Here is a 72,089-nt window from a genome sequence, read left to right as displayed (position 1 = left end):
TTGCCGTAAGTAGGTCTTTTTTCTCTTAATGAGAACTGATTGATGCTTATGTTCTACCTAATGCAGTAGTAAAAGATTTAATAGAAGTGGAACATGATTGCTACAGTATATTTTCAGGTACTAAAGTTCGAGCAAAATGGAATAAGGGCCAGCTGGCGGTATCTACAAATCGTACTAATAGCTCCATCGACAGATGTTTAATGTACTTAGAGTTATTCTCCACATCCTACTGTTGCTAATACATTTCCTCCCATACCTCCTCTCAACACAAAAATTTTGAGAGGAACGGAAACATTAATAACCCCAAAGTGTTTAATTTTAAAGGATATTTAAATCTTAATATTGGTCATAGGTGACCTATTTGACCACTGGATGGCTTATTGCAGGCTCCAATAATTTTGTTGCCATCATTAGCAAAAGTTGTTAATCAAGAGAAGCCTTAAAAATATATGTTTTCTTCTTTATTTTTCCTTGGGTTGCACACTACCTTAAAGTTATTTTTCAACGGATCAAAAATATAAGAGTGCTATACAGGGATGTGTAGCTTTGGGTGTAGGTAAGGCTTCCAGCTGCCTCACCGTGTGTGAGAAGGGTGCTGGTCGGCCAGGGGGAGCCCCTGCTTTCTGTCCAGTTTTCAGTTCTAGTTGGTCCAGCAAGTCAGACTACCAAGGTGAATTAGACAATTCTAGAGAGTCACAAGTCAACCCCAGGGCATGTCTTTTACTACAGTGGCAAAAATAATGAAAAGGTGATTCCCACCTGGTACAGTACCTTCAGCTGGGAGATTTGTTTATATAATTATCCAGCTTCCATGTCACTAGGTACACACAACAGGGGCCTGGGGAGACGAGGAGCGGGGCAGAAAAGGCTCTTGACAGAGAGGGGTAAACAGGCAGGATAGCTGGGAGCATGGTGGTTGTGGCCTTCTAGAGGCTCCCTAGAGTGATTCCAAGAGGGTGTGGCAAGGGACGGGATGAATACAGGTGGGCCAGCCCAGAGAGGAGCCTTCTGCCTTTCCAGCTACATGGAAAGATCACTCTTGTCATATCCCTTGCCCTGGTTTTCCCATTTCTTCTCCTTTATCAAGGGCTGCCCCCTGGAGACAGAGGGCTGTGCTGACTTCCAGTTGGCCTTCCTAATGAAGAAAAGTGCAGAACAGGGGAAATTACTCGAGAGGAAAGACAAAAATATTAAAACAAGGTAGTATTCGAGGTGATGACGATAATGATTTGCACAAACTGCAAATTACAATTATGAAAACAATGATGTGAAAACAACTAATCAGGATGTAAAAATGTAAGCATGTTTTCTAACACTTCATGCAAAGGCAGTACTCATAGGTTGTATATTTTCTTTTTTTACTTACCTTTTTCTGGTTGTAATATCCTTGGAAAATACAGAAAAATACAAAGAAACAAAAAAGTACCATAAATCTTTTGCCATAGTAAAGGTTATATCTGGTATACTTCCTTTCAGATATAGACATTTAAAAAATAAAGTTTGGATCATACTTTATAAAATTGTATATCCTTCTTTTCCCAAAATATCAATTTTATGACTATTTCCCACAGAATCAAGTAGGCTTTATAGACTTGGTTTTAAGTGGGCCTATGGTCCTTGCTGTCTGGATGAAACTTGCCCCACGTTGTCATAAAGATGTCGCCATCCATCATGCAGCAATGTGCGGTTAGACGTAACAAGCTCCGTGTCCACGTAGAGGCATGATTGCACCTGAAATCCATAATCCTGAGTGGGAAGAAAGTAGAAAATAGAATGGGATGGATAACATAAAACCATTTATAATGAATCACAAAACGTGCATGCAAAACCACAATTTACATTGTACAAGAACATAGTAGCAAAGTATAGACACTCCCTTTGTGATACAGCTTTGACCATATTGACTAAGAGTGAACGTCCTATATACTCCGTCACTTACAGCTCCATGCTTAGGTGTAGGCCTGCAAGAACTATGGACGTGTGCTCACCAAAGGATGAACCAGAAGGTTCTTAGCAACCCTATGAGCAAGAACAAAACTGGGACCTGCCCAAATGACCATCAACAAGAGAGTGAAAATGAACAGTGGTAGAGTCACAGCAGTAAGAATGAACAGTCTTCAACTGTACACAAAAACACTGACGATTCTTAAAAACACAATGTTGAACTAAAGAAGCCAGACACATACAAGTGCAAATGGTATGGTTCTCTTTATTTAACGTACAAAATCAGCAAAATTAATCTCCTCTGCTGAAAGCCAGGATAGCGGTGCCCCTGAGCTGACAGTGACTAGAAAAGGGCACAAGAGGCTTGTGGATGCTAGCAGTGTCTGCTTCTTGATCCTGGGACTGGTTGCACCAAGTTGTACACTTATGATAAGTGGAATTGTCTATATTTCTGATATCGCAGTACAAAGGGTTTTCTTAAAGCTATATGTTAAATATATTAGAATGGTTGCCTGTCAAAGGGGAAATGAAAGAGAGTGAATGAATGAATTTCAAATGTATGATTTTTCAAAAATTTACCACTAAAGGACACCAAAGGATTTCTTAATTTTATTATGAGTTTTGGAAGAGTAAAATGCTTCCTTTTGCTTCAGGGCTCTTTACAAAACCCGTGGCAGAGAATGAAATTAGGTAAGCACCTAGATATGTCTTGTTATTATGAATTTGGGTAATTAATTTTAATAACCTCTCCAAACATGAAATTGATGTGTGGTAGTTATGGTTCAGAGGTTACTTACTTTGCCTTAAAATGTAATGTGTTGAAAATTGCACCTTTTTAGTCATTTTTATTTTTAGAACATAGCATTTATTTCGCTTTACTTTTTCTACATTTTAACCTCGACACCAACCTTTCCAAATGTTGTTAAATGTAATCCCAGGCACTTCCTGCTAGAATGAGGCATTTTTTCTTCCAGAGAAACCTAAACAGACTAGAAATGCTTCTGATTTTAATTCTCTACAGAGAGCTGCTAGAAGAGTCATTTTAGGTTCTCCCGGTGACATTTATTAAGATCAGAAGGTGCAGAGATAAGACCATCAGAAATGTTTATTTTACTTAACTATTTAGACCCTCCCACACCTGCTTAGCCCAGTGATCCTGTCTTGTAATTGCCTATATTAAGTGTTTAGGGGATATGAGGCAAAAACACACCAGCATAAGGAAAATGCATGTGGTTTTCTCTTACATCAGCTTTCATGGATGGTTTTAATTCCATTTAATGGATAAAATGGAAAGAATTTCACTCATTTGTTGATGAGTGTATTGCTAGGCATATAGGAAAGCTTTCAAGCTTTCATCGGGCACCCTAATTTTATATTTTAGTATTATAACTTTAATTAGAATCAGGATTTAATCCATGAATAATTTTTTTGTATCTTCCAATTCTTTCTGTTTTGGAAAGAACATGATAAGTTTTTCAAAGGAAGTCAACTTGCCTTCTTATGTGATTAAAAAACAACTTTACAAATATCTAGGAATTGAATCATTTCTTAGTATGTCATTGCTTTTCCTTTCAGTTTTAAGCCAAAACTGACCATTTAATGTTTGGAAACAAGATTTACTAACGTATAATTTCAGAATGTTCCCTTGTTTAATGAACAGCAAACTCATTCCTGTAACAAACGCCCCCTGTGTATCCTTAACTTTCCCTCATTGCTCATTTTTGCTGAAACTGAACCCCATCTCACAGTATTGGGTTCCAGCAGGCCTCATCAGGCTTCTTTGTGTGCATGTATAAATATTGCACAGTGAAATGGATACGCACGCATATAGCTCATCGTGCTCCGAGAACATTCAGTGAATAGGATCCCAGAGTCAGGTGCTCTGCCGTTTACCAAAGCCCCATGGAAAACCCTATGGCAGTAGCTATGCAAAGTTCTGGTTAAACATTGTCCTAGCGTTTGCACTACTCCGTCTGTTGTTTTTACGCTCAAGACTCAGCCCAGGTTGGAGGCAGTATTGACTTTGTAATTAAACCATTTTACCCTCAGAATTTTGTAATCACTGCATTTAAAACCATCTGTTGTGCTGAGAGGGTAAACTCTTTTTCCTTTCAAGGTAAAGAAAAAATCTACAGTGGCTTTTTTTTTTTACTTTCACAGTCCTGATTTTTGGGCCTTGATTTGCTAACAAATGAGTAGAAGAAAATTCTCTCTGAGTGATGGGAAAGGAAGCCTGTCACAGAATTTAAAATCAATGCAGATGAAAGTATTGCTCTTTTTCAAAGGTATATTGTTTCCTCTCGTACCTGCAGAGTTATTACTAATTTATTAGAGGATGAGCAGGGTGACACTAAAGATTTTAGTGTCCTACTAAAGGTTTTAGTAGGTTTCATAGTATTGGGAACTTTCTTGTTAGCTCACCGTGATATTTTTAGGACTCTAAAGTGTGCACTTGTTATGGGTAGCTTGGTGCTTATTATGGTGAATCAAGAGGGGCCATGAACACAAACAGAATGTTCAGGGAAGGGGAAAATAATTTTTAAATAAGTAGCTTAAGAAACGCATTAGCTTTGTAGTGAGGTGGAATCTGTAGCCCTGCCTTCATGTTCCCAGAAAGAAAAAGCAGAGAATGGCCTGATTTCCACATGGTGGGCATGAGTAATGTCTGAACTGCCATAGGTCACACCTTTTGGAACAAAATAAATTGACAAACAAGATAGAACCGCAGGCATGGAAGCATGAAAAAAACTGACAGATCTCAGAGGGAAGGCGGGAAGGAGGGCAGGAAGAGATGAACCAAAGAACTTAGAAACATATATGCATAGCCCTTGGGCACGGGCAATAGACAGGTGAAGGCCTGGGGTGGGGTGGGAGATGGGTGGAGGGGGGTAAAGGAGGGAAATGGGGAATGTCTGTAATACCCTTAACAATAAAATAAACTTTAAAAAATAAAAACTAAAATAAACCACACCTTTTGCACTTGGGAGATGTAGCAAAAAGAGTTTGAAAATACAAAGTCATGGCCCTGTCACTTTTAAGCTCATGGGCTTGGAGAAGTTGCTTGACCTCCCTAAGTGGAGGTACCCTCACCTATGAAATAGTGAAAATAAAAGCACTTTGGTCACAGGCTTGCTGTGGGCTTTTATGAGATAATGTGGTGCAGTACCTGGTCCAGTGCCCAGCGTGTAGGAAGCGTAAAGAAACTTATCTCTATCTCAATCGCTTGATCTAATTGAAACCAAGTCCTTGAGGCATTTCACTTTTAAGTTTTAGTATAACTCATCCATAAAAATAACTGGGTATAAGGTTTAATGGTGTACTTCTAAAGCAATTTCATAGATGTCTTTGGCTGCATCTATTTTATATGGTCATTTGGGGAGAGAAACAAAACAAGAAAATTGTTGCCAACTACCATAAAGTTTATTATTAATTGAAAGCTTTTTGTAAATAATTTGGAGACTTGGGACCCAATTCAAAGATTCTTCCTAAACAGCTCATGTCAGGCCAGTCACAGCTGCCTATAACACGGGACAGGGGTGCAGTGGGGGCGAGCAGAAGGGAGGGAGGGTAGGCAGGGCCCAGAGCCACTCCTGGACAGAACTGTAATATCTCAAAATGCAAGCTTTAACTTTATGGCGCCTAGCTTTCACTCTTAATTCTGAGGCTTACTCGATGTGTAACTTTGGGGAACCCATCTAACATCTTCCGTACACAGTGTATTCGTCTGAAAAATAAAGTTAGTAATAGTACCTGTCCCATAGGGCTGACTTACTAAGGTAATGCACGTAACCCACATAGCACAGTCCTGGCACATAAAGGATACTCAGTAGATTTTTTTTTAATACCAGAGCACCATAATTATGTGATGACTGCCTATTGAACATTGCAATTCAAAATAAGAGAGTTGCCACTAACATCATGAAGGTTCAGAAATAGCTAAGAGCATCCAGTTTCTCTTATAAATTTAACTTATCCTCTGCCAAACTCAAGGGTTATTTTTCTGTTATGATGTTATTGTGACCATATGCACAGGAGCTGTTATAAAAACCATGCTTATGCCAGATAACTAATAGGCCTATGATCCTTTTTACCCTGAAGTAGAACATAAAGAGTAATTTACTGTTAGCAGCACTCTGTGCTAGGCACAGAAAAATCACTTAAGGAGTGTGCATGCAGCTGAGTCGTATGAGTGATCGATTGATCCTTGAAACCATGGATGTTAGAGAATGTTTCCATGGTGGTTCTTATTTTAAAATGATATGAAAAGACAACACTTTCATAAAATGTTGTCCTATTTATGTTTAGAGAAACAAGATATATATAATTTTAATTTGTTATGATGTGCTCTTGGTAAGTGTTTATGATAATAATTTCAAAAAAAGTCTGGTACCTTTAAAAAGTATTGTGTAAACTCAATCCAGAGCATTTTAGCATATGTGACTGTTCTAGAAAATTAATAGAAAATATATGAAAAAAAATGTAAAACCATATAGCTAGAAAAGGAACTGAAGCTAACATGAGGAAAAGAATTTCAAAGAAATGGAATTATTCTGACAACTACAGGAATTTTTAACTGTTTGGATAATTCTCTAGAATGAAAAAAAAAATCCCATTTCACACTCAATAATCAGTTCAGAAAGCAATACTCTCTAGAACCCTGAATATTTTAGGGCAATTTCTATCTTCCTTAAAACTTAACCTGGCTTACAATCCCCATGAAGTAGGAAATCCCTCTCGGTTGAGAGCTCAGCGCTTTATGAGCCAGCGTCCAGCGCCCTCCATGGCTCAGCAACACATCAGTGCCTCCTGGAGCTACGGGCAAACTCCTCCTTGAGCATGGGAGGTGGGACAGGGAGGATGGAAAGCTTTAAAATCCCCATACAGGGAAAACTGTGACAAATACAAATTACAGCTAAAAGATCAACCTGACACTGCTTGGGAGTTTTAAGTATCCCTTTGGATTGTTATGTGAATATATTAATAATGTTATCATTAGGCTCTGTCCAGCTCACGTACTTTTCTTGTTCTTATCAGTGTAGATAAAATGAGGTGCACCAGATATGAGAGAAAGCACGGGACCCATCAGCTGCCCATCAGCCGCCCAATTGTTTTTCCAAGGCCCTGCCCGTCTGTCTTGCCAGTCGACCAGTCACTAAGGCCTCAGCTTTGATCTCAGTCTGACTCTGTTTGACAAAGCCCGTTACAGATGCTCCTCATGGTGACAGCAGATTGTAGACAATGCCATGCTAAAGAAATGCTATCTTGCCGTGGAGACGCTGAAAGCTCTCTCTTTATCCTGGGGTATGCTTGTTCCAAGGAGTCCCAGAAAGAGTCAACCGTGGAATGGAAGGCATCTATTTATCAGAGTTACAGCATCTCCGACAAAGACCAAATTTAGCAGCAACAACTAAGCAACAACTGTATATGCCATAAAATCATATAGATTCAGTAGCTACAAAGACTGGTGATGCACTCAGGCAGCGAAATATGCACCACTTTTTCCCAAACCATGTCTATCTGCACCTATTGAAAGTGAGCAACAAAAATAGAATCAGATGATGGAGAGTTAACCCCCAGGCATGTGATGCAAATCTTAAAAACCTATTTTGACCTTTGCTATCTCCAGGACTTAAGAGATCCTGATTCCATTTTGGCCAATAACTATGGAAGGCAAAATGCCATTTTAACAATTAATTCAAAGCAATCTTTACTCCAAGATCTATGTGGCTTCAAGTTGCCAAAAAGTGAAAAGCCCTACCCTTTGTATTTTGAAATTGTACCATCAGAATTGAGCAAATGCCTTTGTTGATGCCGGAAGAATGGACTGGGAGTCTTATCCTCGTGTTTAGCTCTGTGCATTGGACAGTGGTCAAGTCTTCCCTGTCTTGGCAGCCCTAGAAATGTGAAATAAAATGGCATTGCATTCCAACCACATTTCTTTTGTGTTAGACTTTAAAATCATGATCTTTAATCTTTTAAAGTTAATGAATAAAACTGAAGCCCTTTCTCAGCTTCACTTCCCCATTAAAATTGAAAGAAGATATACTTGTCTTCAAGACACACAGTCTCATGTTTGGAGTGATGTCATTCTAGGGCTGGCTCGATGCTTCTCACCCCTTCTCATCAATCCACTCAGTCCTCTTGCCATTCAGTTTGAGAGCTTCTCACAGTCTAAGTTCATTTATTTACCTCCACCAGACACTTTCTCCAAAACACTTTTTCTTGTCTAAATTAAACAGCTATTGTTTTAATTGCAGAGGTACAAATGGCCTGCTAGATTTGGGTTTTCATCTTGCTTTGGGCAATTGCAACAATATATCTGCCAATAGAATACCTGTCATTTCCCCTTGATTTGGGACCAATAAAATGGGATAATGCAAAGACATCCCTTTAAAATAAGGCAATAAAATAAGGCAAGTATTCAGGGTTTTTCTGTCAATGAATCTGGTTCGTCAGGTTCAAACAGGGTCTGCTCCGTAGCAGAACTCTCAAGAAAACATACATTAGCCCTTGGTGGGTACAAAATATTCAACACTTTAATTACCAACTCCTAAACCTTAATACAAAATGTTTTATATTTTTTCTAATTGCAACAGTAACAAAAAAAATAATTATTATAGGAAATCGTTAAACAGAAACTCCTCTGTTATTTTCCCCACCCTGGAAAAACACTATCAACAATTCAAGACCGAATCCCTTCCCCAAGAATTGTTTCGTTTATATTTATACCAAAATATACATGGCATGTTTTCAAGGAAAACATGCCATGTATAACAATTTGTAATCTGCTTTCCCACACTCTACCATACTGAGATGTTTCTATGTGTTTCAAAGAGCACTAGGGGGGAAAATTCATTTTGTAGTGTTTGCTTTCAGAAATATCTGACATAAATCCAAATAGCTACCCAATGTCATGAGCTCAAATGGAAAGCTCAAAGAAGATGGAGAAATCCATGAACCTGATCGCTGTGCAAATGGGCAGAGGGCAGAGGTGGGTGCACGGATCCCCGCATGTCTGTATTCTCCTGATGTAGAGTCGGGAGGAGTCATTGCTCTCTGGCTCTCTTTCCATATCCCTTCTTTTCACTCCTTACCCCTCTTGTCTTCACTTCTACGCATTCAGATTTGTTTGTTCGTTTTACATAACATTTTTAATTTTAAAAGTTTGAATTTATTGGGAGAAATTATTGTTTCCATTACAGCAAGAGTAAATTATTTATTGTGAGCCATTTTCATCGCATTTAAATGTTCTTTTTTTAAAGAAAAATGAAGTATTTGAGTGCTTGAAACATGCCTGTATCCAGATGATATGCAAATTTACATAAACTATCTATCTTGTCTTAAGTCTTCCTTCTATCTCTCTTCTTTCTCTCCTTTCTTTCTCTCACTGTGGTAACCGGGGCATCAGGGCAGCTGGAACATGTGGCCCTTTATTTGATCAAGGGTAATGATTAACCAAGCCCAGGGGAAGGTAAGTCAGCTTTCCCAGTTCACCTGCAAAAGATAATCTTTTTGACGTGCCCTCCAATTGTCAGTCCATCTGTGCCACCATTAAGAAGGAAAATCTACAGAAATAAAGGGGCTGAATCCAACAAGAACTGAATAGTTAAAGTTGATTTGAATATGCATAGGTAGGGACTGCCACTCTGAATGGAAATGTGTCTCAATTACTCATTTCTGTGAATCCAAAAGAGCCATAGATTGGTTACTATTATTGTTTGCTTGCTTATGTTAATTTTTTCTCTTGCCTCATCATTTTTGTCTTCGCATTTCTTTTTTTCTTTAGATGTTAAGCAGAGGGCAGAACTCTCAGGATTATACCAAGAAATGCCAAAATATCAAAACGTACATATGTACTCTGCAATATATGTATGTTTGCTATTTTATAGTTTCCAGACAAATGGACTTCATTTGTTAAGAACAACAAGGGGGTAAGGAGGTGATTCATTCCAGGTCTCCCTAGGTATTTGCTAAACTAATACATTTCTTCCAGCACTTGAGGAAAATTTATACAGTATCTTGGAGTTGCTATGAATTCTGACTATTTTTTATGTAAGTCATTCAAACGGTGACAATGCATCAGATTTCCCAAGTTTCTGATGTAACAACTTATTAAAAACACCATTGGCCTCCAGGGTCATTCTGATGCTACATGTACCGTTTTGCCTGTATCTGATTCTTTACACTGTTCTTGTGGCTTAGGACTCAGATTTTAATGATTAATAGTGCTCTCTACAGACAAGCACCAAAAAATAAAATGCAGTATACCTGCCAATGACTGTTGGCTCTGGACACCCTATATTCCCACCTCTCAGGCTAATAGTCCTGGCGCTTAACGATTCTTATTGATTGATATATTGACTGATTGCTTCAGAAAAGGCTTCTAGAACTGCTGTTGGAAGGTAGTAGTTGTTGGCTGTGGGGTGAGGGCAATGGATAAAGAATTGTCATGTCAGCTATGAACTTCCGAAGGGAAAGGTGGGAAAAGGGAAGCAGGAGATGGTCACTGATAGAACATGAGATTATTGGAATGAAGAGACGATAGAACAAAGGAACCTAAGGAAATCACAGGTCATTCCGACGGAGCTGTTTTGATGTTATTATTTTTACATTATGGCTTTTACATTTTATATACATTCATGAAATTAGAAAAATAAAGCATTACATTCTTAGCTTGTAAGAACTACCACATAATAAGCAGAGCAGGACACCTTCACCACATTTCTAACCCTTACGCTGTCCTGCGGGTCACACATGGGGGTAGAGGTGTGAGTCTGAGGGGTGGCCCAGGGTCAGGAATAGAGTAAGGGCTTTTCACTAGGTAATTAAAAGGCTGAAATTTGATACCTGCCTTGAGACTAGCTTAAATGTGTCTGGTTTGCTCTTGATACCAGAACTTCCTGTTTCACTCAAGGGCCCAGGGAATAAGAAAGCTTTGTGTGTTCTCTGTATATGTGTGTATAATGCAGTAGTTTAAAACCAACCCCAATTCAATTCAGGCAATCAAGGAACTCTGCAAGATGTGCCCATTAACTTGGATTTTACAGAAATTTTTACCTTACCACAATGATTTTGTGGCTGTTTTGCTTTGAAATTGAGCTTGTCTTTTGGGCGAAGGAAAATGAGTCATGAGGTCATTTCATTGCTAATGTAGCAGTTAAGAAAGAATTCCACAACCAAAGAGAGAAATCTTTCACTCACCAAACACCAGGTCCATCCTATTTTTCTTTGCCAGAATTTTGCAGGATAACTTGAAAGAACACAGCTCATAATTGGATGGGTTATGTTGCAGATCCTGCCAAAGTATGTGAATAGATCATGTGATCAGAGAAAGTCATGGCGGGGTAGTGAGAAGAAAAACAATAGCAGTCAGTGCATCCCACTGATGCAGCCTCGCCGGATAAAGATACCTCTTCCGGCAGGTTACCATCATCTCTCTCTCCCAGACCTTCAGTGCCTCCCTCTCTGCCAGTTGTTCCTCTGTAGTCCATAAGCATCCTTAAAATTTTCCCAGTCAAAAAGAAGAAAAGCAAACAGCTCTCTTTTAACCAGGTAGCCTCATGTTCTCAAATGCAGGGAGTCTAGAAAAGGTTTTTAATAAAATGTTCTCCGCTCATTTTCTTCCTTTTCTCATTTCCCATTTACAACTCAGTCCAAACACCCACAACCTGCCTTTTGGTCAGAACACTCCACTCAGATTGCTTTCCCAAAGCCCACCAATCTCCATGCTGCAAACCCAGTAGATAGTTTCCAAACCGTTTCCTATGGGGAATCTACGCTATGTTTGCCATTATTGCCCATCATATATTCTCAAAATCTCCCCTTCCTTATGTCAAGTCACAACTTTCTCTATTTTCTGTTCCTACTCTGACCACTGGTCTCCTTCATGTATACCTTCTCCATATCTTCTCTTTAAACACAGGATTTTCTTAGGGATTTTCCTTTGGTCTTCTGTTCAGTCTATGAACTCTCCTTGGGCAATAACTTTGACACTTATAGTTTTAATTAACACCTTACCTTAATGACCATCAAGTGCATATTTCTAGCATTTATGGTTCCCCTGAGTTTTGGGCCAAAAATCAGCCAATCCAGGCATATTCTAAAATTAATTTTTATAAATTGGTTATGTTTCTTGTCATTATTTACTCAAATATCTCTGACAGAAACATTACACTTCCTCCTACATTACTTTATCAGTTATTGCCATTATCACATATCAAGTCTCTAGATCACCTCTTTTCTCACCCATAACCCTCATTCCCCGCATCCAATTAATCAAGTCTTGTCTTTTCTCATTTTTAAACTAGAATTCATCATAAGTTGAGGGCATAACCACCTTTTACCTAGAACATTGTAGTATCTTCCTCACTGTTTATACAGATTATAGTAACTCAAGGAATCCCAGGCACAGCTTTTATATCCCAGACACTTGAGGCTTCCTTCCATGAGTTACCTGTAGTCCAGCAGAAGCACGAACATACACAACTGCCTCAGAAAAACCAGTCCAAGTAGGAGTTGGCCTCCTTAACATAACAAAGTTCTTGATTGTTGGCTATTATTGTTTGCACTGACCTTGGATGGAAAATTGGGTTTTATTCCTTCACAGGGATATGTGGAAGATGAGTCTGAATCATTCCTTTTATCTAAGGGAATGCAGGGTGCATCTAGCCTTGAAAGCAGAAGGCAGATGAGTTGCTAGGCTATTGAGAGGTATGTTTGCATGGAGAAATAATTTCAAGGGAGGAAGCTGTGTGTTTATAACCTCATCAATATTAACTGAACTTGAAAGAATGAGCTGTGACATTGACATTGAGAGGGGATTCGATCCTCATTGTGTTATTTGCTACACAGCATCTTGAGCAATGGGCCCAAAGGTGTTTATTCATTCTGAGTTCAGTGGTGTTCCTTACATGCAATTTCAGCAGACATGTATTTATCATTGAAATATGTCAACCTAACAATTTCCTCAGCCATCCCAGAGCTTGTAGTCTAGTTCAAGAGACAGAAAAATAACATAATAAGTGTCAAATTGGGAAAGTATAAGACCTAAAGAAAGCATATAGGAGGGACACTAACCTAGACTTTGAAGTTTTGAGAGAGACTTCACAGGGAATGCAGCATCTGTGCTGGAGGCTGCGTAAGAACCAGCCAAGCACAGGACAGGCAGAATGAAGAGGAAGAGAGTTTACCGCATGTATTGAATTTCTGTGTACTAACTTTTTAAAAATCTCAATCTTAGCCTCAGCAAAGCCTCTATCCGCCTATGTCATTGATGTCTGTCAAAGTCTATTTCCTCAGTCTTTCAATATCACTTCGTCACACAGAAAGCCTGAGAATTGAGCCCAAAATTTAATTAAAGTTTCCTTCAGTGTTGTTTATGACAAATGCTAATGTCCTGAAATATTTTATAGTTATTAAAACTATTGGTCTTTATAAGCATTGCATCTCTATTGACCATTTATCATTCATAGGCCTACACTGCCAACTCTGACCATAAAACATAAAGGAAACCCCAGTGCCTGCAAAAATATTACTTTTGACACCTAAAAATCCTATGAACCTTCCAACTGCATACAAATTTCCAAAGAGCGTATAGATTATGTTGATTAATATTAGGTCCAAGCAGGAAAATGAAAAAGCCTTAGACCCATGCCAATGAGTTTGGACCTTGTTCTGAGGTCACGGAGAAGAATCCTGAGCAGAGATGTAGGTTGTGTTTAAGGAGGATCCTCCTGCGAGTGATGGAGAAGCTGACAGTTGGGCTCCTGGCAAGAGATGAGCAGGATGAGAAAGGAGCTCGCAAAGATTATTATAGAAGGATGGCTTTAGAGTGGCTGGGAGACGGGGCAGGACGGGAGAGTTTGGGACAACCTCCAGGTTTTCACTCCCCTGGGACTATCATGATAAAAGGAAAAGCATGGAGAGGACACAGTCTGAGAAGAGAGCTCATGGCCCCAGGTCTGCAGGTGCTGAGCTTCAGGTGCCTGCAGTACATCTGGGAGGAGATGTTCAATAATTAATCATCAATAGTCAGATCTTCAGCTTAGTAGCTTGAGAGTGCTTTAGGCTTGGGTAAAGGTTTTCTTTACAATAATAATAAAGGGAACAGAAAGTACCTTGTCCTTAACCTTGCAGTTATAAAAGCGTTTGAAATGTCCAACACAATAATTTCTGGTTATAAATTTAACCATTTATATTTTTAAATAATTTAACTGACTTTAAAGGGGAAATATAATTAATTAATAAAAATATTTTTTCTAAGGTAATATTTTCATAGAAAAAATCTCCCTTTTTTATGGCTTCTTATTATAGGTCTGTGAAAACAAAGACAATGAGACTAAAATAGGCATTGACAGTTTCCTCCCAGAATTATTGATTAATAGAGAAATAATTTATATCATTGTATGAAGCCAGTGAAATATGTATAAACAAAATTATTTTAATATATTATTTGTAATCATGTTTTTATATCTAATGATCAGACCATATTGGATCTTGTGTCACTTCCATGAAACCATATTGGAGTAGTTAATGATTGACTACCTTTTGCTTTTTTCCTTTACTTTTACATTATAAATTTTTATTTAATTATACCAGCCTAGTTATCTTGCTAGAAAACTCTAGCAATAGAGCTGCCTACTTACACACAAGAACAGCCTGCATTGCTTTCAGTAATACTACCGATTCTATGGGATTTGAATAAAAATGAAAATTAATTGCAGCTACCATTTCTTGAGCCTGTGCAATGTGTCAGAAACTATGATGCTAAATATTTTATGAGCATTACCTCAATTAACCCTCACAAAAACCTTTTGTGGTATTATTAAGTCCATTTTACAGATGAGAAAAATGAGTCTCAAAGAAGTTAACTTGTCAGACAGTTAATGTGGCTTCAAACCAGATTTGTCTGACTCTGTAGTACGCATTTTAAATTGCTACATATTTTGTTTCTACTTTGAAATCATATTTTGTGTTGATCCTGTTTTTATATTTTAACAAAAACTTGAACAACCACTTCAATGCTGTTATACAAAGGAGAGCCTGTTGTTCTTGGGGCCATGGCTTTCCCAGAACTCCAGATGAGCTCCTGTCATCCTGGTACTTCTTCGCCCCTGCTGTAGCCCATCTGAACCTTTGATGGTCTCATGTTCTCAAATGCAGGGAGCCCAGGAAAATGACACAGGAGTTTCTGCAGGGCAAGCCACCCAGCACTGAAGCATGTGCCAAAGACAAGCTGCTCTCTTTGGCTGCCGGGATCCACTAGTCAGTTCTTGGCCCTCCCCCCGGCCCCCCGGGGGCATCAGGATGTAGAACTGTCCGTGTGCCTCGGGTCACCTCCGGCTGAAGGACACTGGCTCCTAGAGGGCTTTCTCTGCTCGGTTGATGTCCAAATGTCTCTATCGCCCTGGACAACTGAATGCTCAGCTTTCTGTGAAAACACATCTGATACCATCTTCAGGCACATTTTCTAAGTGAAGTTTCTTTGGGGAGCAGAGAATTCAAATGAATATTATGAATTGTCGAGGAATCTGGACAGTGAGTTATGACTTAAAACCAGTATATGTGTGAGGAGAGAAGGCGACAAATAATAGAAATCGATTACTCCCCAAATTCAAGCAATCTCACCACTTTGTAATGTAAAATATGGAAACTGCTTTATTTTCCATGGAGGTCATGTGTAAAGTATTAATAAGCTAAAGTACACAGAGTTAAATGACAAATCTAGATAAACAAGCTGCCCACGGAGCTTGTATTTGCCTCGGTGTGTTTAAAGATGCTTGAAGGCTGTAAATCTGACCCTCATTCTGACTATTGATTGGTAAGAACACCACCCTTGTTTTTAACTAATAAAAACAATGGTTTCTCTTTGCTTTAGAGCAGGTATCATATTGAGTAGTTAATTTTTCACTTTTGTAAATGTGCTTCTCACCCAATTCTTACTTGGAGACTCTAAGACATCTATTTTGAGAACAGAGGTGAAGTCACCACATCACAGTGAGAAATCTTGGTTTTGACCTTCTGATCACCTTTCGTTCCCTTCAACTTTAGGGTTAAAATTAATCACACCAGCAATGTGTGATTGACACCTCTTAAAAATGCCTCTTAAAAGCACTAATGTATTTTACCTTTCCCTGTTATTTAAATGTATTTTTCAAGGGAGGAGGTCTGGGATTGAATTTCTGGAAAAAATAATTGAGAATTCTATAAACTTAAGTTTATAGATACAAATTAGAGATACAAAATATAGATACAAAAAAGAGATACAAATTAAGACCCTTATTAAGAAAACGAACACCTAAAACTAATACAATGTTATATGTCAATTATATCTCAAAAAAAAATAATGAAAGTAATTTTCTTAATCATGTGTTGTCATTGAACTCATTAAAGGAGATTAAAGGTTGTTTTTAATAGAGAATTCTAGAAAAGCAATGCTGATGTCATTATGAAAATATTTCAGCAAAGTCAGGCTTTATAAAAATCTCAGTTTGACATTCTTACCAACCTCTTCTAATACTTTATAGATCTTCACAATCATGACTTTCTCATGTTTTACCAACAAACCATTGCACTCATCATTATAATTTAAAGCCTCAGGAGTGTTTTTCTAGGCTCATCCTGGCCACTCTTTCAAGCTCTCCAAGCTCAGCCACATCTTTTCATCTTTAACTTTGAGTCATAGGTCCCTTACCTGCTGAATTCCTGTCCTGAACACTCATCCTGCTTGCTCCCCCCTCCCCCTCAACCCCCCTCCCCAGCATCCCCTACTTCCCACTTCCACTTTCCCTCTCAGGAGGTCATTTCTTGCGAGAAGTTACAGACCAGTTCTCCTGATCCCTCTTGTATGCATCCCCATGAGCTCAGCTCATCTTACATTATTTCTCTGAGCACCCTCCGCTTCTTTTCACTACTTCAATTAATCATTTCTTTATTGTTACCAGTTGTGTAAATGTTTAGCTTAATGTCTGCCCTACCTCATAAACTGTAAGCTCCAAGAGAGGAGGGACCTTATCTGTTCGTGTTATCACTAGTATGAGCTGACAAATTTGTTAAAATATGGGCTAAAACAGAATTATCTCTTGGAACCTTCAACACATTAACTCCTTAAGAAAACCTAACAAAACCTAAAACCACTACCAAGACACTTCATTAAGAATACTCAATAAATAAATATTAAGTCTTGAGATAAATAGGAAAAGGAATCTAGTACATTTATATATATGTCCAAAGCTTCCCATGCTATTGAATGGACAAAGAGGCTTTTACTAGAATCTTCTAATATGACAAGTAAAAGGGTCAAACTAATGAGTGGTGAATCTTATCCTCATAAACGTATACAAAAATACCATTAAAATTATAGATATTTTATTAGAGAAATATGGGGGAAATCAGAGGTCTTTTCATTAGAGTCTACAAAAAAACTAAATAAAATGTTTGTTCATTATGGAAATAGACTATTTTTATAATGGAAAACATTTTTAACCATAGTACTATGTAGCCAAGATCGATAGAAATTAAGCATAACTTATAAGATTTTAATATTAGAAAACTAATTGAAAAACTCTTTACCAATCAGAACAGAGATAAGACCTTATTAGGTAATCAAATATATCAAAATTAGTAAATAGATTATTCACTGGAGTCTACTTACAACTACCAGTCTTTTCTACCTATTGCTAATGCTTATAATCAAGGAGTAACTGAAATTTATTTTCTTTTCATTTAATCAGTGTGCTTTTGGAGCAGACAGCTTGTGTTCTCTGCCATGTACAAACGTGGGGATTTAATTTAGATTTTAATAATTGAATGAGATAGTGTAACAACCTTTTATATAAATTCATCATTTCTTATCTTTCCCAAAGCACAAAATGTCCTGTATGCCATAACCATTATTGTTTACCTTTCAGGAAGGTTTTTGTTTAAATTTCTATAACTGACCTAGGATTGCAAATCTGTCTTCAGAATACAGCATGAGCAGCTTACTATTCCAGACCCGGTGGGCCAGGAGCACACAGCCGTTACTGCGAGACTGTGACACAGCCACGTTCGCTCCTTGCTGTACAGAATCTCAGGGACTGAAATATCTCTTTCCGAAGAGTTCAGATGTATCACTCTCATTGCCTCCTGCCTTTTTGAAAAGTTGGAAATCTGGGTTTGGGTTTGAGAATTTCTTTATGTCTAAAGGTTTCCTTTCTTTCCTTTCTCCCTCTCCCCCCCCCTTCTCTCTCTCTCTCGGGGGGGGGGGGAAGGGGGGCAATGCACTCCCTGGGCTGACTTTCAAGAGCGAGCATATTCTTTGTTCTATTTTTTGCTAAGTGTATTTGTGTGAGCATAGATTCAGTGGTTCAAAAGCATAATCAGTGAGTCTCTAGTTTATCGTTTCCAGTTTTTCTGAAGAAGAGGGAATACATGCTGCCGGGTTCTTGGTGACACAGTCGAAGCAGCTGTGCTGAGTGGCTAAGTGGGAACCACATCCATGGAGCCTCCCAGGGAAAGGCCAAGTGGGCGGGGAACTGGGCACTGTTCCTCACCGGTCAGGGTGGCACAGCCACAGCTGCTCTAGGGACCTCCTGTCCGCGTCCCATTAGGGGGGCCTGCCCTTTGCTGCCTGCTGGAGCCCTCACAGCTCAGCTTCTTTCTAGCTCCCCCCCCCACACACACACACACACTCACTCTGTAGCCCCCTCCTTCTGGTTTGCTGTTCTAGGTTATGCGTGAGCGTCGCACAGTCACAGCCCCTGGAGAGACCCTCCGGCTGGGTTAGATAGCGTTGGACACAGAGCGCCGCGACTGGGCAAAGTTTGGGGCAATCACCTCTCATCTACAAGGGGGATATCAATACAGGGTCAACCATTTACACTGAAATGCTTTGCAAACAAGGTTAAGGGACACTTTAGAGCCACCGTTGGTGCATTCCTCTCTTTAGGCCTCACAGCTAGTCAGGCACCAAGCCTTCAATATGTTCTTTGAAATGAGGCCCGTGCCCCTTTCTCTCGCCACTTCTTCCTTCGCTCTGCTCCCACGTAGCTCTGCACTTGCCTGCTGGGCTTCTGGGGGAGGGAACAGCCTCCCAGACGGCCCAGCCTCAGGCTAATTCTCCCCTCTCCTGTCCCCGCTCTCCATCCCTTTCCCCGCATTGCTTTTCTACTCAAACGTCTTCAGCGAGCTTCTACTTCCATCACATCACCCCTTCGTCATCACATCAAAACTTATTAAAGGTGTGAGCAATGCCCTTTTCATCTTCGTACTTTCATTTCCATCTTTTTCATCTTTGTATTTTCCAATGTGTCTGACACAAAATAGATGCTGAATATATAATGACTATATGGTGGAAAGTCAGTTCTTAATTTTCAAGACTTACATCCAAACATTTCTTAAAGCTGTTGTTTTCTACCTCAATCCAAGCCCTTATTAATTTCACTCTCCCTTGAACTCCTACAATATTATTACAGCAAAGAATAGAACTTTTAGCTTGCTATTTGTCATGGTTTGTTACTGTTGCGAAGTCTTTCAGTTCAGTTAGTTTATAAACTACATACTTCTGAGCATACTACCGAGCAGATGGTAGCAGCTCTCCAAGTCCACATATAATTGTTTATTGCTTGCTGAGAACAATCCTACAGTTTGTTTTTACCAAATTACATCATAATGAATAATGGGTATGTGGGGCTTCCAGATCTTTTCATAATATATTTGGTTATAACCAAATCCTTAATACAAATAATATGAGGCCTGTCATAAGACTGTAGGAGAAGCCTGTAAAGTTAACAGAAGTTTCACACTGTAGGCCATGAGTCTTACAACAGACCTTTCAGCTAAAATATATGAAAAAGAAACAGAGCTAGGTAGGTGGTATATCAAATTGTATTAATTTATATTACAATTTGTATTATAATTTCTATTACATTTGTACTATAATGAATCCTTCACTTCTGAATTTGTCTTTGCTTCCAAATGATCCCTACACACTCATTCAATCTCAGTTGATAAGCAAAGTATACTCGATTAAAGACTGCTTCCAAATGTGAAAAGTCAGTCTAGGAGTCACAATTTCTCTGTGTTTATAGGCATGGATTTGATATGTAAATGTTCTGAATTATGGTATTTTGACCAACCAGCTTTACTCCTAAATCTGATATCCAAAGGAGCTTTGCCCAACATTCTTCAGAAACAGTCCCAGCCCTGAGATCAAACACACCTTTAAAAATATTTCCATATTTTATTTCTCATTTTTTTTAAATAAAGAGGGAAAGCATTTAAAATCTCCATTCAGTTACATAGAATTGGAATACTGCTATGTAACAGGAATCATCACACTAATGCACAGGAATTAAAAGTCAAGCAACTTTGGTCTAGGCTGATTGAATTGAGTCTTGACTTTGTAAACATTTCCATAGGAGGTAGAACATACACATTTGACTTTCTGTCAAATAAGAGATAGTAAACAATGAATCTGAGATCTAATATATTAAAGGTATTTCAAAGGCATTAAATAAACTTTTCTCTTTTTTAGAAACCAAAGATGAAACAGCACACAGGTTTTCAATAAATTAGGAAGTGAAATATTAAATCTTCGTAGTTTAAATGCTTGCATCTTTGAAGCTCCACTGGTTCCATTTGATAATATTTTGAAACTATGATTAATAATGAGATCACATTTTAGATAATTTGTGCGCAAAGCAAACTGCAAGTATCTCCATTCACTATGGAGTTGTCCATTGTTTTGTCCCAGTGACTTGAAAAACGATGTCCTGACACCACATAATTCATTGTCTTCACTCTGATGAGGGTCTGAGTAAATAATATTTAGCAGGGGGGATTTTTAGAGTTGACCCCCCCCATCATCTGTCTAAGTGCCTCCGGCTGCTGCCCCCAGGAACACAGTGTTGATGGGGGGTAGGGAGGACACCATTTCTCCCCCGTTGGCGCCGTGCGAGTCCAGGGTTTCTTGAGCCGGGTACTGACCGGAGGTTCCGTACATGCACTGAGAGGAGGAGGGAGGAACTGGGGTTTGCAGGCTGGGTGCTGTAAGGGAAAATACAGTCAGCAATTGAAAACTGACATTTCTTTTCTTGGCAAGTGCCACTCACTGTAAGCCTGTGTTTATTTTTGCATTTAGCACGCGTTCGGTACTAAATTTGAGTGTGGATGGCTTCTCAGAGCCATCCCTTTGACCTTTCTTCCATTTCCCCCTTGCTGTTCTTTCAGAATTGATTTCTACACAGTTCACAACAAAAAGTCAATGTCAAACTTAAATTCACATAACTCTACCTCCAAAAGATATACTCAATACTCCCCCTCTTTCCACCTGCACCTCCACAGCTGTAGTTCAAACCACCGTCTCTTACCTGGGCCCACACAGCAACCTCCCAGTTAGTCCTGGGCCCTCACCTCTGCCCGCCCTTGCACCCTGCGAGAGCCAGGGTCATCTTGCCCAACACTACATCGGATTGTCAGTCTTCTCAACCGTTACAACGACTTCCCCTTACACTGAGAACAAGATCCAGGCTCCTCGCCCTGTTCATAAGAACCTGTGTGAATTTATCTGCCTTCTTATTTATTCTACTCCAATCTCTTCTTCATTCACCATGCTCAAAACATGCTGGCCTTCTTTCTGCACATTGAATTTCCCAGTCTCGTTCCCATTTCAGTCGGTGCGCTTGCTGTTTCTTCTGCCTAGAACTCCACCAGATCTTCATGTCATTGCCTCCCCATCACTCAGCTTTCAACTCCAATGTTTCCACCTCAGGTTCCCTTTTCCAACTACCTTACCTAGAAGCACCTCCTCCATTCATCTGTCATTTTACCCTATTCAGTTGACTTCAGGGTGCCTGAAATTATTTTTTTCAGTGTATTTGTTATATATTCATTGCTTTATCTCTCTTTACTAAGACATAAACTTCTTATAGGCATCAACTCTGGCCTGATCACTACCATAGCCTCACACCTATAATGAAGTTTGGCACATAGTAGGTTTTGAAAAATCGGACTAACTGGCTCACTAACACTAAATGTCTTGCATTTATGGTTGCTGCCTTGTCATTATTTTTCTTTTCTTATTGTTTTAACTACCATCTTCTCCGTCACCAAAAACCAAGATAGTATAACTCAGCAGATATAAGGTGGGTGCTCACTCCCCTTACATGACTGGCTCATTCTATTCCCTCTCCTCACCCTGAAGCCCTGTGTGCAATTTACTTGTAAGCCAGCCCTGACAACTAAAGCCTAGAATGCATCTGACACCTAAGCTATGTTCCGTCCAAGCTTCCGCTATCTCTACAAGTAAACAGAACTAATAGTAACAATAGCAACACGGTACATTTTAGCCTCACAGTGAGGAAACTTCCTGAAGTGGAATTTTCTGCTTCATTAGAGTAACCTAGAAGCAATGGCCATCTGCAGACAGCATGAGATGAGCTACTAGACTCTGCTCAGGGAGCATCTGTGATGGTCACAGGAAGGGAAGAAGTGCTTCCTATTGAATTATTAGAAAAGCACACTGAGTGGGGAGAGAGAGAATTTATCTCATTTCCCTTATGCCCTGGCTGGGCGTTAATGCCCTTTACTTATGCTAGTCTGAAATCAACTCCACTGGAAGGTTTCAACGATCTCACAGAAACATGAACACTCTGCCTTGGTACTCACATGGATATATACTTGTTCTGTGATACCTTATTAGTAATTTTGGAAACTAAATCTTTATGTATATTTTTCTCCTTTTTTCAGCTCTGATTTCTTGAGTTCCTACTATGTGGCAGACACTTTGCTGGGTGCTGGTGATGCATCTAGTTCAAGTTTCAGGATTTTCTTAGACACAGCAACCTGGGTGGAAGAAGATGCTATGGGATGTCGTGGCAAACACACTGTTTTGCTCATTTTTACTTAAACTGTATGTTATAGAACAACAAATATAGAAACATTTTCTACAGAGGTATCTAATCACATTTTACATGTACCTGAGAAAATGATAGTAACCTCCACAAGTCACCAATTTTTTAAACGGAATGAGTTTAGGGTACTGATGGAGATTATGGGGATCCAAAGATACCTGTTGGCACTGCCCCTGAGTCCAGCCAGGAACAAAAGAGTGAGAAAAAGATACCATTGCTGCTCTCATAAAACCTACAGTCCTTTAGACTACCCTTGACAGGTTATATTCATTTTTGCATACATAATAGATGCCAGCCATTCTTTTTGGAAAGAACAACAGATCTAGCAGTAGGTTTCAACAGCAGTGATGTACGTACTGAGAAATGGTAAACTGTTACTTGCAGATACAAAAATATAGCATCAGATCCAAAGTGACAAATCGACTGTAGGAACATGAGTGCCCAGTTCACCTCAACAGTCACCTTCCAAAGTAACACTGCATACCTGAGGTTAACAACTTTTTAAAATGTTTTCAAGAACTACTCAAATAATTTACCTACTACTGGAGTTCGACACGCAACTGAAGGTGATGTGTCTGCAAAAAATGAGCTGGTCTGCTTTCTACTACTGTCATCTAAAATGTTAAGTGGGTCGTGGATGTCACTGTAGGGAGGCAGTGAGCGAACACTGCTGATGACAGAAACGTGTTGATTCACCATCGGTCCAAGTCTATGAGAATCTGGGTAGTTTACATTGTTTCCATAGTATCCTATAACAGAAAATGTGGAGAATGAACTGTTAACTTATTACAAAGAATATTTCAGGAAGGCAAAAAGGTTCAAGATGATAGGGTAGGGCCTAAAAATATCATGCTATAAATGTTACATTCACATCGACATTTACTATAGAGTTGGATTTCTACTTATATGTGGAATAGTTCACAATGCTGTTTTTTGTGGGGTTTTTTTTTTAAAAAAATACATGAGTTTTCTTACTATTAATTTTGAGATCTAACACTACATCGCTCTAGTAGCTCCCATATCTAAATTATCAAGATCTTCCTTTGAATGAAAAAAACACACACTATTAGCTTCTCACAAAGATTACACTACTTATCATATACTAATTTTATTTATAGATTCCTGTATCTGAAAGAACTTAGGAGAAGAGTCAGAGTCATCTATACACAGAGCTTAATTTGGTGACTCAAGAAGTCCACAGGTCTTTCTAACTCCTAACTTCAAGTGTTTTATCAGCCTAAGAGGGGCACAGTTTTGGTCCTAATCTTTAAGATCTGCTGCTAGTTCTTTGGGAAAAAATTCTTCACTAAAAATGTTTTCAAAGGACAAAACATTCTTCTTTGGGGCTATTAAAATTGGTCTCAAACATAATATTTTTTCATCACAGGTGGCATGTAAAAGGGTAACTTTAATAAAATCACAAGAATTAGGGATGTTTGTATGCAGCAGAAATTAGCTCCGAATGTCTAAGATTCCGTGATCTTCAGAAGGCTTACATGGGATGTCATGCTACTCAGCAGACTTGGAACTCAGTGCCTGATATGTCTTATTACCATCTCAAAAGCCAGGAAAACTCTTTTAAAAATTGTAATACCATTCGGTGAGTTAGGAGGCAGTGTTGCTCCTTGACAGCTGGCAGCCCCCGCGTTGCTCAGGAAATTGAAGCTTCCTGTATTTAAAAACTGCATACTGTGTGACTCCTGGCTGTGTGGGGATGGTCCATAGCTGGAAGGTGGCCGAGAATTATACGGGGACCCAGCACAGCTGCCACTGAAGAAGTCCCGAGAGAGCTGCTGGTCATTCCAGGCCATGCCCCGGCCGTGCTCCGCGCGATGAGGGTAGAGTCCCGGCGGGGGCTGAGGCTGCGCCCTAAACACAGCCTGGTAGTTGGAGGTGGTCCCATAAAAGCCATGGGTGGCTTGAGGAAGAGGAGGGTAAATGGGCTCTGGGTATGTGGAGCAGTGTGGCGGGCCTGACAGTACTGGGCCCACACTTGGGGGTCTCCCTGCCATTGGACCCTGGTTGATGACACTCCCTCGACTGGCCATGGCTGGAGAAATGGGTGGTGTCATCAGGTGACCAGCACTCTGGGAAAGTTCCATTTGACCTGGAAAGAAATTACCAGAGCATTCACTAGTGGCATATGGAAACAGATGGGCCACTTCTTTTAAAATTATCCAAAAGATTTATTATTATACCTTTTCGTAACTTGGTTCATTTCTACTCTCCCAAAACCACAAAACTGGGGAGCACCAAAAATTTAGGTTTAAAAAACACCACCACAATACATGTATATGTCAAGCAGTGGAGGCTTTTGGAGTTAGTGACTATGGAAGAAAGTCTGAGATGGCTTCATGCTTCCACAGGTATAAAGATGGTTAGAGCTCAAGCTAAGGGAGGAACAAAAGAGTCTGCTGTTCTCACTTCTCTGTAATTAAAACACAAGCTGAATGTTAACTGGTTTGATTTTTAGGGTAAAAGAAAAGGGCAATAAAGTCAGAATGACCATGGTTTTAAAGCAGCCAATTCAAAACATCATGCTGATGAGCAATGAGTTGTGCATGCCACCAGCTCCCTGGCCTCCAATGTCCCACGGGTGGAAGTAAGCCCTGGGACAATAAGGCTCTTCTGGGTTTAGAAGTCTGTGTGTTTAATGAAGTAATGTATGTACAAGGATTTCAAAAAAAGACATAAAGCAATAAGCAGACTTAAGGAATTATCTAGTAGCTGGTACAAGCCACTAAACGTTAAAACGGCTGAATCCACTTTTTAATGGAGGAGAAATAAAGTCTCCTCAAAAAATAAAAATAAATAGCAACCTTATTTTTAGGTTAGGTAAAATAGCACCTTTCCAATTTTATTTAAATTCTCAAAAATACTCTCAAAGCATTTTATGCACATCTAACCTAATTTTCTTCCACCAAATGAAGATAACTAATTATGTGTAATTCTGGCATAACTAGGAGAGCGTGTTAAAGTGAGATACCTATGTTAACAATGGTATTGCTAAAAATGTGAGTAACAAATGCTAAAAATCATAAAAAAATTATAAACCCTTATTATAAGTCAGTTAAGGTAAGCCTTTTGTATTTTGGAGTGCCTGGAGTTTACCAATTTTAAGAAAGCAAAGGCAGAGCCCCCTGTGATGTGTACTGAGCCTGTTGATTTTCTTGGTTGTTTCCCAGCACACCTGTGAGTGTCACGTTGTCTGTATTGCCAGCAGGGAATGGGTGCAGAGCAGACGTTAGGCCTCCAGATTGACCGGATGACAGAGGAAGATAGGCTGTTTCCACGTGGCTTTCATTCTTCACAGTGTCACTGGCAACGGTGCTCACCTTATTACGGTTTGCCAGAAAGCATGAACTCGGAGAAGCAGTGAAGGCAGCTTTACTTGCATCTGGAATGATTTTTTAAGATGGGAAAGTTAACATCATTCCCATATTCCTAGCAGAGAAGCCCAAGTAAAAGAAAACGAAAATATTTAGGGTTGTATCAGAAATCTGGAAACTCATGAGAAATGATTTCCATGGGAAACAAGGCTGTCAGCTCCTTGCTCTTGGCTGTGGTGCTGGTTTTAGTTACTGTATACTTGTGGATATAGGTGCATTCTGGGCAGCACTAAAAATAATCCACTCTGGCATGAACAGTCTTCAAAATGCAAGTCACCACATCCCAAATAGATGTGTTCCTTTCCCTCTCTAAATGACTAGAGAGCTTATTTCTACACCATTTATAAGATGGTATAATACATGCATTGTCTTGAATTACAGTTATTTTTTGGATTATAGCACCTCTCCAATTTTATCTAAATTCTCAAAACAACATTGATTTGTTTCCTTCAGAGTTTCCAGGAAAGTACTTTGAATACTCTATGGAAAAGAGTAGTCCCTAGAAAATTAAAAATAGGGCTCCATTAGTGTTAGTATACTGTGCTAGCAGTGACATGTTTGGGGTAAACTCTGAGACTGTTATAAACTCACTTAACATGTGCTTACAAATTCTTGAACTTAGGTTTAAACAAAGAAATATGCAAAACAACATATACATTTTAAATTACCTGAATTTTTCATGTACTTGTCCAATAAATTCTGTAACTCCTGCTCCTTGTCGTTATTAAACTGCGTCTCCATGGCCAGGAGAATGTACTCATCAAGAAGCATTCGGATCAAATGGAAGGAGCCTAGTTTATGGATGGGGCACGGGCAGAGGGCATTGTGAGACGAAATGAGAGGGAAGAGAAAGAGGGAGAGTCAAGTTATCTTGGTGACCATCTCGCAATACTTTACAAGGAGCAACTGAAATCAACAAATACTTGTTGGACTTTAAATGACCTGCAAAGACCAACATGCTTCACCCGGGTCTAATCTTTCTGTGCGCCGCCTGCCCAGCTCACTGTGTGTGCTGTCCTGCCAGCTCTCCGGCCACTAATTACATCAAAGGAAAATACGGATGAAAGTGAGACATGCTTTATGCTTTAAGAGGGCACACACTGGAGTGTGATAAGCTTTAACCTGGGAGAATAAGCTCTATTCTGCTCTATTTCTGTTTACTTTGTACTAAACAATTAGACAATGGCCAGCATGGTCTGGATAAAGTATCAAGTAAGAAGATGTCTCGACAGCCTGAAACAAAATACTCTTTGATTTGGGGGGGGAAAAGAGAGTAATTTTCATGTAGAAGTTATTCTGGAAAACCTTAAACTTTTTTTTAACTGTTCAACGGATTTTCCAACAAAAGTCTTTTTTTTCATAAAACACGTCGGGCTTCAATGTTGTATATTTTGAGAAACCTTAAATGTAAGCAGAGTAGTTCAAATATTAGACTCTACATTTTGTTCATTCCTCGATACAAGCTTGCTGATTTTATTTAATTCCATTGAAAATTAAATGAAAACAGCTTTTAGGTCATTGTAAACTACTTTATAACATAAAGATTTCTCAAACGCAACTACTAAGGGCAGAAGTTCTGTCCACTACATATGTTTATAACAATAAACTAAGAATCCCAGAAAACCTTTTTAGGAAAAAGAAGGTATTTCATTTTTGCAAAAGCTAACAACTCAATTTGCTTCATAAGTCACATAGCAGGAGAGATGGTTCAGAAACATGAGAGCGTGTCTTCTACGCTGCTCTTTAATTCCTGAAATGCAGCCACGTGGGTTCCCGAAACAGATGCAAACATTTGCCGTATCGTCGTGAGTCGTGCCTTTGGAAAATAATGTATCAGCTATTGTTTATTTGTTTGTTTAAGAAAAAGCATTTATCCAAGCACTGATGGAAAGTAATGATAATAGTTGATATTTATTACATGTTTACCGTTTACCTGGTGCTGGGCTATATTTATATTACTCAAGTGCCTACACAACTCAATGAAAGGAATGTTCTCCCCAAGCCCAAGCCAGAGAGAAGTGTTAGCATCGGACTCTGCATATGACCTGACTCTAAAACCCAGGTTCATAACTACCAGTCTCTACTGGCTCAATATTCAGGTTTGAGAAGTGACAATGCCGCATGTTTAAAAATGGGTGGAAATGTGACTGGGGAACAAGTGATGTAATTCACTTAAGAAGAGTTGTATAAAGCACGTAGGATACCAAAACTGGATGCATTGTTCAAGGTGAGATTGTGCATTACTCGAGCACCAAAAAAGCTCCACTTCAGCAGAAAGTCTTGAGCCCTCTTCTTTAAGGATCTTCCATTTTGTTTGCTAGTCTAAAAGTAAAAGAATAAAACGGGACTATAAAATCTGTCATCTCATGACTACATGCATCCTACGTAAGACCAAGAGGTAGATAACCTGTCTGACAGATGGACAGATGGCATGGCACTCCATTTGTTTCATCAAATAAAATGATCTGTCCAGGGATTTTCATTTTAGTCTGTCTTTGCTGTCATTTTTAAGGTTGATAGATCTTTATTCTGTAGGGTTTTGTTACCTAATAGAATTGGACAAGAAAATGAAAAAATTTACAAAATATTTTATCTCTTAATTTTATATTGACAGACCAGAAGGTGAAGTACGAAGGAAAGGCTATATATTTCTGTGAATGATTAACTCTGACTTCTCTGGTCCTGAATGATAATCTGTTTTCCTCCCAGGAAAAAAAAAATCCCTACGCTATAACTAGTTTTCTTAATATGGAATGGCTAACATCGACCAGTGATGGATATATTTGTTCTCACTGTCTTGTTTCATGATGGATGACCTGAAGGTTAACTGAAGGAGTTGAAGGAACCACATAGAAAACACAAAATGCTGAGCTCTTTGAATAAAAAAAAGTTAATATTTAAAACCATATTTTCTGCTAGCATTTATGGAAACTTGCATTTTAGAAAAGGGCCAGAATCTTTCCAGTTTCTAAATTTATCTTTTACTACTGATGCTATTCAGCTGTAACTTTATTGACTCAGAGGGAAGTCATACAGCGGTCCCCATTTTTCCAAGGGGGATACATTCCAAGACCCACAGTGGTTGCTTGAAACTTTGGATAGCACCAAACCCTATATATGCTAAGTTTTTTCCTGTACATACATTCCTATGAGAAAGTTTAATTTATAAATTAAGCACAGCAAGAGATTAACAATAATAAAATAGAATGCATAATAAGCTGTAATAAGTTGTGTAAATGTAGGCCCTCTCTTCCCCTCTCCCCTCCTCTCTTTTCTTCTCTCCCCCTCTTCCTCTCTCTCAAAATACCTTACTGTACTCTACTCATCTTTTCACTTAAAGGAAGCACTTTACACTTCTCTTCGGCATATCTGAATTGCCAGCATCACTACTCTTGCATTTGGGGGCCATTATTAAGTAAAATAAGGGCTACTTGAACACAAGCACTGCCATAGGGACAGCCGATCTGCTAACCCAGTCAGCACTGTGACCGACAGCCGGAGCGCGGCGTAGGAGGGAAGAGTCCTGTCCTGACAGGACAGGGCGGGGCAGTGCAAGACTTCACCGTGCTACTCAGGGAAGAATTTAAAACTTGTGAATTGTTTATCTGGGGAATTTTTCACTTAATATTTTCAGACAGCTGTTGACCTGAGGTGACTGAAACCACGAAAAGCAAAACTGCAGGTAAGGAAAGACTACTGTAGTGTCTGTCTTACAGCCCTTCATCAAGAAAGGATCAATAGAATTGAATCTGTGCCCAATGCTCTCAAGTCTGGCATAGTCTTAATTTTGATATTAGGCTGCTCTTCAAGGCATTTTTACACACACACTGTCACCCCGCCCCCAGCAGTAAGAAATCACAGCCAGTTTAGCATTTATTATTAACAAAAAATGTAATGACTCTGTCATTGAAAAGTACCTTAATTACTCTCTGCTCCACCACAGTATCCAACCATTCAATGAAAGCCTCCACAGTGGCATTCTTCTTAAGGAGATCTTTCAGTTCTTGGAACACCGTAATGGAGTCATCTGCCATGCATAAAAGAAAAAAAGCAGAATATTGCACTCTACTTTGAACACATGAGGAAACCTAAAACTCAGAATCATTAAAAATATTATATAATAAGCAGGAAAGACAGGTAGACTAAGTTAGATGTGTTAAAGGAATTCATTTCATACCCTGAGAACAGTAACAAAAAAGTGCTTGGTACTTTAGTCTTCAAAATTGTAGTCATAAGTGTGTCTTGGTATATATTGACATAAAAGTTTAGAGATTAGATAAGTATGTTTATCCTCAGGAAGAGTAACTTGTCAATATAGTTGATAACTCATTTTGAATCCAATGCTTTCATTAAATGCAATGGCTTAGTTGAAAGCTAAGGATGAACTAAGCTTATTGATTTCCTGATCTGTGCAATATTATCTTCAGAAAAATTTAAATTCTGCACTGAAAACTGAGCCACTTACATGAATAATCTCTTAGCATGTACAATTTAGAGTGTCAGTTTAAGATTATCATTTTATTAAAGAGTTCGAGGCTTCCTGAGTCTCAAAGGGTAATATAATTTTATGTTAAAAAATGGAAAGCAGGGCTACGGTTGAACCATATCCAGAGAGCAATCCATTGCTGGTGCTATAGCCTATACAAGGCTGCATTTTTTGTCTTTTCAGAGAGATGGGAAGGGAGAAATGGTTGTTATCATTAGAAACCAAGCCTGGTTGTCTAGTCACGTATATTGGCTTGGTAAGCTCTGGCAGGTGGTACAAACCTGACCAGGGATTCTCTGCTTCGAAAAACAGTATTGTGCAGAGATACCATTTTGACATGCATCATACACCATAGATGCCAACAATGTTAAACACATGGAAATGTGTGTGCTTTAAACACTGGAAGAAAATTCACAAAACTCAATCAGGAACACATTTTGATTATTTCCGGATTATTTTGGTAATATCTAGGCAATAAGATTATGGATAACTTATTTTTCACTTAATATTTTCTAAATTAGCGAGTAAGTACAACTGTTTTAAAATATGGAATACTTTTCTAAATAAAAATGTTTCTAGCCCAGCTGGCATGGCTCAGTGGTTGAGTGTCGATCTATGATCCAGGAGATCGTGGTTCAATTCCCGGTCAGGGTGGATGGATAGATAGATAGATGATAGATAGATAGATGATAGATAGATAGATAGATAGATAGATAGATAGATAGATAGATAGATAGATAGATAGATAGATAGATAGATATAGATAGATGATAGATAGATGATAGATAGATAGATAGATAGATAGATAGATAGATAGATAGATAGATAGATAGATAGATAGAGATAGATAGATGATAGATAGATGATAGATAGATAGATAGATAGATAGATAGATAGATAGATAGATAGATAGATAGATGATAGATAGATAGATAGATAGATAGATAGATGATAGATAGATGATAGATAGATAGATAGATAGATAGATAGATAGATAGATAGATAGATAGATAGATGATAGATAGATAGATAGATAGATAGATAGATAGATAGATGATAGATAGATAGATAGATAGATAGATAGATAGATAGATAGATAGATAGATAGATAGATTTACTGATTTCAGAAAGAGGAAGGGAGAAGGAGAGAGAGAGGTAGAAACATCAATGTAGAGTCATCATTGATCAGCTGCCTCCTGCACATCCCCAACTGGGGATCGAGTCCGCAACCTGGGCCTGTGCCCTGACCAGGAACTGAACTGTGACCTCCTGGATCCTAGGTCGATGCTCAACCGCTGAGCCACACCCAGCTTGGCAATAAAGTTTTTTTTTAATGTTTCTATAAACCAGATTTCTCAAACAGGTAGGATTTTGTAGTACAAGGAGAGAACATTTGGCCATGTTTGGAGACATCTGTGGGTTGTCACAAATGGGGGAAGCTGCTGTTGGCATCTAGTGGGTAGAGACCAGGGATGCTGCTCAACATTCCACAAGGCACAGGACAGCCCCCAACAAAGAGTTATCCAGTCCAAGATGCCAACAGTGCCCAAGCTGGGAAACCCTGCTCAACAAAGAGAGGACTTACGTTCAGTGTAGATATCAGATTCAGTGTCTGTGCTCCCCGAAATGGTGAGCAGGGCCTGTGATCCAATACTATTCAAGTCCACCTTTTCAATATCCGATACCATAGAATTCACAACATGCTGGTCAAAGAGAGCTGGTCTGGCAATCTGTATAGAACGAGTTTTGAAAAATCACTGAACTATATTATTGGTATTCTACCTAAAGGGAAGTTTTAGCTTCTAGAGAAATATTTCCTTCAGGGAAAAGTATCATAAATGTTTTCTTGTTTAAAACTAAAAAGTAGTAACTAAGACTCATGATCATCCCTGTTAAAGGTTTGAAAACTATTTTTTACTTAGAAAATGAACTTTTTAATTCATAGTTATAAAATAAGGATTTTATGACATATTTCTTATCTGGAATTATTCCAAGCTAGTCTTTTAAAATTTAGGGAGCTAGAAACCTTCTTAAAGCAAGTGAGCACTTGAGGAGAGGGAAAGTATACTTCAACAATATGCAAACATGTTGTCTAATTTAAAAATTACTGTTTCCTTCTCTATTTAAGAAAAACTACTAAGAAGGTAGTTTTTAAATGTGTTCGTTTTGTGGGTTTCACTACATTAAATATTAAATATCACATGGGCTAATTTCTTTCAAACTTAATTTTTACTACTTAAATTCACGTGGCAAATAAGAGTTTTACATTTTACATTGCATTCAGAATTATGTTTTTAACTTTTATTTGAAAGTAATTATAAATTTATAACAGTTGCAAAGTTAGTACAGAGTACAGCTGTCCTCGGTACCCACTGTTGTTGAACCCACGGATACGCAGGGCCAACTGTATTTCCATATATTCTCTATCCAGCTTCTCCTAATAGTATCATCTTCATAACCATTTTATATTACCCAAATCAGGAAATTAACCTTGGTAAGACACTATCAACTAAACTATAGAAATAATTCTAATTTCATCAGTTTTTCCACTAATGTCTTTCCCCTGTTCTAGGATCTCACAGCGCATTTAACTGTTGTCTACTTAGTCTCCAATCTCTGAAAGTTCCTTGGTCTTTGCTATAAGAAGGTTCATGTTTGAACTGGTGACTCGAATACCCTGGGCTTGCTAACATACCTGAGCAAGATGTAAGAAAGATGTTTGTCGTTTCAGAGAAGATACAAATCTTCGCACAATAGGTATTTTCTTGTCGGTCAGAGCTTCTGGCAAGTTTTCCAAGGATGAAACAACCCACTGTTCCCAATTTTTAGCAAAATTTCTTATGTCTGCTAATAAGCTACCAAAGGAAAAAAAGCCAATGTGTTAAATGCTAAGTTGTTCAAAATACATTAAATAAATGTAGTTTAATGGAGATATACAATTATTGCATGATTCTAAGAACATGACTTTTGAAGTCAGCCTATGGGTTGCCATTTGTCATCTTGCTCAATATATTCAATCTCCTCGAGCTCTAGTTTCCTCATCTGTCAAGTGGGAATAAAAATAGTATCTGTGTCACAAGATTTTTATGAGGATTATTTGAAATAATTTATGGCAAGTGCTTAGGTTAAAACCTGTCATGCACAGTATTCAATAAATAATTATTATCAATATTCATGATTCAATCATTTTCTATAAAATATTTCTGGGAAATGTAAGTGTGCACTTGATTTTGCATATCTTAGCTTCTTGAGAGCTCAGAAGCTCACACTGGAACCACAACATCATTTCAGGTATTTAATATTCATTTCTAGTAACATATTCTTATAATCCCAATATAACTGTGCAATAAATTACCAAAAATGTGCTAATTAGAGGACCCTATTTCAAAATTGCAAATGTTGGTTGTGTTTATACTACAAGAACATGTAAATTTTTAAAAATCAGTTAACAATCTCCTATTGTATCTCAATAAAACAGATTTAAATATATTTGGGGTGGTACTTAAGTTGAGGACAGAGACGTAGTACAAGAAAAAGAGTAGGCAGTTTGGAGTTAAATAAACTTTGATTAAAATATAGGCTGCCTCTAAATAACTAACTAAGCAAATAAATTTTATAAATATAAAATAATAAACAAATAAACTAACTTCTTTCTGCTCTGGGCTTCCTCATTTGTGAATTTAGGATCATAATCGTTACTTGGAATTGGGTTGATAAAGCTCCAATTGATAAGGAATTGGTTCAATAAAGTATAGTGTTTTTCAGTTGCTAGAAACTTATGCAACCATTTGAAAAGATAATGTTGATCTATATTGCTGATATGAAAAGATTTCACAGTATATTGCCACAGTGTGTATACTATGGTTTCACTTTTTAAAATGTACATATTTACAGTTATTCCTAGAAAACAGTCTGTGAGATAATAACTAAGACATTAAGAATATGATGAGATTATGAGTGATTTTTTTAACTTTAATTTAATTTTTGCCATCACTATGTATCCCCTTTATGTGCACTTACATATGCTTTTCATTCTCCACAATGAACATGAATTGTTTGCAAACTTAAGAGATAAATCTATAGATAGTTCCTTTCAGGCTTATTGTGGGAGCTAAGTGAAATAATTTATGCAAAATCTCAAGTCCCCTGTTGTGTTTAATAAACATCAACAGTTATTACTATTAGTCACATGGCTGGATGCCTGCCACTGAGTTAGCAGAGCCATTCAGCTGTGACATGAAAATGTTAAGTGTATCTAATTCAGAGCACAAATTAGATGTTTAAAGACTGAAAATTGATATTTAAAAGAAACTACTGACCAGGCCAACATCAACTATTATATAGATAAATAAAAGAATCTACAGGAAAAGGTAAACTAAAAAGAAAATGTGTTTATCAATCAGCATGCATTTATTGAGCACCAACTTTGTCCAGCTCTACATGTATTTGTCCCCCAAAATACTAAAATAAATTTCATTATTTAATTAGACTTTGTTTTCAAAGAAAAATTTGGCTTTTTTTTTTCCCAAGTTTTTATTGGTTCTCACATTAGAAAAGGCCTTGTGAAAAATCTCCAGGTGTCATCTCAATAAACTACTCAAGACCTTGTTCCTTTATTGAAAGAAGGCAGTAATTCCCTTATGCCGTTCCTGATTTTGCAATTAAGAACAAGGTTAATAATAAAGATTAAAATGTTTTCTTATAATTTTTATTATAGTTGTTATTTTCCATCAATTATCCTCATCTATTTTCACCTAGCCAGTTTCCATTAAAAAACTTGCTGAGTGTCTTGAAGGTCAACCACCCTTAAATACTTATTTTTCACTTGGGCTGCTCTCAAATTAAAGGGACTTCAGGATTGTTCCATCAATTTTGTTTATTAAAGTTTGGCTATATATAAAGACTGAGGCACACCCCTTCTAGCTAAACCAAAGAGAAAGGAACAGGAAACTAATCTTGATAAATGAATGAATTTCTAATTACTGTTTTCCTTTAATATAATCTATAATGTTAAACCCTTTACCAAGAAACTATCATATTTTATTGACTGAACCTACCTTTCAGGCATTTCTTGCATTGTTGCAGGAATGAGTACATCTGTAAGAACCTTAATCACAGCAAAAGTGAGTTAACAAAAATACTTACTATTTCTATAGAAAGACACATTATTTGTCAATTACTTTTATTTCTAGCTTTCAAAAGAATAACATGTTAACTCATTTCTGAAAGGTATACTTTGATCTCTAAAATGAATATATGTATGAGTTGTGTGTGTGTGTGTGTATAAAAGGCAGGGGAAGGGGGAGATCTAAAATCATTGCAATTACTAGGTTAAGCAGTTGACACTGATATACTAATTATAAGAACAGAAAGAGCTAATTATAAGAACGGAAAGAGTACTGAAAAGAAAGGGCTAGACTGAGCCCTAAACATGGATGAGATGAAAAGTAGTAGAAAGGAGAAATTAGACAGTGCTGACTGATTCCAGCTCAGGAAAAACTCTGATGAATAAAGGAAGTTGGAAACCGGACAGAATAGGAGCAGTGCAGGCCCACTAGGCTGGCTAGACACTTAGTGGGCCAGCCTGCAGAAGAAGAACAAGGGGTCTACAGAGATGCTTCAAAATGTGGGTAGACACCAGTCTACAAAAGCCTGTGTGGCAAAACACACATAGTCCCTGTGTATGGGACAGTGAAACAAAGGACAGCGTGGTCTATGCTCGGTACGCTAGTCACTGATGGGCTGGCCTTGTAACCGTGCGCTGTTTCAGGGACTCAGCGCTGGGACCACTCTCTACTGCTCCATTTACAGGGCTCACGCTGCTCCCCGAGTCTCTGTGAAGAAGAGACACTTAGTTCACTTAAAGGTACTTAAGCCCGGATCTTTGCGCTGGACTCAAAGAAACAGTCCATTTGAGGAGGGGAAAGACGCAAAGTTGCTTCTGGACTGAGTCTATTTCGCTTCTGCTTCATTTCTCTGCAACTAGCCCTGAACGACTTCATTTCCTTGATGCGTAACAGGGTGTTGGCTTGGGTTTTCTTGCTAACTCAGATTGTTTTTTAAAAGGAAAGCTTCTCTTTAATCTTATGACAGTTGAACAGGTAAATGTAGGCAAACTCACTTTGAAGTACCCAGACTGCAATATAGTTTTCCCCTCGGCTTGGACCCTGCTGCTCCTCTAATTAGAGAACAGACTGTGGGGAACTAGCCTCTCTCTCTCCCTTCCTGCTGAATGTTTGGCTAGAAGGCCAACCAGCTTATCATGTCTTTGTCCAGGATGTCTTCATGATCCTTCTGGAGACACTTGGGGACTCTTATTTGGTTTGAAAACAGAAATAACATTACACATTAAAGCTAGGGAGTTTCAAGATTTTCAAGTTATTAGTCCTGTGGGAGTGCTTAATCCTGCTTTTTTCCCAAAACACTGATATTGTGAGGGGGGAGAGGGGGACATTGTGCTATTTAGTCTAAAAATACCTTAGTTAATACAAATTAACTAAGTTCCCATGTATTAGTATGTAACATTTAGAATTGTTCTTAGCTGTAAACAAAAATTGATTTTGTTTTACTTAATGTAAAATACATTAAAATACATACGCTATTAAACATACACTATTAAACTGCTTGATTTCTCTTCAGAAAAAATAACTAATTGTGTTTCTCCAGACAGAAATAACAAATTTATTGAAAACATATTGCAAAAATGTAGACGGAATGCTCCTAAAAGAAATCTATAATTTGTGTTTAAGAGAGCCCAAAGAGCTTACCTTATAAAGAATTGAGTCACAGACACAGAAAATGTCAATGATAACAGGGTTTTCAAGCAGGGGGAGAAGGTGATCAGGCATCCCTTGCCAAAAGTGTAATAAGAAATGCTGGATCTAGTTGCAGAGCAAAGATTACATACATTAAGATTTTTGCTTCAACTCATAAAAGAATGGAACAAGAAAGTATAATATGGTCAGCAAAGCATTTTTGGCCACTCTTACCTCCTCAAAGTTTCCATTAATTGCATTGTCCAGGATGCACTGGCAGTGAGTTTTGTACATCATTATGAGGGTATCAACCTATTTCAAGGAAGAAAAAGCTTAACCACAGCACTGCCTCCATTTGTTCATGCATTCAACACACATTTATAAAGCTCCTCTCATATAATAGGCATTGTGCTCAATGCTGAGGAGTCAAAAATAAAGGAAAATTTCTTATTTTGAGGAGCTTACTGCCTTGTGAAGGGAGAAGGGCAAGCACTGTGTGATTATAGAACAGGGCCATGGAACAGTGATAAAGGCGATTGTGAGGGACATATGGGCCAAAGCAACATTGTGATTTTCTGTTCAATAAGAAAATTACCTTTGATTGTAGAAATTAGTGTAAAATGGTAAAATACACCAACCCTTCAACTTTAAGTTTTATTAAGTGGGTGCTTGGGCAGTGTGGTGTAGTGGTTTCCAGTTTCAGTTCTAGAGTCGGTTAAACTTGAGTGCCCAGTTCCACTCCACTTCTTACCAGGTGTGACTTTCCACATGTTTCTCAGTCTCTGAACCTCAGGCTTTCTATCTTTACGTAGAGCAGTAATAACATAGTGCTAATATGGTGTTAAGAAGATTAAATAAGAAGAGATACACATGGAACAGTGCTTACACTGAGATACACAGTAACACCTTACTAAATATTACCTGAAATTAGTAATAATATCAAATCACTCCTCTGCCCAAAAAGAGTTTGGACACTGAATGTCTATTATGAAAAGCCTCTGTTTTTGTGTTAGCATAGATATTTATATTGCATAAAGTTTTTAAATATATTTTAAAATTTGAAATGGATTAAAATTAGATAATATTCTGGCAATTTATTAATATTCAAATTCAAAACTATTTGATAAGCTAGAATTGTCCCTACCTGTTACCGGTTGTATGGTTTATATGAACAGGACCATGGCTTAGAGGTCCCCTCTCTCTCACCAGGTATATTTACACAAGCAAACATCTTTATAATGTTTTCATGTCAGCAATCCTCTCCACAAAGATATTCAACCACACCCTCCCCCAAAGAACCGTGTTCCGGGGGGTGCCACTGATTTCTACAGGTGTCCCCACAAACTGCCATATGTTAACATTTACTGGAGCTATCTCAAATCTGAAGTCACAATACCACACATTATAACTATAATGTAAAAAAAAATGATGCAGTAATCTTGATAAATATGATGGGAGAGGAGAATAGGAGAAAGTGGACACACTTCAGGAAACTTGCCTGGAATTGGCATTTGAGAATAACCTTCAGTTATTAACCCGGAGAATGTCTGTCATCAGAATGAAACCTGGAAGTTACTGTGCATGTCCACTTAGCTATCAGTAGATTTCTTATCAATGTGTTATTTTCATTTCTGGTTTCTACAGAAAGCCCGTTACTAAAGTAATACAACTGGACATTAGTTCATCATAGTCCTCTATCTTTGCACCTCAAAATATGACCTGATAAGATACTATCAAAGGTGTTTTCTTCAAGTGCTAATGAAAAATGAACTTTAGTTAAAAAAGAATGTAGAAATTATGTCCTGGTTTAAAAATAGATTCTATTAGTCAGCTAGTAGGACTAAAAAAAATGACTTTAGAAATTCAGAAATAGAGAATTTAGCCACACACTTTATTACATAAGCACTGAAAAAAAATCATGTTGAGGATTATTTACAAACTGAATCCTATGAAAAATTTTTCTTCCTTAAATTTCAAAAAAACTTGCAAATGTCACAGAACCAAGAATTTTAGAATTGAAAAGAAGCTTTGTGATCAAGCGTATGTCGATGCATTCACCTGGGTACCTCCCCTCAGTGCTAGAAACAGATTCTGTCCTAGAGAAGTGCGTGGTGACTATTTACAGAAATTAAATGGAGTTAATAAAAAAACATAAAGCATATAATTTAAAAAATTGCATGCAATAGATACATTCTAGTATTTTCTTCCTTAACACTGAGTTTTAAATAAAAATAATCTTTAGTCTTGTAAGGTTTATTTTACCAACTCCTGATTAGGTACTATCATGGAGATGGTAAATAATTAATTGGACAGTGTTTAATCGATGTTAGTAAACACTTGTCCCTCCTATAAATCAGTCCATTATGTTTGATTATGCAGATTTCTGACTGCTTCCTGCAAGTGCCAGGAGATTCCTAGCAAAGCGAGATATGGAACCAACATATCAGAAAATCAATAGAGAAGTAGCTTTAATTGGTACCTTTTCTTTAGAAATGCATCCTTGGTACACAAGGTGTTGAGCACTGGGGAATTCCGGAAGAAGTGTTCCAGTTTTTGAGCTAAGTGAATACTTACGAGTGAAGCCACCCTATAATTTAGAAAAATGAAAATAAAGTCATTTATAAAAAATACAGTTTTAATAAAAAAGAAGCCCATAAAATTTCATTCTTCTTTATCCTGAAAGCCATGAGAAAGTCAAGATTCAGGTAAATTGTTTAAATTGTGTAACTGAATAAATGTGTCAGTAGAATTATTGTTTCCAAATTGTAAATAGTTTCATAGTCGGGATAAATTTTCCATTATTTTGGATTTTAGTTTTGAACATTCTTCAATTTTCACAACTCTTAGAAATTTTAGTTCACATTTGTTAAGAGCAAAAATTTTGAAAGGTCTACTTTTAGAACTATTGAAATTATTTTAACTATGAGAGAATAAAAAATTAACAGATCTGCCTGGCCGGTGTTGCTCAGTGGCTGAGCATTGACCTAGGATCCCGGAGATCGGGGTTCGATTCCCCGTCAGGGCACAGGCCCGGGTTTCGGGCTCCATCCCCAGTGGGGGGCGTGCAGGGGGCAGCCGATCAATGACTCTCATCATTGAGGTTTCTATCTCTCCCTCTCCCTCTCCCTTCCTCTCTCTGAAATCAATAAAGATTTTTTTTTTTTTAAAAAAAGGCCAGATCCAGCTTCCTCACTTACGAATTAAGTAAATGAGCAAAGTTATTTATTTACTCAGTCTCAGAGATAATTAGCGATAGAATTTTGATTAGAGCCTGTCTTCTAATCCCCAAACTGGTACTCTGGACTTTCCCACTGCAATCTTCTCCCACCAGAAGTGCAGATATTTGTTCTTTTGAGTCTCTTGGGGAAAACACATCCCTATCAGGTTTTAGATTTTAGCTTTGTTAACCTCTAATTTCAAGTTTAGATAAGAAAAGGATTAATCTACTTAAATAATTTTTAACAAATGAATAAAGATCTAATATATAAATAACTATCATAAACTGATATAATAACACAGTTTATCCTAATTCACTGTATTTAATCAGCCTTAATAATTTTAGATATACTTCAAAGGGTTTCAGCGCTTTGGATTTGTCATTTATGAGCACCAATTATCATTGCATTAGCAAACAATATTACTGTTAATAAAAAGGGAAAATAATAAGATGTGAGAAAATAAAGATTTTAATTTTACAGGAAAGAAAAGGCTTGGCAAGATATAAAAGTATTATTTGATAAACATAACAAAAATATGCCTAAGTTCTAATTTTAGGAGAGTTTATACTTTTTTATACTTTTTCTCTTGGGTAGAAAATCATATTTATTCATCCAAAGATGTAATTTGTGAGATGGAAAAGTGAGACAGGAATATAAACCAAAAAAATGGCAATGCATAATGTTGTATTAAATTAAAATTAAGGATTGAGAATAGTCTCACTTCTATAAACAAAATTAGTTATCAAAAATTTTTTCACAAAGAAAATAAAAATAGGCCTAGAAGATTTAATAGGTGAGTTTTATAAAGCATTCAGGAAACAAATAATTTCAAATTTAAAACAATTTTTCAAACAATAGGAAAAAAGGACCATTTCCCAATTCATTTGAGACATTTATGCCAAAACTAGACAAGGACAGAAAAAGAAGGAACATTTTTGGACCAGCATTGCCTTTAAGCATAAACTGCAGTGAATTTAGGTCAGTCTCCGCTCTGAGCTCAGCAGCAGCTACCGTCCTCCACACCCAGCCCTGCGGCAGGCAGTGCACAAGATGCCCACATAAAATCCTGGACAAACCTTTACTAGCGCCACACACAAAAGTAACCAAACTGATCAAAGACCTGATTATAAGACCTAATACCATAAGGCTCTTAGAAGAAAATGGCAAAAGTTTCGCAACATTGGATCTGACAATGATTTCTTGGATATGACACCAAAGGAACAGGCAACTAAAGGTAAATAGACAAATTGGACTTCACAAAACATTTAAAACTTTTCTGCATCAAAGAACACTATCAACAGAGTGAAAAGGCCATCCATGGAATGGGAGAAGGCATTTACAAGTCATATTTGATAAGGGATTAATCTCCAGAATACACAGAAAATTCCTAAAACTCAACAACAAAAACACAACTCTATTCAAAAGTGGGCAAAGGACATGAATAGATATTTCTCCAAAAAAGGTATCAATAGTCAACAAGCACATGAAAAGATATTCAGCATTACTAATAATTAGGGAAATGCAAATCAAAACCACAACAAGATATCACTTTGCACCCGTTAAAACAGCTAGAATAAAAAGAAGGAACAGAAAAGTGTTAGTGAGGATGTGGAGAAACTGGAAATCTTGAGCACCGTTGATGGGAATGTAAAATGGTAGAGCTGGTGTGTTAAACAGTTTGGAGACTTCTCAAAAAATTAAAAGTAGAATTAGTATTTGACACAATTACTATATGCAATTATTCTTCTGGGTATATACCCACAAGAATTAACAGCAGGGTCTGGAAGATATATTTGTATACCCATGTTCATAGCAGCATTATTCATAATAGCTAAACCAGGAAAGCAACCGATGTCCACTGACAGATGAATGAATAAGTAAAATGTATATACGTACAATGGAATATTATTCAGCCTTAAGAAGGAAAAAAGTCTGGCAAACGCTACAACATGGATGAACCTTAAGGACATTATGCTAAATAAAATAAGCCAGTCACAGAAATACAAAAGCTGTATGATTCCACTTATATGAGGTATCTAGAGTTGTCACAATCACAGAGACAGAAAACAGAATGGTGTTTTTCAGGGGCTGGGAAAAGGGGAGATGGGGATTTAATGTTTAATGACTCCAGAGTTTCAGTTTTGCTCGGTTAAATGAGTTTTAGAGACAGATAATGGTGATGGTTGTACAACAATATGAATACACTTAATGCCACTAAGTATATACTTAAAAATGATTAAGATAGTAAATTTTATGTTATGTGTATTTTAGAACAATAAGAAAAACAGAAAAAAATCATGATGCAATAAGAACTTAAATGTTAAGAGCAACTTTATGCTTTTAGAAGAATATGTAGAAAAATGTATTTATGTTTTGGAATATACACAAACTTTAACACACAAGATACAAAAAAACACTAACCATAAAAATTTTTAACCTTCATCAAAAGACACTATAGAAAGCCGTCATGCCACCAACAGGGGGGAGTTTTTTACAACACATAACCTACAGGATATTAGTAACCAGAATATATTTTAACACAATCAAGAATCAAATTCTTAAAACAGAAAAATTATGTGATCAGAACAAATATATCATAGAAGAGAACTGGCAATAAAAACCCAAAAAGATATTCAAGCTCACTTTTTGTGTAGTTATCAGAAACAGTTTTCAAATGAAACCATAAACAACATTTTGCACTCACTGGATTGACAAAAACTAAAATGTCATTCGATACCAAATGTCTCTGAGAATATAAAGCACAGGAATGCTCACACTCACCTGGAGAGACATAAGTTGATATAACCATTTTTGTAAAACAATTTGACATTAACTAATAAAGTTAAACATAAGCATATCCTAGGACTCAGAATTCCACTCCAGCACATGTGCACTTGAAAAATGTTCATAGCAATATTGTTTATCAAGCAAAAAAAAAATTCTACCAACAATGGAAAAACTAAATGCATTGTGATATGATATTTTATACAATGTAATATTATACAGCAGTACAAATAAAAGTCCCAGAACTACATGTATTAACATTGATGAATCATAAAACCTAATATTGAATGAAACCAGAAAGTCACAGAAGAAAATGAATCCATTTCTATGTAGCACAAATAATAAACAATACATTGGTGATAATAAACTGGGCAATAATAAACAATACATAAAATTTACTACCTTAATCATTTTTAATGAAACACTTCAATAGTATTAAGTACATTCATATCGTTATGTAATCATCACCACGTGATTAGTTCATAAGTGATAAACTTTAAGGAAAAACAAAGGAGGGATTAAGACCAAATTCTGGAGAGCAGCACATTTTGGTAGGTAGGGTGAGGGAAGAGATTGGGGTGCAAGCACATGGAGAACTTCTCTCTTTTAAGCTATGAGGTAGGTCTTCGGTTTTCATCTTATGATTATTTTTAAAATTGTGTATGTGTTTCAAAAATACATTTCCCAATAAAAATTTTAGAGTGTTAAGGAAACACATATTAAGGAACAAAATATATGTTTTATTTGAATACTTACTTAATACTCCGTGTAGATAAATATTATTTTGGGTAATAAGCTAACAATTATGTATAAAGTTGGTATAAATCAAATAATAATATCTGTCAAGAAAATGAAACAGAAAAAAGGAGGGATAGATAAATTGGAATAAAAAATAAAATATAATCATTTTGTTTCCAGTAATATGTTTGCTATTTTAACTGTACTACAAGGTGTCAGATTGAAGGCCAGCTACAGAGGTCGAGATCTCTTTTTCTTTTCTTTTCTTTCTTTCTTCCTTTTTTTTTTTTTTTTTTTTTTTTTGTCAACTGGTGACTTCAGTACTCTTGAGTAAACTATTTTAAAAAATCTTATTTCCCAAGAAAATAAGAAGGAACCTACAGAAAAGAAACCATATGATTAGAAGGCAAGAGGGCTGATTTATGAGAAAAGATTAAAGGAGTTCAGCTGCTCAGTTTGGCTAAGTGATGACTCAAAGAGAGCATGATAACACTCTACAAATATTTGAAAAGCATATACCAAGAAGAGAGGATTTGTTATTTATCTTGGTACAAAGCTGTTGACCTGGCCATGAATGGCTGATGTTAAGGAGAAGGAAACTCAAGCTATCAGGGAAACTTCCTGGTTGAAATATATGAAATCAGGGGACTTTTTCCTTAAGAAATAATGGAAAATCAGTACTTTAGCTAGTTTAAAAAAATTGAACCACTACATTTATGAATAAAAATCTTAAAACTATCAAAATTCATACTGACTGATAATTATTCTTACCACCCTCTTTCCTTTTTGTTTTGCTTTTGTTGTTGACTTTGTTTGCTTTTATATTATGAACCATTTAAAATTTTTTGAAACACATAAAAAGTAATATACACTCAAGTATTCACCATCTTAAGACATTAGACATTTGAAATATTAAAGCAGCTCTATAGCTCTCCCTAATCTCTTTCCCTTCCATCCACACAAGAAATCATTAATATTATGGATCTGGTTATTATCATTCCTATTCAAACTTCTAAAATTTTACTTCATGTGTAAACATTCTTGAGCAATAAATACTATTACTTTAAAAAATGGTACCATAAAGTATGTATCCCAAATTCAATGAGATTTTTCACTCAACTTTAGGTTTTTGAGATGAATCTAACTTGGTTCCTACAGCTATAGTTCACTCATTTCCAAAGAAGAATAGAATTCCCTTGTATAAATATATATAAATATATTTCCCCTTATATCATAATGGATGTTTAATTTTTAATATTCTGAGATTATAAACAATACTTTTATGAATGTCCTAAGGCATGCCTCCTTGTGAAGGTTTCTCTAGGAATGAAGTTTTAAGCTGTGCGCACCTTCAGTTTTACTAGTTATTGTCCCTCCTACTCTTTATGAAAGTTCCTTTCCTCCACATTCTTAAAACTATATTTTTAGACTTTTTATTGCTGTTATTCCAATAATAGTTAAATAATTACTCATGGTTTTAATTTACATTTCTCTAATTAAAAGTTTAGATTGAGCACTTTCCATATGTTTATTGGCAGAAATGGTATCCAAAATATTTATTGGCCATACATTATGGAACCTGGCCAGTCAGAATGGGCACCATGATTGACAACACATTATGTATTAATCATTCTTTCTCATCTTGTGTGAACTGCCTTCACTATATACTTCATATACTTCGCTATATTTATATTGAGTTGTCTATTTTTCAGTTGAATGCTCTGCATATTCCAAAGCAGAACTGTTCTACAGAACTTTCTGTGATGGTGGGAATGTTCTTCTATATCTGCACTGTCCAATACAATAGTCACTAGCCACATATGGCTATTAAGCACTTGAAATGTAGCTAATGTGCCAAAGAAACTGAATATTTTATGTAATTAATAGCCACATGTGGATAGGGGCTATCCTACTCCACAGCACATTTATAGATAGTAACCCTCTGTTACTTATATATCTAAATATTCAGTTTTATTTTACATACTTGAAGCCATATATACATCGATTTGCTCTTGCGTCCTGTTTTCTTCCTAATTATTTATGTGTCATTAAAAGAGCCTGCTAATAAATGATACAATATTTAGTCCCATAAAAGTCCTATGAATTATGTCACTATTTCCTTATTATTAGACATTTAGGTTGCATACAGTTTTTCACTGTAGTCAATAAAAATTTTGTGCATCATATTTTGTCCGCATTTTTTATTATTTCTTTATGTGAGATTCACGAAAGTAAAATTAGTGGGAGAAAGTGTCTGAACACTTTAAACACCTGATGCAGATCTTGCAACTATTTTCCAGAAACTTTGTTCTGTCTTCACCAGCAGGATATGGAAGATCTTATCTCACCATAGCTTCACCAGCTTCATAACTTCTTAATATTTGATAATTTTCTAATTTAAAATGTTATTTTACTTTTTACTTATTTGGTAACCCATTTTTCATGCATTTATTGGCCTTTTCTTTCTTATGTGTATTGTCTATTCACATCTTTTACTATTTAGTGTGGTCTTCAGATTTTTCTTATAAATTGACAGATTTTTTTCATGTAGTACGGATATTATCCCATTGTCATATTTGCAGAAAATATCTTCCCTTGTTTTCCTTTGACTTCAAATTTTGTATACAGTGCTTTTGATACAAAGAAGTTTTCAATTTGTTTTCTTTTTCCTTTGAAATTTCTTAAACTGGTTTCATGCTTAGAAAGTCATTCCTCATCCAGAAATGAAGTAGATACATGTCTCCTATTTACCATTCTTTCTATATAGAATAACTTATATGTAATTCATAAAGGCATGAAGTATAGAAAATTTTCCCCAAATTGTTCATTTTTATAACATTAGACCCTGAAGAATTTTATTTACTTATTTGGCACTCCATCTTCCTCCAGAAAGCTACTTAAGACAATTCAATGAAAAATATTTTCTTCCTTCATCATCTGGAATGTCTCCTTGGTCATACACTAAACTCTCATAAGTACTAGGGTCTTTTAGCAGGTATCTAATCTCTGCTGTAGATTTGTTCTACCTAGAGTTGAGTCAGTATTATAGTCTCATAATATATTAATATCTACCAGACAAATCTCCTTTTGACTATTCTTTACATTTCTCTTAACTATTACTTCTATATATTTTTCTAGGTCAAGTTTATATCCATTTTCATTATTCCCAAAAAAGTAATTACCCACTCACATTTTTATTAGAGTATTAAATGTTTAAATTAATATAGGAAGGCCCTGGCTGGTTCGCTCAGTGGTTAGAGCGTCGGCCTGTGCACCAAAGGGTCGTGGTTTCAATTCCCAGTCAAGGGCATGTACCTCACTTGCACTTTCACTCCCTGCCCCTAGTCTGGGAGCTTGTGGGGGGCAACCAGTGGATGTGTCTCTCTCACATGGATGTCTCTCTCTCTCCCTCCTTCTCTCAATTCCATTCTTCCTGAAAAGCAATGGAAAAAAATATCCTCAGGTAAGGATTAACAACAAAAAATTAAAAATAAATAAAAAATAAATATAGGAAGAATTGTCACCGTTATAATAACTAGCATTCCTATCCAAACATGTCACATTTCTTTTCATTTAAAATATTCTTTTATGCCTGCCTTTTTGACACAGGTAGTATGCTTCTTTTATTACGATTGTTCCTAAATATTTTGCATTTCTTCTGGTTCCTGCAATTTAATTTTAGAACGTCCTACCTTTCTTGCTTTCCTCAAGAAAAGCAAGTCTCTCTCAACAGGGGATCTGTGAGAAAATTAAGTCCTAGGGGAAAGAGTCTGAGTGGCCATCTCCTCCCAAGGCTGAGCTGGGCTAGTACCATTCTGTAAGCGCGAGAGCTCAGCCTGACGCGCAGCGGGTGCCTCAGGGACTCAGGCCGACGCCCTCTGGGCATCCTGACTGAGAAGGGCTGCGACTTCCTTTAAAATTTCAAACTTTTTTCCTATGTTTTTACTCACTGAGGATGGCCCAACTGACCGCTAGTTCCTCAGCGGGAAGTCTACAACCACCAAACTACTGCAATTTTCTGCCACGAAACCTACAGACCTGCTTGCACCTGACCTTGCCCTTCCTCCTTCCCGGTTCAGGGGAGAAGCGCCCCCTGCCCGCAGCAACCCCGCTCTCCCCTCCCGCCTCCCTTTCCCTCACACCTACAGCCTCGACTCTTACCAAATGCGTTTTACCAACATTAGAACCATGGTCTCATCGGTCTTCAAACTAAATTTCAAGTCCTTCTCCAATGACCACCCTCAGCTTGACTGTGACCCATTGGATACCACTTCCCGCTCATTTTACAAACCCATCAAGCCCAGCTCTCCCCTGAAAACTCTCTCCCTGAAGCCATTAACTGTGTCCACTTCACTAATTTCGTTGATATTTTCAGTCTGTATCTTGATGACCTTTTGCGCCATTTCATGGTTGTAACCATCCCCTTCTGTTGGAAGCATTTTTTTTTCTCCCAGGTCTTCTCTGCCACAATATTCTTCTCCTTTCTTACCTCTCTGAATTTTCTTAGGTTATTTTATTGACCCTTTTCTTCTATCCAACTTTTCATAGCTCTTTTCTTATAAACTCTTCTCTTCTCATTTATTTTTTCCCTAGACACTTTTACCCATTACCATCACTATCAAACTAAAAATCGAAGTCCTTTTGCTTGTCCTAACACTGTGGTGCTGCTGAACATCCTACAAAGCACAGGACATCCCCATAAATTAGAATCTTCTGGCCCCGAAAGTAAATAATACCAAGGCCGAGAAACCCTACCCTACGCTGTTCCATCCGTCTGGACCACCCTTCTGCTCTCTTCCCCTACTGCACTTCTCCTCCAAATGCCCACTTATTCTCTGTTCTTTCCTTAATGTCACATCCTGTGGGAAATGTCCTTAACCACGTCAACTAGATTAGCCACTATGACACCCTTTATAATTACTAATATATTAAGATAATATATTTTCCTGTTACACTGTAAAGGGTCAAATCTCTCCACTCACTTTTGTCCCTTGGTACCTGTAACTCCATATATCTATTAATAAACATCTTGACCATGGGTTTTTAAAAATAGAGCTTTACTGAGAATTTTTTTAAAAGTAAAGACATCTCTTAGCCTCTATTCCTTAGCTGTAAACTAGTAATGTTTACAACTATTTTCCCTACCTCACCGTTATAAATGTTCACATGACCAGAAATATGTAGGCTTAAATGGAAAGTCTTGTGTCCTGAGCAAACTAGGATAGTTGGTCACCCTAAGTACAAAATATTATTTTATTTCAACTTTGTTAAACAAATATCTTAATGTCATTTTTTAAAAAGTATCTAGTGTAGTTCTGGGCCTTTAGAAAGTCCTTAATTGTGTTAATTTCTATAATCATCATCATAATTACACTCTATTATTGCTTCAGGTATCTTTAGAAAGATAGGGTATGCAGACTAACTGAAATCATTTATTTTAACTTTGTTGACACAATCTACACCTGAATTTGTGGTGCAGTCTTCCAAGAATGAAACTGTAGATTTGAGAAACATTTTTCTTCTATTCTCTGAGGCAAGGCTTGCTTTGCACATGTAACATCAGCGGAAGGTTTACTGGTACCACCAGCTCCACCAAAGTGGTAGAAAAGACACCTGAGAGAAGTTACTTAAATTCCCTGTTGACATAAACTTCAGTCAACTGAAGTATATTTCTAAGTCAATATGTTTGCACTTTCACAATTGTTTATCTAATAAAGAGCTATTATTTCATTGATAAAAAGAGCTATCTAGAGAATTTTATTATATAATTAGCCATTAACTGCATTAAAAACACTGGTGGGAAGAAATTGGTCATTTCAGAGGGTTGGGGCTTTATATTTTTTCTTAAGATAATATGCTTGCATCATTTCACCAAACTAATGGAGTTACAATTTACCTCGGGTCCAGATTTACCACCCAACACATTGTCATGTGCCCTTAGTTCTGTGGCACCTCTTTTTAATGATCAGTTAACGAGGATAACGAAGGCCTTATCCCGTGCCTAATTAGCCATGCAGCCCCTAATGGCAGTCGAACTCATTTAGATAGTCCGTTTGCTGATCTGTGATTTGGTTGGGGGCTGGGAGGGGGAGGGAGTCTAGGGAGAAAGTGTGTCTGGGGGCGTAATGTACCCTTTCTCCCTAGCTTCCACCTCTACCATGAACCCCCCTCCCCCATTGCAGAAGAGGTCAGCAAAGTGACTAATACACACACACAGTGGTTAAAACAAACAATAACATAACATTTGGGCTTCTTGATAACTATTAAAGGTTTTGTCTAAATGGGTATATTCCAAATAGCAATTATTTTCATTTCCTCAGCTTTAAGCTTTCTGTTTATATTTAAATGAAAATTTCTTGGATCAGTAATGGTCTTTTTTTTTTTGCAACAACTTAAATATCTGATATTAGGTATGGATAATTGAAAAATCAGCTCTCCTAGGCTAACTAGAAGTTGTTACGCAGCTCTATGTGAAGTACCATTAGCCGCCCCAAATATAACTTAGCTTTTTCTGAAGTGCCCAGTCATTCAAGGGGCTCCTAATAAATAACATTTATTTCTGTATTTGCAACAAGAGTGATGAACACTTATTGTTCAGTTTGTAATACATATCAGAGCAGGTGTAAAATAGAAGAAATGAAAGCAATCCTTACCTCGTTCTTCAGCCGGCCTCCAGAAAACCTGAAAAATTAATACATTTTCCATTAGTTAAAAATACACAGATACAGTTGTAGCTATCGAGAAAATGCAGAAAAATCTACAAAATAGTAATTTCATACTATGATTAGTGAAATATATCTGGAGAAATATATTTGATGTTCAAAGAGATCCAAGCATACTTCTCAACTTAGTAAAAAAAACACACAAGTCTATTAAGGAAAATTCAAATTAAGAATACTTAGGAAAGTCTAGTAAGACTTGAGGCAAGCAAAAAATACTTGATGTTAAATATTTGCGTGTGTTCTGGGCTGTGCTTGTACTTTAAAATGGGTAGTGGTTAGTAAGCCACCATTATGTTCTTTGTAATATCTGAGTTCCTCATACTAATTTTTTTCCACAGGATACTTTACTTTTAAAAATGGTCCATTCTTTGAGAGCTAAGAGCAATCTTGGTAAGTCATCAAGGCAACCTCAGATGTAGATTTAATTTTTCAGAGCACTAGAATTTTAAAAAATAATTATTGTATGTATCACGGGTTTCACTGAATGTCACTTCAGTTCTGAATGACCTCCGCCTGTTAGTTAATAGCAGATCAGAGTAACATGTTCTTTACATTCACTTGTACCTTTCCTTTCAGAGACACAAAAAGGTGAGTAGCTTTATCTTACTAAGGTAAGCTGGGATTCGGGGCATATGTGATTAGAGATGATTATAATAAACGTTTCATCTGTGTAAGGTACTGGTTAAGCCCATAGATATTTAAAGCAGGTTGTCTCTTAACAAAAGAAAGACATATTTATAATTTCTGCCTTTGTTTTTACTGAATCCAGCCTGAAAATAGATTCCGCCTTATGAGTAAATACTAATTTAAAAGCAATTCTGCTTCTCTGATTTTTTCATCTCTCTGGAACACAGGTTTCACCATTAATTTGTCATGAATGATTGCAAGTTATATAAATTGTATAGTAATCTAGACCACATCACAGTAAACATCCATACAAAGTTGAAATTAAGGTCCGATGCTTAAAGCATTTTAATAAGCTAAATTAGTACGTCATTCTATTTGATAGATATCATGCATATTTCAAGAAATGCAGAGAACTTGTCTTGAAGAGAGTAGAACTCTACCTTGTCAGGCCCTTTCCAGAATACACAGAGTGGTAATATGCGCTGCTTTCTTTGATGCCAATCCCATAATAATGATACCTAGAACAAGGAGAGGAACCAGCTCTGTGTTAGTGCAGGAGTTTCTGAAGGGGAGGAAGATACTAACATATAATTGAAATAAACCACAAGTAAGAACTGCAACCCACTGATCACCTTTTCCTTTCCTGATTTTTTTACAAGTAACATCTTAATGTGCTAATTCCCTCTTTGATGGTAACTAATCTTACTTATGTTTTAAATATATTAAAAATGTCCTTCTGGCTCTTGACCTGATAAAGATAGAAGAATCACTCACTGCCAATTCCCTTCAAACATTTAAAAAGTTAGATTTCAAAGCAAAGGAAAAAAAAGTAATTGTAGGTATTTAACTATAGGCACTTAGATTTGTAAATGTAGGCATTGGCTCTAAGTATATGAAATGCATCTATTTGCAATGGTTCTATTCAATTTGAATTTAATCAACTGAATTTTAAAAATGTTAAGTTTTCTCTGTAGTGTATCTATTAGGTGGAGAAACAGTATGATATTACGTGTGAGGAAGACATTGATATCATGCATGGGAACATGTAGGAAACAAGTGACCCTTTAAAAGTTTTTTTGTCGTGTGGAATGAGAAGCCCAATTCACTGTCATTTTCACTTCAGACTTTTGTGCAACAATGGGGGTGGGGTAGGGGTGTCATGAATCAATGGAAACACGAATCATAGAAGGTAAGTGTTACAAAGAATTTGCTGTAAGTGTGTCAATGAATCCTGAGCCACAGGTAAGTATAGGATCTCGTCTAGTCTCAAGTTGTAGCATATTCTCCTAAATTGTAGACTCCTGGCATATTACACACCCAAGTACAAAGACTACAAATGTTATACAGAAGCTAGTCCAATGGTGGGCATTTACTGAGGGTGGCCAAAGCCTGCTAACCTCTGCTTTCACTCTCCCTCCCTCCCCCATGCAGCACCACTACCTATTTGGTCACCTCCCATTTCAATTTGCATTCATCTAAGATCAGGGAAGGGATAAAATAAAAGAGAGTAAGGGGATTCCTGTGTGACCACATTTAACTTAATTTCTTAGCATCACCATCTGAGTTGAAAGTGGACAGGACAGCAAAGGTTCTAAGTTCCAAGGCCCCTTATCTGACCTGAGCAATAAGGAAGATACCTGGCTGAACAATTCCACCCCTAAATGTTTTCAAAGCCCAGGATGAGACTACAATAGAGGTCTACATACTATATATCTAATTATTTAAAATATATGAGTCAAGCTAACAAATTGCTAAATAAAATGTCCTTGTCCTCTTATTCTGACAATTTGACTTCTTAATATTTTGGTAGGTGGCTTTGAACTTAGAATTCCTAGATTCCTGGAGTCCCATGTGGGAACACGGTGGTGTTCTTCTCAGCCCCTGCTCCTTTATTCACTTGAGGGGCCTCTTGTGAACACCGCAGCCCCCATGTCCGAGATCCACCCGCACACACACACTCCCCTGGCCATTCCTCAGCTCAGTGTACACCGGCGGAGCAGAACACCCTCCTGAGAATGGCCGAGAAAGAGCTCCCCGTCGACCCAGGAGGCAGGCCTGAAGCTGTTCGAACAGGGATTTCTCGGGCCCCGGAGCCTGGAAGGGGGTTGGAAGGGGGTATGGTGTTTGGGTGGACACAGTCCCTCAGGCTATGGCTTCTTATCTCCTGGGGAGGGGACCGGCTGGAGGAGGGCCATAGCAGAGCCCTAGCGTGTGAGGCCAGAGACGGGTTCTCTCCACCAGGTTCTGAGGGCAGTGCTGTGGTAGAGAAGTGGCCTCTAACGAGCCTGGGACATTTGAGATGGAGAGGAAAGAGTTTCTAAATATGAAAAAGTTACATATGTTATAATAAGAAATATTTTCAGAAAGAGCTATTATATTTGAGAAATCGTAACAGAGGATGATCAAGGTAAGTGAAGATCTTTTATGATTCTGGCAGATTAGAAACAAGTTTTCAAGTCCTCAGTTTGGGTAGAAGGACAATAATAGCCTGTTACCCTGCCAGCAGAGGCTCGTGGCTGCTCAGTTTTTACAGAACAGAAAATAATCCTCTGGCAGGTGAGAAAAAAAGAACCTCTAAGGTATATTGGAACAAAGGGAGAAATGGAGAAAATATGGAACTTATGGAAACTCCAATATATTATACTGATTTGTCTCTAATTGGAAACTAAAAGAAGGAAACTTACTTACACCACTAAAGCCTTACCAAAAGCAGCTATGTTAATAGAGATAGACAAGGGAAATACCTCCAAATCATGAGCAAATGAGCAGATTTAGATTATATTCAGACAAGTATATTAGAATCAGTTAATAAACCAAGAATCTGAAATAAGTAGTAATATTTTCTTCATTAGATTTTAGAACTAAGTTACCAAAGGAAATGTCTTTACATTAGAAGAAATAAAGCAAGAAATGCTTGAGAACAGGGACTCTATTACAATAAAAATACAGGATATTGTAATTCTGTGTTCTTTTGCAAAGCTTGCTGTTTGTTATATAGAAGCTATCGTTTAAATAACTACATTTTAGCCATGTATCGAAGCAACATATATTAAGCATTGCTTTAAAAGTTGATAATTTTCATTATAGCTTTATCTTCTTCTTTCTCATCTACCTTTTCCAACGTGTAAAAACATTACACCATGGAAAAGTGGTTGGCCATGCAGACTGAGCGAAACTACATTGCCTTGACAGGTGTAGACAAAAATCGTAAGACAAATCAAGGGATGACTGAGTTTTACAAATACTGAAGGGCATACTGAGTCCTGACCACTGTGCTAGTTGTCAATACAATGATGGAAAAACCAACGTGAAAAATCAGGTCAGGAACATGAATGCCTCTGACATCCGCCCTGGTCCACGGCTTCCTGAACCTGCCTGCCTGCCAGTCACGGGACAGGGACCACACTGGCCAAGCCTCAGGCACATTTTTCTTCCATTTTTTAAAAACACCTGATGATCACTTTTTGTAAAAATTGCAACATCCTTTAGAACCCAGTAAATACAGACTAAAATGGACTTATAATTTTTTCTTCCTTATGACTTTTAAGAAAAGGATCTTTTCATTACACAATTCATTTGTTCTTTATTGTAATAAAATGACTGTATTATTTTATCTCTTCCCTTCCAATTATTAGGGAAAAACATCTTTAAAAATAGATGTGCTTGATGCCTCCACCTACGTTCAGAGTCAAGATTTTATATCTACCAAAATTTAAGAAGCCCCTTTTAAGTAATGTATGTTATTCATAGGCCAAATGTAAAGGACACTGTAACCAGACACACACTGACACCCGAGGAAGGTAACTTGGTTGCCTACATTCCAGTTTACAAGTGAAAAACATGCCTTTTTCTCATTAGCAGTACCTCACCATATAGACATATTGGTGTAGTTGAGCATGTTCCATCAGTACAGTCTTACAAACATGCCAGCTGCTAGGGAACCAGGGAGAGGGACCTCTCTCTTTTCTTTAGACATGTACTCAGTGCTCACTGTGTGCCGGGTCCTGAGAATTCAAAGAGAGGAAGAAGAGGGTCTCTGCCCTGGAAGACTTAACAGTCTTGTGGGGAAGAAAAATATTCAAAAATATTGCAATACCAAATGAATATGTGCTAAAATTGAAGCAGGTGTTAGCAGGTAATTAGAAATGGATACCATTTATTGAGCACCTGTTACATGCAAAGAATTTCATCTCCAATTTCCACAGCAGCTGGCAAAGAAATATTTTCTCCATTTCAAAGCAGAGGTTCAAAAGGGCTGTGATTTGTTTGAAAAGATTGTGTGAAAAAGTTATGGGTTTGAAGACAAAGCTCAAACCCATAGCTCTGAAAGGTACTTTTTGTTTCAATAGACCATGCTATCTCCATACTCAAGATGCAAGAGATAGACAGATAGAAATAGATGGATAGAAAGATAGATGATAGATATTTGTATATTAATTTTATTTATAATTAGAAATTCATAAGTGAAATATAGTTTGAATATGTTGGCACTCCACATACATACCCCCTCTTCTAGTTCAGCACCAATCATATAAAGCACTGATAACTAACATAGATCATTAAGAACTACACCACTGATCTGGGAGATTCATATTTGAAATTCCATATATAAACAAGGACACTCTGTAATAGGAAACCAATAAACATTTGTCAAATAAATAAATTAACATCATAAAAAAAGTTTAAAATAATGTGTCATAAAGAAAACTTTGTAAATAGAAATTTGTCAATAAAAAGCATGCACACATATAGTATGATACACTTAAAATATCAGCACATTTTTAAATTTGGTAGAGACTGAAGAATTTCTTGTCTAAAATGATGTAAGTAAACCTACTAACTCCTTTAACCCTACAGCTAACTGTAGAAACTAATTACTATCAGAACTCCTCATTCTCCATAATTAATTAATTTGTGCTTTCCCGGCTCAGTGCCTTCACTTTGCTGAGCTCTCTCCATTGGCAACACTCTTCCTTCAAACCTCATTTCTTACCCACGCCTCAGGGCGTAGCATTAATGCCCGAAGCCTGTCCTGGTCTCTCAGGCAAAACTGATTTCTCTGTCCTTTGAGCTCCTCTCGGTCGTTGTCCCCCGTGGCTTTGTACCTTGCACCACTGGAATGTGTATACGTGGCTTACCTGCCCTAAACTACAAGATCTGGAAGAATTCTCTTTCCCTGCATTGTGTTCCCCACTAGACATTACTGTAAAGGGAAATCTGCATTTATTGGATGAGTCAATGTATCCTGTTAAAAAATTTAGAAACTCATAAAACACGAATTCTCTCAGAGCCAATAGTTTGCAGCAACCCCCTCCTAGCAGCGTGTATTTCCAGGTTACCAGTAAACGCTGGGGTTGAACAAACGTTGTATACTTAACGACGTGTATGAAGGGCATGGAATCAGTGCATTTAGGTAGAAAGAATGTTGTTAGGAATACAAATCTCTATTTTTGCAATGACCATTATAACACTTTAGCACGTTTCATATCCAGTTTTTATCTGGAGCTGATAATATAATTTTCTCCTTTCATCTTCCTTTTAGTCTAACTAGGTACCTGCTATAATCCGAGTGATGATTCAGTGTCTTTGAGAACAGAGAAGAGAACAAATGAGCAGCTCTCTGTCTTCCTAGCAGCTAAAAGCAAACCTCATAAAAGCGGGGAGAGTAATTTCATGCAACATATACATGGATTTTTCATCTCACTTGCAACATTTTATAGCACTACTTTGTTGTTAATATATTTCCCTAAGATACACTTGCTATAAAATATTTGCCAGAAATATTCTAACATAACAAAAACATATGCTGGTGCATGTTAAATAAAAAAGTGAAGTTTTCTCTGTGGGCTACCTCGTTGTTCTCATTTATATACCACCCCCTGCTGCCTGTCGTGTAGGCTACCCTAAATAAAGATTCCCACAGCATGCCACAGTTCATTCCCCCTAAATGGTTTTTATCCATTTTTATTCAAGAAGATAGATAATAAATGCTTTAAAATCCCAGGTATAATGAGCTAATTTCTCTCAGAAAAATGTTTTCATAATGCAAGTAGCCTCTGTGAACTAACAAAATTGTACTTATTCATTAGCACCAACTGTCCGTAGCCTTATATTAAGTGACAGATAACATTTACATTTTAGGAATAAAGAAGAATTCTTCATTAATTTTGTGTCCACATTGTAAAGTTAACATATTATAAAATATAAGAGATTTTTAATAGGACAAATGCAATCATTGCTGCTCTTTTTTTACTACTAAAATATTGGCATTGCGTCTAATACTTTTCTCAATTTGCTGATCTATTTATGCCTACACCTATATTTCTTATTTTCCATTTCAGTCATGATATAGAATTCCTGAAACATATGTTCCCACTGAGCCAGTAGCCCTGATGTTAGTTTACACTACACAAATGATAACTGATAAGGAAATGATGGGATTAAGCTGTCCAGGGACTTGCAATAACATACTATGATAAGAGCAGCTGCCATATCAGTTTTATTAACCCACTAAATCACCACTAATAAATAAGATAATAGCTTTGGTCCATCATGTCTGAAAACTAAGATTCAACTGATTAAAGTCTACAAGAAATTAAAATGTAACTTCAAATCAAACAGTCTACCATGAGCATGAAATCTACTCAGCTGGGTTCTCCCTTACTCCTCTGAGTTGTTTTGAGCAAGGGTAGGATGTGAGCTGTTTTTGCTCAGATTGTATTCGCAGGGCCTAGTCAGCTTCAGGACACTCAGTAAAATGCCTATTAAATACATAAATAAATAATAACAGTGGAAGTTTTTGACAGCATATACTCTATCTTACTATTACTTGTATCACAAAAACTCTTTAACACCATGCTTTCTACATCAGTATAAACATGAATGGCTTCATCATCCTTGATATAATACATTTATAACATAAAATGAGCAATACTTTTCATTACTCTTTTCTACCTATGGCATGTTGTTTTGTTTTTATTTATTCAAAATCGAAATTTAAAAATATTGCACAGAAAAATAACCACGTATGTATTTTTGGCATTGGTGGTAAATCAAAGAGAAGAAAAAACACAAAAGCAAAGTCAGTTTTCATCTTGCTGTTGAGAATGGGAAGGATCTGCCATTGGGGACATTGGTTTTCTTGGCAGAGAGGAGGACGGTAAGAGTGAAGGGAGGGATGGGGAGCTGAGACGCTAATGTTGCCTGCAGCTGGAGTGGCTTTGTCCCAAAATCACACTTAGGTTAGATGCTCTAGCGTGAAGCTTTCTGACCCCACGTGCTAATCTGTAGAGACCCTTTTCCATAACCTTTGGCAGCAATGGCTTGTTATGAGGAATATCCAACTTGCCACTGGAAACAAATTATTCCATTTTTAATAGTTTCTAATTTTGACAGTGGGCTGTCCATAGTGAATCTGTCCCTTTGTGTTTTATTTTGTTTATTTTTAGTATATCTGCTTGTTTTTAATATTTTCTCTCTTCCTTTGGTTGAACAAGTTTTTGACTCATTATATTTAAACTGTTTTCATCTTTCACTTTTTGGTGAGGGAAAGAGGTAGCACCTGCACAAAGGTGATTTGTGAGGGCTGACCATTTTAATACCCAGTTATGTCAGAACTTAAGAGAAACAGAACTTGAAAATAAACACAGAATTCACGCCAATTTTCTTAGATTCTATTAACCATCTCTTTGTCACCATATATCAGTGTTTCCCAGACTTTTAGATTTCATACATGGACCAGTAAAATCTGGAAAGTGACATTGTTCCATGGACCCTAAAAGCATCTAAGGACAGTTTTAGAAACAGTGGTTCATCTTGTGCCCACATCACAGAAGAATCTTTTATGTTAATCATGATCTAAAATAATTTATGTCTGAAAGACCCAAATGAAACAATTGGATATACTCTAACATATTCCATAAGAATTTGGCAAAAATTGAGAACTTATATTTTTAAATGACCATCATTAATATATTCTAATATATAATCCATAAAAGTTAAAATAAATTAATACCCAACTTATTTATATTTTGAAATAATTTAAAAATCATTCAGTAATAGTATATTTATGGCATTATGCTAAATATTATGACAATAAAATACATTTTACAAAATTACTAGTAAAATTGGGAGAAAATATAAATTCCTGTTTTTCCAATATGTTTACTTCTTCATTTATATTTCTGGTTAATCATTTGTTCATATTTCTACAGACATAAAAATATCTTTCATAAAATGTAAATGTTTAAAATATTAAACAGCATTAAAAATGATGATGAGAATATACAAACATATAGAAATGTTTCAGACAAAAATTAAAAGCAGAAAGCAAAATTGTATTTGTACTACAAATTTGCTTTCATATAAAATATAAACATATTGCAATAAGTATAAAATAATTTTAAATGCCTTATGATTAAAGCTTGAGAAAATGTTGTTAGCTCTTTGAAAAAGAATTAATATATTAATAAAGTTTTAAAACTTAGATCAGAAAAAAAAATAAAATTTATACTTTAAAAAATAAAAGTTCAACTAAACTATTGTTTTGTTGATCTGACTCACATCAGAAAGAAGCAGGCTTTACTAGTTGACAAAGCACAAACGTTAGAGCCAATAAACCTTGACTTAAATGCCAATATTGTTATTTTATAGTATCTGTTATTTATAGGGCTTGGGCAAGTCAATAATCTTAACTGCAGTTTCCTCATTTGTAAAACACAGGAATTCCAATCTTATATTGTCATTGTAAGGATTACAGTGTGTGTGTGTGTGTGTGTGTGTGTGTGTGTGTGTGTGTGTGTGTGTGTGTAGTGTTCAATATATAGTAACTTTAACTGCATATCTAATATTTGGATGCATTGAGTTATTAATTTCATATTATTAAGAAAAAAAAGGTTGAAAACATTCGTTTCTTCATTCATTCTATACTTTATTTCATTTTCAGAAGAAACCTATGAGGTAGATATTTTATATTTACTTTATTAATGAAAAGCTGAACAATTCATCTAGAGTCATACAACTCTATACAAAAGTACGGAATTAAAGCTTAAATTTGTCCAACTTTAAATCTCATGCTCCTAACCACTAGGAAATGCTGCCTTTTGATATATACTATCTCCCAAGATAAAAATCTAAGGGTATTTCTTAAAAATATATAAAAAAATAAAACTACCTGGCTAAGAATAATTACACCAAAACCTTACCAATAACAAGGTACACAAACTACATTTTGCCATATCTTTCAACATCCTTAGTTTACATATGGAAATTTTCTTTTTTCCCCATGATATCAAAATGCCAAACATATAATAGCAAGCTATAATAAGCAGATGGCATATCAGGAAGGTAGAAGAAAATTCAGATTGCTAATGCTTTGCTCTTGGGCATGCCTGCTCTTAGATATCAAACAAATTGCCTGAAGTCACCATTTATTGTTACATAAACTTAAACAGTGGGGCCTCGCTGTGTCACAAAGGACAGGGTTAATGATTCATCCCTAATCCTAAAGGCTCCTTCTAGGATTAATTGACTTTCTCTGCAGCCTGCCTGCCTGCCCTCTTGCAGATCCTATGAAGAGGATTTCTCAGCATTGCTTTGCCTTTTTCTATTATCTATCTATTTCAAACACTAACTAATCTTTCCTCCACACACAATTCAGTAAAAATCAAATTCAGTAGAAATCAGCCAGATAAACTGAGTCAACTTTGAAAAAAAGCTGACTTGGTTAGAAGGAAAAAGCCAATATTATCTTTCAATCTGGCATTTTATTTCTCCTCAGGCCACAATACTGTTAACATTAATTGAAATCAATTAGATAAACACTAATTGATAATCTTACTGTGTATCAGACAACAGATAAAATATGAGTATAAATGAGACAAAGTCTCTATCCTCAAAATACTCACTATCCATTGAGGGGAAGAAACAGGTTAATTTCACATTAAATGTGATAGGTACCAAGAGATTCCTATGAGAGTAAAAAATAAATCCTACAATAAATCAAGAGACTGAAAAAAGATTCCTAAGAAGAGGAAGTTCATGGAGCATTCTTTTGAATGGGTCATATTGCAGGATAACCACAGGGAGAGGTCCTTTTCAATGGCGGCCAACAGCAGCACCCAGGAGTGACAGCTGAGGGGGGGCAGCGGGCAACAGGACAATAATTTGGGAAGAGCATGGACTGCATGCTGACAAGTGAGAATCAGACTATAAGATAGGAAAACGGGTTGGGACCTCATCATAACAAACCCTGAATGTCCAGGTGAGGAAAGTTTGCCTTTCATAGTAGAAATTATGAGCCAGGGAGAGTTCCTGAACATAAGAGAGGCATGATGGAATCTGAACTTTAGAAGGTCAATTTGGGAAAAGCTGCATTGAACAGACTGGAAAGACCAAGTCCAGGCCAGGTTATGAAAATGAGAATGAAGACACACAGATTCTAGAGGAGTCCAAAAATAGGGCCTCTTTTTTGGCAAGTGACTAAGACTGAGCTAGACGATAGGGTGCCACTAGTCACATGTGGGTATTGACCACTTGAAATGTCACTAGTCTGAGTTGAGACGCACTGGATCTCAAAAACTTAGTAGGAAAAAAAAGAACGTACAATATCTCATTACTAATTGGTATTTTGATTACATGGTAATCAAATGTTCTGGATATGTTGGATTAAATGAAACATTGAAATCAATTTTATCTGTTCTTTTTTACTTTTCTTATGTGGCTCCTAGAATTTTTTTTAACTATGCAGTTGTATTATATGCCATTGGACAGTGCTGAACTAGATGTTAGAGCAGAAGACACCCACACGCTAGAAAATGAGATGGGGAGGGAAGAGGCCTGGCAGGGCTGCGATGGAGAAACCATAGAGGATGTTTTATGTATATATTTATTTTAAAAGGTCATTATCAACAGGTTCAAATGCTAGACAGGCAGGTGTCAAAAACAAAAATGAGTAATAGTAAAAATGAGCCATCGGGTTTTTGCCCAACGGCTAGTAAAGAAGTAGACTAGAACAGAGGCATGGGATTCGCACTAGGAGAAGTGAGCAGATAGCTACCCTTTCAAGAAACAGCAAAGAACTCTGGCCTTTTTGGTTCAGTTGGTTGGAACGTAGTTCCATGCAACAAAGGGTCACAGGTTCGGTTCCCAGTCAGGACACATACCTAGGTTGTGGATTCCATCCACGGGTGGCAACTAATAGATGTTTTTCTCTCTCTCCCTCTCCCACTCTCTCTCTCCAAAAATATCAATAAAAATATATCCTTGTGTGAGGATTTAAAAAAAAATTTTTTTTGAAAGAACTGGCAAAGAGAAAAAGAATAACAGTAATTAGAAAGAGTAGTATAGTAGGTTTGAGATTATTTTATTTTTATCAACATAAAAGAGATCTGGATATGTTTGTAGACAGAAGGAAAGGAAAAACTAAAAGCTGAAAAAAGTAACTGATAGACAAGAACCTGTAGCTGTGGGTCCTACAAAGATTGTCATAAGAGAAAAAATAGCTAGTTATCAAAAGAGGGAATATATGACACCTTATTTTATGTTTATATTTACACTAAGAGATGACCAAAGATGTCATTTGGGCATATTATTTGTCTTCAAGGGGAGAGAGGGGATTCTAAAAAATTATTATCGGAAAGAAAACCAGAGAAAGAACCTAAACCATGCTTCAACCCCTGGCTTTGGCCTTGCTCTTTAGAAGTGTGGGTTCCATCTGGTCACTTATTTAGCTACATACATTTCCCTTTCATGACACTGGTGCCTTCAGGATTATGAAAATGATTCATTTAAACTATTTCATCATAAAAAATAATATTATGATTTCTCTGTGTGAATTTTCCTTTTTAAATAAACATTATCCTCAAATCCATTTCTTCTTCTTTTTACAGTTGGTAAAAGTCTGCTTCGTCAAGAAAAAAATACCTGGTTCTATTACGATAAAGACAATACTTATTTTAGATTGTGTCAATTGTCATGTACAAGGTGTCATATGTACAAGTCTGATAGGTGCTTATTGATGTATCTTACTTTGAATGGCCTCTTGTTCCAAGCCGCCGTGTTGTTAAGAGGGGAAATTTCTGGCGAATTGTCTAAAAAGAAAGTCAATTACTTTAGTTTTCAGAAAGTGTGTGGTTCTATTGCAAGTCACCCATAACTAAGTAATTCCAGAAAGTAAATGTTGAACTCCAGGTAAATATTTAGTCTGGGAAAAGTAATATCATACACATATTGATAAACAAATACATGAGCAGAGGCAGGAAGGTACTTTTTTGATGAGATTGCTCTACTTGGAAATTATCTCAAATTCCAAATTTTACTTGATGTTACTACCAAGGCAATTATTACTTTATCTACTTAGTGGGAAGACTTAGGTTATAATTCTATCCAGAGGTTTACTTAAAATTTAAATACCCATCTACAATCCTGAAAGGACACATGAAACTTTTTCTGCTTACTGGATCTCCACAGCAGTGTTATAATATTTTTCTTTTTTCTGTTTCTTTCTCTAAATTTGCTAAAAATTAGCATCTGATTAAAGAACAAAAACCTTTTCTACATAAAGTAGGGGTTTAGTTTGGATTACAGAAGGTACATACATGATCTTCTAAGGGCTCCATGGCAAACTTTCTGTATGTATGTGTTAATTTATTGGGAAGCAGTTTTGCAGTTTTTATCAGATTCTCAAGGTGTTTCATGACTCCCCAAACAATTAAGAACTACTGCCATAAGGTGAACTCATAAAATCATAATCCTAAAAAGGACATTAAAAGTTGACTTATCCAACCTCTTCATTTTATAGAATAAGTGAACTGAGTTTTGAAGAGGTTAATTGCCTTTCAGAAAGTCTCAAAACAAATTAGTCACAGCCTAGGCTAGAACCTAACTCCCTGGATTACTATGCACCATATCACACTACCTCTCATGAAACGGATAGATTTTTTAAATAAGGTAATAAATCATTTTCTTTTTTAAAACGAAGAAGCCGGACCACAGTATTCATTATTTTCTGGACAATGAGTCCCTCTACAGGCTAGAATTTGGATTTCAGTTTATATAAGATGCAATGTTTGAGACTTAATTAAGCTTCCTACAGTTTTTCTGGGGTATCCTAGGTTCTTAGAAAATAGAGCATGAAAAGAATCTCAAAGAACAAGACTTCCCCAAGATATTGATAGTGTTTTCTGATTCTCAAAATCAGATCAACATATATGAATACAGTAATGTCAGTTCTATAGATTCCCATCCTAATCATACACTTGGGATAGAAAGAAATGTTTATAAATGAGAGAAATTTAGCCAATCTCATCACATCTTGGAGTATGAGGTGTAAACATACTCAAAGTGAAATGGAGAATGAGGAGAACTATTTATGTATTAGAATAAAAATGTATTAAAAAACCATATACTTGGACTAGCTAAATAATAAATGTAATCACCAACTGCATTAACAAGATACTTGTCACCTCCACCTAATTTTGCTTCTCAACACAGGCCAGACTCACTCTTCTCTATATCCCTCCTTGAAGGGAAATGTCACTGCTCAAATGGAGTTTCCTGTAAGGTCACATTAAATCTTCTGATAGTCAGGGTTCTAATACTCAGAATATATAGTAGTTCAATGTAAAACATCTAGTAGGTAAAATCAAAGTAAAATATATAGTAGTTCCAGATACAACTCTTAAGAGATTTTGTTTCATGCTTGAAAAACAAATTTCTTACTATTCTGCATGAAAACTTGCTCAGATGAATTTGTTTCCATACTGCCTGCCTGACATGACTTTAATTGTAAGGCAGTCTAGCCAATATGTGTCACATACCTTTCCAAAGGTGGCTGCACAGGCTGGCTCCAATTTCTCTTTCCTGCAGAAATCTAAATAGTGCGCATACAGGATGCACCGCGGTAAGCAAACTCCTTCGCACACAATGTAATTCTCTTCAAGCCTAAGAAAAAAGGCTATAAGTTAGAGCAAACATTTTATTTCCCCTTTTCATTCCCCTTTCATACTGATTTAATGCCCATTTTGAATAGAGGTTTTATGCAAGTGAGTTCATGACTAGATGTAAGCAGACTATTATTAAACACAATAATATCCTTTATTCAGGATATTATTCAGAATCAGATCACAGGATTAACGTGAGAAGAGCAAGAGCCCCAATGAACACCTGCTAGTGCCTAAATAGCTAACATAAACCCACTCCTGCCTGATCCACACCTCAAAGAATAGGTCGTCCTTCTATGTAAGTCCTCACTGTTCATCAGGGTTTGCTCTGTGATATACAAATATTAATGGTGACACTGAAGATGATGGTTTTTTAAAAGAAGATTCTCAACACTAAAGGGCTGCCAGCCTTCAGGATGACAAACATCTACAATCATTTACTTTCGTTCACAAAGTAGTTCTGAACCCCGAAAAGTTAGGGAAGCATGGTGATGCATTTATTTGGAAAATATTTCAGAGTAAGCTCACTTCACTTAACTCTAAAATGACACTGATCTATTTCTATCCTACACTTGTTAGCTGTGAGCAGTACTGTACACTCGAAGCATTATATAATTCTCTATAGATACCTGCAAACATGACATAAATTCATCTCTATATTATAAATATAATAATACAGACTTTGAAAAGTTAGAAATAATTCTATTTAATTTGGATATTTATCATTGTAATTGAACACAATTTATTTAAATGTAATATATTTAGGGTTACAAATAACTGAACAGCAATCAAGAAATCAGAACTTGTAGATTCTGTTTCCAGTTTATCGAACAATTCAACAGGTGATTTTGGCTAAAATTTACCCATTTTATGTAAAGTCATAATTATTACTATCTGAGAACAATGCAATATAGAGCGTATATTCAGATAAAATGGGGTGGAACTCTTTAAGGTCCTTGATTTAACATATTACTAAGGTACATGAGATAAAAGGTAAAGGGCATGTTCCTTAAGCAGGTAAAGCGTCAGACATCTGTTTTGCTATGAAGAAGGGAAAAGGGAACCAAAAACAAAGTAAGATCTGCATACATAAAACCAAACCCCTAGTAGACAGAGAATTGGAATTAGTCAGCCAGATTTTTCACTTTAACTTTCAGTTCTAATTTTTACCATCCCCAATATAATCTATAAATTTAAGGGAAATTTCTCAAAATACAAATAACTCACTTAGGTTTTTTGTGTGTTTTTTTAATACATAACATGTTTTGGTGAAAGGGTGTGGAAAATTTAAATAAAAATGACAGCATTTTATAGTTTCAAAAAAATATGAAAATCACTGAGATTTCAAAAATCGACTATATAAAAATTATACGTTAATGACATGCATATAATGTCTACTTTTCACCTGGCTGTTTTGATGATGTTGTAAGAATTCCTTTGTCTTTAAATTATGGAGTAATACTAGACATGAGTACAGTGTTAATTTAGAGTATAACTTTTTTCTTTAATCATAGTATATTCATATTTATAAAATAAAAACCCACGTTTGTTTCCATTCACTCAATTTGAACTAAAAACACAAATGGGAGTGATCATTCAAAAGACCTCCATAATACATCTGAAATCAAAACACTTTTGCCCCCATTCTCCTAATGAAAATAGTTGTATCCTAATCACTCCAGATTATTAGCTCAATTATTTACTGCTCTGGTGTACTCTAAACCAGTAAGTGTGACATCAACTTCAATAGTTAAGCCAGAACTTTAGAAGATCGTTGGTTTATACTTCAAACATTTGAAAGGGTTCAAATATATAATTATAAAAATTTAGTATATAAAACTGTAATTCAATGTTATAATAAATAAAAATAAAAGTTTACTAGTTTTTTATGCTGGACTGTTTGGTTTTTTGTTTGCATTTTTCTAAGATTTAGATAACACTTTACATATAAACAAATTATGCAAATAATCAGTGAATAGATCTTTTTACTTACTTGCTTATTATTTGGAATTTGGGAGAAAATTTACACTCATTTCTTCACAATATGAGGGGAAGTTTAATATTACATTTTACTTTAGATCCCTCTTACCTTTAGATCAATGCTATTAAATGTCCTTTAGAGAGAGAGCCTACTGATAAATTGTTGGCTTTAAGAGATTTTCCACAACATCCAGTTTGTGATATTTCACTATAATAAATCATATATGACAAGTGCTATAAAAATAGTTGAACAATTATTTAAGTTAACAGCGGTATCTTAACTGATTTTGCCATGTCTTCTAGTTCAAACTCACTTCATCTTATGGCCAATACACAGTTTTTAATTCACCCCCTTTTTTATATTTGCCCTCTTAGGCATAAAGGCGATGTTAAGATCCTTCATTCTTCTAAAAAAAATTTTAAGAGTCATGTTTTATAATCACAAATCTACCAAATAACTAATATAGAAGGAGCAAAATGATTCCAGATTAGGGAAACAAGTCATAAACACATTCGCTATCGCCGGCGTTGGAATGAAACGTAGTTTCAGCCCGTGATGAACAAAGGGACTCGGTGGTCACCTGCGCCGCAGACCGTTTCCCCAGGACCAGAGCGCGCCTGTGCCCAGCGCGCAGAGAGAGCAGCTTCGGGCACGTTTCTGGTTTATCTTTCCAACTTCCCACGATGCCCAGCGCTCAGTGGAGAGTTTGGGGACGTTTCTGTCTGTCCTTCCAACTTCCCACGATGCCCAGCGCTCAGTGGAGAGTTTGGGGACGTTTCTGTCTGTCCTTCCAACTTCCCACGATGCCCAGCGCTCAGTGGAGAGTTTGGGGACGTTTCTGTCTGTCCTCCCCACTTCCCACTATGCCCAGCGCTCAGTGGAGAGTTTGGGGACGTTTCTGTGTGTCCTCCCCACTTCCCACGATGCCCAGCGCTCAGTGGAGGGTCTGGGCACGTTTCTGTCTGTCCTTCCAACTTCCCACGATGCCCAGCGCTCAGTGGAGAGTTTGGGGACGTTTCTGTCTGTCCTCCCCACTTCCCACTATGCCCAGCGCTCAGTGGAGAGTTTGGGGACGTTTCTGTGTGTCCTCCCCACTTCCCACGATGCCCAGCGCTCGGCGGAGAGTCTGGGCACGTTTCTGTCCGTCCTCCCCACTTCCCACCAGGCCCGGGGCCGCGCCTCTTACCACTGCAGGGTGAGCTGCGCCTGCTGCTTCTTGTCTCTCAGGACCTGCGCGACGGTCCTCCGCGGGGACAGGCGCGCGCCGGCCGCCCCGGCCTTGCCGTCCTGACCGTCCGAATCCTCCTCTTCCGAGGAGAAGTGACCGTTGCTTAAATGCATTTCTGGTGGCGGGTTGAAAAGATGGTAAAGAAAGTTAGACTGTAAAATCAGTTCAGTAACGTCTCCCTGTACTTTGCGTCGAACCGGGTGGCCCTGGGGGCGGAGGGCAGGAGAGGACCGACGGCAAGTCCCTTAGTTTCTAGGTAACAAATACTTTCCCGGGGACCACACGGAGACCGAGCAGCCCCTCCTGCGCATCCGCAGGTTTGCGGCGTGCCTGCTTCCACCCCCGGTGCCCTTCCTGGACCACGGACCCCGTCCCGGTCCCGTCCCGTCCGGGTCCCAGCGCCCGAGGGCGCGGCGCGCACCTGCTTTAACTCCCGAGCCGCCGTCTCGCGCCCCGCCGCCCGGCTGCGCGCCCGCCGCCAGGTGCCCCCGCGCCCCGGGGAACCCGAGCAGGCCCTCGCCCAGCAGCTGCGCCTCGGGGGGGAGCGGGGGCGCGGGCTGCGCCGGCGGGAAGGCGTCTTCCAGCCCCGGGACCTTGGCCATCCTCGCGGCCGCGGGAGACCAGGCACCGCGGCTCCGCAGGCTCCCGCCGCGCCCGGAGCGCGGGGCGGGCCGGGGCGGGGCGGGGCGGGGACGCGCGCGGGGCGGGGCGCGGCGGGGGCTCGGGGTCCCCGCGGCGCCGCAGAGGGAGGCCCTGCAGGGGTGCAGCCCCGCCCGCCCCGCGAGCCGGGTGCCCAGGCGGGACTGCGCCCCCCACCTGGAAGCCCTGCGGGATGCTCAGCTCGGACCTGGCTGCGCGCGTCCCAGTCTCCGCCGCCCCCCCCTTTCCCTCCGCTCCCGAGGACACTTCTCACCACCGACCCAGAAAGGCCAGAGAAAGCTCCACAGCCTTCTCGGGGCGAGCGCAGCCGTCCCCATCCCTACTCTCGGGGGCGCGAGGGACGCGCCTGCCCGGCCGGGAGCGGAGGGAGGGCCCGAGCGCCCCCCAGGTAGCGCGGCCTGGGCCCGGCCGGTCTGCTCCAGGGCGCGGCGCGGGGCCGAGAGCTCCTCTCCGCCGCTTGGGAACGGACACGTCGCGTCGCGCGTCCAGACTGCGCTCCGGCCGGTGCGCGGGGCTCAGAGTCCGGCCTCGCTTTCCCCGAGGCTCCGGCCTGAGCGCGGAGGAGAAGACGCGCTCGCGCCCATTGGCGGTATTTAGTGATTTAAACTGCGGATCCCTCCCCATCTCATACCCCTGGGTAGTGCAGTGGCCATTGGTAAAGTGAAAATGAAATCGCAACACATCGTTCACTTCCAGTCCCAACTCGGGAGGAAGTCACATGCGTTCAGAATGATAACGCGTGCTGTCTTCAGGACGGAGAAATCAGTGGAGATCTGGGGCGGCTGGGGCCTGACTGCCACATGGCCTTTCACGCCGCCGTTTGTTCTCAGGACAAAGAGGCCCTGCACTTACCGTCCAGCCTAGCACTAACGGAAAGGGCGAGGATCCCGTTTTGGTTCACATTTCCTCACCACAGCCCACAGCCTGTCATGCTCTCTTGGAGTATTAGAAGGAGGAGTCGCCCCTGAACTTGACCTTAATGCTACTACGTTACATCAACATTTAACATGGAAAAAAACAATGGACCCCGAGGTGGTAGAGGGCTGAAGGGTGCGTTACGGGGAGAAGTAATACAGCCGAGAGCATCACCTGGCCTAAGCAGCCAAGATTATGGGTGTGTTTATTTGTTTTTAATATATTTTTATTGATTTAGAGAGAGGAAAGGAGAGGGAGAGAGACAGAAACATCAGCGATGAGAGTCATTGATCGGCTGCCTCCTGCATGCTGCCTGCTGGGGATCGGATCCCGAAGCCGGGGCATGTGCCCTGACTGGGGATCTAAACTCAGTCTCCTGGGTCATAGGTCGATGCTCCTCCACTGAGCCATGCTGGCTGGGCTATGGGTGTATTTAAACCTTTCCCATTTTTAGCACCACTTGAGAAAGGCATTACCTCTCTGTCAATGGCTTTCTCCTTACCTGGCACTTCCAGCAGCTGGGCAACCCATCCATGCACCCAAAGCTCTGAGGCCATCCCTGCCCCAGGGACAACCCTGCAGAGCAGTCTCCTCTACCCAGTCCCCCAAGGGCCTCAGAGCTTTCTCAGTCCATGGGGCTTAGATCTACAATATCAAGTTTAGAATGTTCCCACTTTACAGAGACACTTCCGGCTCATTCTATAAAGGGAATTCCAGTGATTAACTGTGTGTACACTAAAAGTCTACCCAATTATATCACATAATCAGAAGAGAGACATTAGGAAAATACTGGGATTTATTTTTGAAATTTTTAAAATAACTCAATAACTGATCACTTGATATCCAGGTTGCGCGGGCGCGCACATGTGTGTGTGTGTGTGTGTGTGTGTGTGTGTGTGTGTGTGTGTGTTACTGACAGAAAGTGAGTATCTGGCAATTATCCAGTTGAACTGATCAATGGAAACAAACCAAGATAATTTAAGGCCCACACTGAACTTCTGCCTTAATTTTAAGTAAACCATTTGCCTAACAAAATAACATGTAAGTTCTCTGTGCTTCTACTTAGAAATAGAAATTAAATAGATCTGTAGCAGGTGAAGCGGTTAAATCAGTACTCAAAAAGGTGAAGAGATTAGCCAGTAAATCAGCCCTAAACCAGAAGTGTTTCTATTGAGAGTGCTCCTGAGACCCACTCAAGTGTCTAGACATTTCATTAGATTTTCTTAGGGCTGTGATGAGATACTCTTCTTTCCTTAATCCTTTCCATACTATAAATCCCAATGAGTGGTTGATGCCAATATGTTTATTTGCTGTTTGATATGCTGTTTAGAAAAGTAAAACTGCCAGGAGAGAGTACGTAGGTGCTTATTACATTACTCTCTTTGTTTTTCTCTAGATTAAAATTGTTTCAAAATAAAATTTTGGATGGAGAGTAAGTTTTTTATCTTTAGTAAAATTTGATGTATAATTGTTTGTAAATAGAAGATATTTACATAATTCTAAGATTGCAAATGTACACATAAGATAGCTTAAAGCTAGGAAAATATGTGGGGGTTTTTTAATCCTCAACTGAGGATATTTTTTCCATTGCTTTTCAGAGAGAGTGGAAGGGAGAGAGAGAGAGAAACATCAATGTGAGAAACACCAATTGGTTACCTCCCTCATGTACCTCCACCAGGGCCAGGGGTCGAGCCTGCAACTGAGGTACATGCCCTTGGCCAGAATCGAATCTTGGACCCATCAGTCCGAGGGCCAACATTCTAACCACTGAGCCAAACTGGCTAGGGTGGGAAATATGTTTTTATTACTAC

General features: G+C 37.8%; 1 protein-coding gene across 1 annotated transcript; it reads right to left on the bottom strand.

The window, feature by feature from the left end:
- Positions 1-20,794: 20,794 nt before the first annotated feature.
- On the bottom strand, positions 20,795-69,305 carry RFX6 (regulatory factor X6). The gene is made up of 19 exons (XM_087817171.1): positions 69,125-69,305; positions 68,662-68,818; positions 65,372-65,495; positions 63,582-63,643; positions 51,995-52,072; positions 50,859-50,886; positions 39,945-40,052; positions 37,700-37,777; positions 37,478-37,591; positions 35,768-35,817; positions 33,406-33,565; positions 32,296-32,440; positions 30,142-30,251; positions 28,429-28,546; positions 26,893-27,015; positions 26,026-26,232; positions 24,430-24,942; positions 23,372-23,584; positions 20,795-20,970 (listed from the first exon to the last, which is right to left on the bottom strand). Exons 1-19 carry the CDS (start codon positions 69,303-69,305, stop codon positions 20,795-20,797), a joined length of 2,745 nt encoding a protein of 914 aa, XP_087673297.1.
- Between the last annotated feature and the right edge of the window lie 2,784 nt (positions 69,306-72,089).

Source organism: Miniopterus natalensis, chromosome 5, assembly GCF_054644295.1.
Source record: "Miniopterus natalensis isolate mMinNat1 chromosome 5, mMinNat1.hap1, whole genome shotgun sequence".
Taxonomy (NCBI): domain Eukaryota; kingdom Metazoa; phylum Chordata; class Mammalia; order Chiroptera; family Miniopteridae; genus Miniopterus; species Miniopterus natalensis.
This window is presented reverse-complemented; position numbering and strand designations above follow the sequence as displayed.

Coding starts and splice junctions, on each gene's coding strand:
- RFX6 (XM_087817171.1), bottom strand. CDS start 69,305: ATGGCCAAGGTCCCGGGGCTGGAAGACGCCTTCCCGCCGGCGCAGCCC. Junction 33,566..35,767: donor ATGCAAGAAATGCCTGAAAG/GTAGGTTCAGTC, acceptor TTCCTTTGGTAG/CTTATTAGCAGACATAAGAA. Junction 32,441..33,405: donor CTTTCTTACATCTTGCTCAG/GTATGTTAGCAA, acceptor CGTTCTATACAG/ATTGCCAGACCAGCTCTCTT.